This window comes from Pholcus phalangioides, unplaced genomic scaffold (assembly GCF_987345545.1).
Source record: "Pholcus phalangioides strain wild (caught in Gottingen) unplaced genomic scaffold, Ppha-v1.0 ptg000027l_1, whole genome shotgun sequence".
In the NCBI taxonomy this organism is placed as follows: Eukaryota; Metazoa; Arthropoda; class Arachnida; order Araneae; family Pholcidae; genus Pholcus; species Pholcus phalangioides.
This window is the reverse complement of record NW_028301617.1, coordinates 2,297,626-2,364,145: the sequence shown is the minus strand read 5'-3', so window position 1 is coordinate 2,364,145 and position 66,520 is coordinate 2,297,626. Positions and strand designations below refer to the sequence as shown.

At 39.6% G+C, this 66,520-nt stretch overlaps 2 protein-coding genes across 2 annotated transcripts; both read left to right on the top strand.

Moving 5' to 3' along the window:
* The first annotated feature begins 12,862 nt into the window (after positions 1-12,862).
* On the top strand, positions 12,863-19,723 carry LOC149068050 (cuticle protein 10.9-like). Its single transcript, XM_089251779.1, has 4 exons — positions 12,863-12,967; positions 17,663-17,791; positions 17,890-18,051; positions 19,160-19,723. Exons 1-4 carry the CDS (start codon positions 12,959-12,961, stop codon positions 19,427-19,429), a joined length of 570 nt encoding a protein of 189 aa, XP_089107905.1. The 5' UTR covers positions 12,863-12,958; the 3' UTR covers positions 19,430-19,723.
* A 2,807-nt stretch (positions 19,724-22,530) lies between these two features.
* LOC149068049 (uncharacterized) lies at positions 22,531-63,312 on the top strand. Its single transcript, XM_089251639.1, has 3 exons — positions 22,531-22,686; positions 61,053-61,142; positions 61,992-63,312. Exons 1-3 carry the CDS (start codon positions 22,657-22,659, stop codon positions 62,835-62,837), a joined length of 966 nt encoding a protein of 321 aa, XP_089107765.1. The 5' UTR covers positions 22,531-22,656; the 3' UTR covers positions 62,838-63,312.
* Positions 63,313-66,520: the final 3,208 nt, after the last annotated feature.

Genomic DNA, 66,520 nt, shown 5'->3' with positions numbered 1-66,520 from the left:
AACGTTTTGAAATTTCATCAACATTGCTCCGAGATTTGAAGTTTGAGTGTACCACCAGATCCGATTCCTTAATCATTGAGATGACTTATTTCGAAACTGAAATCTTTCTGAAAGCAATTGTGCATTGTATGTTGGCTGACTTTTAAATATTGCATTCTACGCTGAACAAGCCATCCATCCCCACTCGTCAATCATAGTATCCGCCTTTGATTGACAAGATACATCAACACAATGGACTGTAATATGAATAGTATTACTTTGAGACAGGTGCAAATGTATTGATTTATGATTTAGTACAGTGAATGCAAGGACTTTTATTTTTCGAGAAATATTGTTTTTCAGAAAAAGGTTTTTGACTGTAAGTATAATTTTTCGGTCCATCTTCTGATGAAACTAACCTCTATCTTTGTTCATTTCGAGTGAATGTTAGTTTAAAAACCAGTGTTTCTTAACTTCCCCCCCCCCCCCAATCCATGTTTGTCCCTCCTTTGGACCAATTTTTTCCCTCTAGCATCTCATCTGGTCTAGGAACTAGACTTCTTACTTATTAGATTAATATTTCCAGTGAAATGTTTTTTTTTATAAATAGGGTCCATATGGGCTAGAGTTCAGTTAGATGCAGTCTTGGGGGAGTTTTGTCCAGGGTGGTCTCAATTCATGACCTTTCCACACATGCAAAGTATTTTTCTAGAGAGGACTTGTATTCAGCTGGAAGTAACCACTTTTGAAAATTGTATCATGCTATCTTTGCCTCCTAATGGACCTGAGGAGCCCCCTTGTATTGAGATGGCCCTGCTTCTATGTGTAGCTTTGCTAGGTTTTCTGAAAGTTGGCTTCCCCCCCAACCACTATATCTTAAAATTTTCATTTTTTTTTTTTTTTTTTTTTTTGCAGCTCTGCCCTTACCTATTTGATTTTTATTCGTGTAATATCACGAGGCCACATGGCCCAAAATTGAGACATACTGGTCTAAACGATGCTAGTTTGCAGTCGTGTACCTAATCCTTAGCTGCCATCAAGATTATTGAGCGTTAGTTACCCTATTTTGTATTCAAAATCGAGAATCTTATAGGTTGCCATTTGATCAATGAACCATCTACGGATGTTTAATGGTTTTTAATTTTCCAAGATATAGCGTTAAATTTTTTTATATTCCCTTCCTAACCAGCTATTGCTCTAAATAATGTGGAACATGAAAAAAAATTTTTTTTTGGGTCATGTTTCTATCATTCAAAGAGTTGTCACAATAGCTGAAGTCTATTGTATCATAGTGAACCGTACCCTGCTGGCCATTAAAATTGCAACACCAATGAAAAAAGGCACCTGACAGACTAAGAATTCTCATTATGCACACATGATGGTAGTGCAGAGGAATGATTAACAGTGCAGTACAGATGCGAATATATATATCATTTGAACATTAACAGAATGAGAGTTTTCTATTGTTTGCTCACAATGTATCGCACAAAATAGCTTGTATGAAAAGACAATTTTCTAACGCATTTTAAAATTCACTGGCATCGATTGTGTCTGAAACTGATGCTCAAGTTTGCCATAATCCTACCAATGCAAATATGGAATTTTGTTATAGCGGGACTGGTGTGATAATAGGAAAGATCACAATGGCCCGGACACACCATCGGAGACTGGTCTGGATCTAAGGCAATGTGCCAGGAGTGACCAATTGTGTAGGCTCATAGTACTGCACGGATAGGGTAATTTTTCCCAGAATATCTTGCTCTTGGAAGAGACGATCGTCCACTCTTTGGATTTATGCCTGTCCAGAGAGATAACCTTTTGTATTCATGGCTTGGATGGATTCAGTCGCATCATGCATTCTAGTTCGAGAATTATGAGTGGCGGACCATTAATGTACAATGTCCTCCACAGCAGCACTGATTGTATGCATTCATTTCAACTATAGCACAAGTCTTTCGTCTGTGATGGTGTACTGAATGCCATTTTTTCAGATAAATTCTACTTGTGTATAAAACACTGATGATCGCTGCATGGTTGTCTGGTGCCACTGCTGGGAGTCTTCCCCCTGTTGCTGTGCTATACCAGCCCGGTTTAGGCTGCGATTAGAAAAGAGTCATGCATATGCAGTTGACTTTTTGACGAGCTAGTTTTACATCAGTGGAGTTTTAGTCTGTAGTTGCCTAGATGTACTTGGCTTTCTGTGTGGCCATTTATACAGGGTGCGCAGCCAACATTTGAAATTTCCTTTTTTGTCCAAGAATTTTCACCATCATGCCGACATGCTCACCAAAACTTCCATTAATAAAAAATGTCCGATCTCTGAGCTGCGAGTTTTTATAAACAAACACCAGTAGATTAACTCGGGTACAGAATTGCAGCCTCTGAAGTGCCGTATTTCACTGTAACATCCAGTCACTTCCAAGCTTTGCCAAGCCCTTTAGCAGTCTATGCTCATGGTGGTTGCCTACAGTATCGAATTATGTCTAAAGTCCTCATATTTTTACGCTTCATATTTTTACTTGATGTGGCTTCATGTCGCCCTTATGTTTAGCAATTTTGAATGGCCAGCAGTGTATTGATTGGACACTTCGCGCGTGGCTTTGAAACACGTGATCTCATTGCTTGTTCACCAAAAAACTCGAAATATATCATTTACGACATGTTTGTATTCACTCGACTGAGAAATGTTTTTTGATCATGTTCACGAATGTCCATGTTTGTGATGCATGTTGCGTGATCAATGGTGTAATATAAACGTGTGCATAATTTTGTATGTTTCTGTGCAAAGTTGTTTGTGTGAATCTTTAAAAAAAATGAAGTTGCGCATAATTCTGTTGGAGGCAATCAAAGGAAAGATGATTCTGTTGCCATGTGTTTCACTGTAACATGCCCATGACATTGATGTTGCGAATGTTTCATTGTTACGATGTCACTGTGTACTTAGCAGTCCGAATGTGGGTGATATAAAAATACAAAAATGTAATAAAATAAGGATGATGTATGTTGTGTTTCACGTTTGGGTTGGTATTGCATAGTGTCTCAAACTTTTCTATTTTGGACTGTGCCACCGCCCCCCCCCCCTCTCTCAAAATATCCAGTTCTTTTTCTGTGTATCAAATTGGTTTCTTAGTAAATTTAAAGGGTAAATTTTTTTCATAAAATTCATTTTCAAAGACCCCCCGGTTAGAGTCCTGTCAGTTACCCTCTTGCCGCTGTGGTGGTCGAGTGGCGGACTTGCATCACGAGGATCCGGGTTCGAACCCCACCGGCGCCACATTCGTGGGGGCCATTCAAGTATTACGTACTTGTTTACCTCGCGACGCGAGTGCTTGACCACTCGACCACCACAGCGGCAGTCATGCTGCTTTCTTTATTGGTGAGTGGACGGCGTGTCGCGCTGGGCGATTTACGTTGCACGTGACACAAAACCTGCTCCTATAGGAAAACCCGGCTTTTAATCACGGAAGGGAACAGAGAGCCCGGGCCTTGTCTGGTTAGACAGAGATGTTTTTCAAGGACACCTTGTACGTAGTTAGTACGTATTTTTCGTGAATAAAAAATCGAATCCAATCTTGTGCGTTGCAATTAGGAACAATCCTAAACAGGACCGAAATTTATTCTACACGCGCGACTTGTTTGCAGGTGGTGGGGTGGACATATTCACCCGAAGCAAAGAGAGATGAGGACGAGCCCAAAAGAAATAGAGGGTGTGGCAGAGAGTGTCATCTCGTGAAAGACGCGCTACATTCATGAAAATTTCGATTCTAACGTTGTATATGGGGAAAAAAATGAATTAAATTGATTAAATGAATGGAAATAGAGCAAAAATGATCGGGAAACGTTATTATCCGCCGTTCTTTTTTCTCTTTTTCTGACGTGGAATGTTCGAGCAGGACGTGCAGATTGTCAGTTGCGACTTCACAAATGTCACACGCAACGGTGACCGCAGTAATTGCTCTGTCTCGTTGATGCCATCGAATATCATCTTGTATAACCATATTAGAGTATTGTGTGATCCTAATCTTATAATATCAGGTGGTGTCTGTACCAAACGAGAACAGTTCGAGATTTTTATTTCCTACCTAGTCATCACAGTAATGGTGGAAAATTTCGGTGCCGCACCATTCCTTTTCGCTAGCCCCGTGCAAAAACAGCCGGGGTTGTGGTGGTTCTGCCATTTGTCTTCCACATTTTGAGATAGTTATGACTACAAAACCACACATGCATCTCGCGAACATTCCGAACTTTTAACGAATTATTGGAACGTTCCGTGTATGCGTTGTGTACGTGACGTGAAGTTTGTTTCTGAGGAACGCTTGTTATGTGTGATGCCATCTGTTTTCCGAATTCGAAAGCCACGACGTTGCTGGTTATTTTGGCCGTTTTGCATTATGAGATTTTAAATGTTTCTTGTTAGGCTGACTGACCACATTTCCTCGGGGAAAAATAAGGGATTTCGCGATCCCAAATACGGGAAAATACTGAAAATTGAAAATCATCGCCAAAGGTAAGCAAAATCAACAGCTATGACTGGAAACCCATTGAAAAATTGGCGGGAAATGAAGCGCTACTGCAAGTCGCAGTGATTTGAAATGTAATTCATGAAAAAAAAAATCGTCAAACATGACATATGTGTGAAATGAACATTTTTACATTATGGTCGTAATTATCATAATATAAAATTAGTATGTTCGGAAAATGTTTCTAATCCTTAATCTCAGTAAGTCCGGATGACCAAAATTACGAACAAATACTGGAATGTCCCGGAAAATACGAGTCATATGGTCAACCTATAACTGTTACTAAAAATATTAATATTCATCTCCCGCATCTGTCATTATTTAATGGTTTTTTTCCCATGCATTACGTTTCAGTTCACAGCGATTTGTAATAGCGCTTTCATTCCCTGACATCTGGCAAAGTAAACAAGATTTCAGTCGCACAAAATTGGCGATTTTCCTTATTTTTGGCTCCCATTTTCAGCTACAATTCGGCGAATTCCCACACAAATTCACTTATTTACGAGGAAATGTGGTCAGCACATGTTTACAGAGGGGGGGGGGGGTCATCTGTGTTTTTATACGTTCTTGAAGTTCCAGTTAGAGAATTGTTGCCCTGTCTCTCTCATTGTTTGTTGTCTGAGGCCACCGAAAAAGTTATAAGTTCCTAATTGCAATATTCGAATTCAGAAGTCTGAGAAAAGTTGGGAAAGGACAGCATAAAAATGAAGGAAAAGGGCGTGTTTTGTCCGTTATAGTTTTTGCTGTTCTCTTTCATAACTTTTTCCCGATTTTTCAAATATCTCAGCGAATATTTCACTTAGAAACGTATAATTTTTTTCTGTTGGAGATACAGGGCAACAATTTTCTCATTGAAAGTCAGAAGACATTAGTGGGACCGTATAATCTAGATTTCTTTATTTTGCGGCACATACTGTATTTTCCCTCTCAAAACTGGCACAGGGTAATTTTTGAATGCCTTTTGATCATTTTTTAAATTGTAACCATACCCGATCACAGTTTCAGCAAACAAAAAAATATGTAATTTTCTAAAGTTTTTATCATATAATATATCTGGCTTTAATAACAAATCATGTTTCCCGGATTTTTTAAAATTTGTATTAAGTTTTGATTTATTTTTTTTGGCGGAAACATGGCTAACTAGTGAATTTAAAATGATTCCAGGATTTTCAAATTATACTATTATACAAGAAGCTGCAGTTAGGGAAAGTAATACGGGCCGACCTAGTGGTGGTATGCTATTAGGTTTAAAACAAGATGTAATAAAAAATTTCAAGCTCCTATTTAGATCCAGATTCTCTTTAATAATTCAGTTAAACCTCGGCGCAATTAACTATCTACTTGCCGTAAATTATTTTCCCCCTTCAAACAACTATGACGGTGATTTTGTAAATTTTTTAAATATATTTGCTGAATTTTGCGAAAATTTTGAATACGTGATATTAATGGGCGATTTTAATGCTCGTATGGGAACTAAACTCCAATTTCCAATGTTGCAATTAGATGAGATAATAGATCGCCGTTCTTTAGACAAGCGAACTGATAGACGGGGTGAAACTTTGTATGATTTTGCAATAACAAACAATTTGATTCTCCTAAACGGTTGCTTACCCTCTGATCATAAGGGTGAATTCACATACCTAGGGCACAACGGTGCGAGCGTAATTGATTTGATGTTTGTTTCCGAGATTCTCTATACCCAATCGGTGATCGATTTTGAGGTGGGTGATGATCCTGCTTCTGATCACATGCCGGTTTGGTTGTCATTTTTCGATCCCCGTGAAATATCTTATCAGAGGCTTATTGGATGTTCTGTAGAAAGAGCTCGATGGATTGAGAGCTCACGGATAGAATTTTGCCAAAATCTTAATACGAATTTGATGGAGATGTCTGAATCAGATTTTATAAACGATCCCCAACTTTTCACCACTGCTTTAATCAATTCGGCTAAAAATTCAGGAATGATCAAAACAACTCGACTGCGTGGTTCTTATACGAGTGGTTTTAATCCTAAATGGTATGATGACGAATGTCGTCCGTCAAAAATTGAAATGCGTAAAACACTTCGTAAACTAAAAAAAGATTATTCTGTATTACTCTCGTTACAATATCGCGCTCTGCGTAATAAACACAAAAAAAATTGTGAACAAAAGAGACGGAATTATTTTGCAAATTTGAATGAGATGCTCATAAATAGCCGAGATTCAAAAACATTTTGGTCACTCTTGGCTAGTCAAAACAAAAATCCCCTTGTTCCGAATGGTATATCAAAACAAGATTGGTTTGATCACTTTTTTAATCTGTTTAGCCCTGAGCCTGCTTCTCACATTATTTATGCAATTCATAACGAAGGCATAGATCCCATCTTAGATATTATGATTTCACCTTCCGAACTAAATACAGCTCTAACAAATCTTAAAATTAACAAAGCACATGGAGTGGATCTCTTAGTAAATGAATTTCTGATCAATCTAACCCCCATTGGTATAAATTTACTGCTCAAAATTTTTAATAATTTTCTAGAAAAAACCTGTCTCAAAAGATTGGCTTGAAGTCATGGTGCTGCCGATCTATAAAAAAGGTGATCGCTCTCTACCGTCCAACTACCGCCCGATATCATTAGTATCTTGTCAGTTTAAATTGTTCACGTCTATTTTGAATAATAGATTGACAAAATGGCTACAGACAAATAAGCTCATTCCGGAAGAGCAAGCTGGTTTTAGAAAAAATTACAGCTCTGTCGATCAGATCTTTGTACTCAACTGTATAATACAAGAGAAGCTCTCTAGACCTCGCGGAAGATTTTATGTCTTGTACGTTGACTTCAAGAATGCATTTGACAGCATAGACCATGGGATCCTTTTTTACGTCTTAAGTAGATTTGGTTTGAGTTCTCGCTTCGTAAATTTGATCAAAGATATTTATCGCAAAGCTTCACTAACAATAAGTACTGATCTTGGTTCTACTGATAAAATTTATATTGAAAAAGGACTTCTGCAAGGAGAAATATTAAGCCCAACCTTATTTTCTTTATACATTGTTGAACTTATAAGCCGTTTCAATAACTCTGACATTTCTCCTATTCAACTTAGTTCAACAACCTCAATTCATTCTCTATTTTTTGCTGATGATTTAGTAATTTTGGGGGACTCGCCAATAAATTTACAAAGAAAAATAAATATACTTGATAGGTTTTGTGAGGAATTTCGGTTAAAAATAAATGTTGATAAAACCAAGGTCATGGTATTCAGACGCGCTGGTAAATTGAAAAATGCCGAGAAGTGGAGATTACGGAATACCCCACTTGAAATAGTAAATAATTATACATATTTGGGTGTACCGTTTTCGTCATCCGGTTCGTTCACACTTGCAAAAACTAGATTTGTGGCAAAGACAAAATTGGCTATCCAAAACGCTTGGCCAATTTTTTTAAAGGCAAAAATTTCATCCATAAATGTCGCTGTGAAACTCTTCCATTCAATAATATTGTCCGTGCTGACATACGCAGCACCAGTCTGGTCGGCAGACTATATTGATGATCTGGAACATATTTTTTCTTTTTTCGTAAAAAAATTATTGCAAATATCTCCAAATACACCCGGCTACATGATTCGCGTTGAATTTGGTCAACCTCGAGTGGCAATTACACTGAAAAAACTTCTTATTAAATTTTATGGACGAATCTTAACTATGAATAGCTCAAGATTTCCCAGGTTATGTTTCTCTAAACTTTTGAACAACTTGTTGGGCTCACACGGAAACTCCAAAATTAACTGGTTAAATTCCATTTTCAAAATTTTTGACAATACTGGCTTCAGCTACCTCAAAATGGTTGAAGATCCCACTGTTCTCAAACAACACCTCCCATTTATAATTCACACGCTGGTATCACAGAGTATTCAATTAGACATGCGATTCCTACAAACATGCTATGGTTCTGTTTTTTACCGCACTATTAAAAATGTTTTTGGAGCGGAGGATTACCTTTTGAGCACATCTGGGATTTTGTTCAAAAGAATATTAATTCAGTTGCGTTTTGGTAGCAATTCTATTAGGATAAACGACAATTTTTTAATTATAAATTCCAATAATAACTGTACATACTGCAATTTAAATCAGCTGGAAACGTGGAATCATGTGTTTCTTTACTGCCCTACTTTTGAGAACTACAGAAGAAAATATTTTGAACATATGTTACGCCCTTCCCTCGAACAAATACTAACATTGAGAAATGTCGATATACGTGATGTATATAATTTTCTTATTAATGTAGCCAAACATCGATCACTGTACAGTGAATAAGCCTTTTTCCGGTTAATATAAAATTACAAGTCTAGTACTTGGATATAGACTTTGTGTTTCTTGTATAACTAATTATTTTATTTTTATTTTATTTACTTTTTTTTCACCTTTTTTAACGATACTAGTTGTTTCATGTTGAGATACTTGGTGATTGTTTCAGGTTTGCTTATGTTAATGTTGTTATTGTAATGTAAATTGTGCATGTAAATTTTGTGTTGCTACCCACTTTGAAATTGGCTTATTGCCAAATCAATAAAGTAAGTCTAAGTCTAAATTGTAACCATACCTCTACGACGGACGGTTGAAGAGATACGGACGACCGCATTATATATAAGTATAACACTTAGGGGACACCCTGTATAGCCCTTATTTTGATGCCAAAAAAAATAATAGAGGAAACAAGTTTCGTTCTCAGTGAGAGGCACGACATCAAATTCATAAATACTTTTGGGGAATCAGGGGTTGACGCACGGTCATCAATAGATTTGTAAATATGTTTTCACATTAATATGCAGGGAAGATCCATTGTAAATGAGCCTTGAGTATATAAGATGAGAGCCCTCTTATTCCTCGGCGGTTCCTCATTATACGAACGAGTGAGAGTTTATTGTACTATTACATACATGGCGTGACAGCGAATAATCGATACCTCATTATATGATAATTAATGTCCCGTTTTAATCGTCTTCATTAATTGATATTAGATTCCAAACGAATGTAGGCTTACCTAGAAAAACAAAGCAGACCAGAGATTCTTTCCACTCCCCCCCCCCCCCAAAATGTACGGGGTCAACACAAGGAGGAAAGAATAACCTCCTTGGGGGTCAACAGCTCTTACGTGACGTCACGGGGAAAATTCGTATTCTTATTTGTGATGATCATAATTAGGGTGAACATACGTCCCGTATTTCCCGGGACAATTACGGTTTTTTCGGCTGTCCCGACTTTTTTGCAAAAATGTCCCGGTTTTTCACGCGTTTTCCACGCAGCCAACTTGACTTTTTATTCTTCAAATCAACGAATAAAATTATCTTTGCAACACAAAAATTACATTACCATAATTACGACAACAAACAAGAAAATATGCATCTCACACATTTGTCTTTTTTTTTTTTTTAATTCTCTGCAATTTGAAGTAGTGCTTCATTTCCCGCGATTGGCGACTCTTCTCCGATTTTAGCATGCGTTGGCGACTTTGCTTACTTTCGGCATCGTTTTTAGCGATAATTGGCGATGTCCCGCCGCATTTCGAAGCTCAATTTCCCGTATTTTTATCGAGTAAATATGGTCAGCCTCACCATAATGCACATGTTCATACCATCTCTCGAGAAGAAATATAAGTTTTTCAACTCTATATTTCTCCTCTATATATAAGGTTCATACGGGAATAATGATAATTCAATATCTCAATTTCTGCCCTCCTTTGTCCTTTTATGAATTTATGCCAGTATTTTTTTGTAATTTCTGCATATTTTTTTCTGGATTTCTGGCTATTTTTATTTAGCCTATTTATTTATTTTTTGTTGCATTACTGCCATGAATATTTGTTTCTGTCATGACTATTTGTTTCAGAATTTTTGCCCATTTCTCTGAATTTCGGCTTTTTTTTGTTTTCGTCTAATTTTTTTTTTTTTTTTGAATTTCTGGTATGAATATTTGTTTCTGAATTTCTGTCATTACTGTTTTGTTTCGGAATTTCTGCCCATATTTCTGAATTTTTGCTGTGATTATTTGTTTCCAAATTTCCGCTTATGGTAATAATAATTATTATTTTTTAGTTCTTGCCTATTTATATGAACTGTCATGATTATTTGTTTCTGAATTTTTTGATATCGATATTTGTTTCTGCCATATGCTTGTTTCTGTCATGAATTTTTGCAATGAATATTTGTTTCTGAATTTCTGTCATCACTATTTTGTTTGGTAATTTCTGCCCACTTTTCTGAATTTTTTGAGTTTATTTCTGAATTTGTGCCATGAATACAGTATTTGTTTCTGTCATGACTATTTGTTTTGGAATTTTTGCCATTTTTCTGAATTTCTTCTTTTTTCTGTTTCTATTTTTTTTTTTTTTTTTGAATTTTTGGTATGAGTGTTTCTGAATTTCTGCTATCCTTACTTGTTCTGAATTCCACCATGGATATTTATTTATGAATTTTTGCTTCGACTATTTGTTTCTGAATTTCAGTTATGATTATTTCTGAATTTCAGTTATGATTATTTCTGAATTTCAGTTATGATTATTTCTGAATTTCAGTTATGATTATTTTTGAATTTCAGTTATGATTATTTCTGAATTTCAGTTATGATTATTTCTGAATTTCAGTTATGATTATTTCTGAATTTCAGTTATGATTATTTCTGAATTTCAGTTATGATTATTTCTGAATTTCAGTTATGATTATTTCTGAATTTCATTCATGACTATTTTGTTTCGGAATTTCTGCCCATATTTCTGAATTTTTGCTATGACTATTTATTTCCGAATTTCCGCTTATACTAATAATAATTATTATTTTTGAGTTCTTGCCTATTTATTTGAACTGTCATGATTATTTGTTTCTGAATTCTTTGATATCGGTATTTGTTTCTGCCATGAATTTTTGCAAAGAATATTTCTTTCTGAATTTCTGTCATCACTATTTTGTTTTGTAATTTCTGCCCATTTTTCTGAATTTCTGCTTATTTTTTTGAGTTTATTTTTGAATTTCTGTCATGATTTTCTGAATTCATGCCATGAATATTCGTTTCTGAATTTTTTCCGTAAATGTTTGTTTTCGAATTTTTGTCAGTAATACCTCTCTCTTGCGGACAACATCGGGACAAAAAAAAATTGTCCTTAAAGAAGGGATGACTGTTAATCAGGGCTTTAAAATACATACTTTTATTATACAAAGGGAAAGTTATTATTTGTCCGTAAAAGAGGGGGCGACTGCATCTGAGGGGCGTCTGTTGAGAGGTTTTTTCTGAATTTGACCCATTGCATCTGGATTTCTATCCGTTTTTTTTCTGAATTGCTGTCTATTTTCTCTGAATTTCTGTTAATTTAGTCCGATTTTCTGAATGTTTGTTTCTGAATTTCTGTCATTCTTATTTTTTCTAGAATTTCTGCTTGTTTGTTTTTTCAATTTCAGGCTTTATCTATTCTGAATTTCCACTCTCTCTCTATTGCTCTTTTATTATAACTCCAGCTCAACATTTTCTCAATTTGCCCCTCTCAACCCTTAATTTTTGCTTCCGGCGTCTCTGGAAAACATCTAAGTATAGACACAAACATAAACCAAGATTCTGGAAAAGTTTCCCTTAAGATGGCCGAAAGTTTTACCCCAAGTGCGAAATTCGCCCGAATCAGTAATAGCCTCCAATTTTAGAATATTGTTTACGAATGCAGCACCAATTATAAAACTGCATGTATAAAGGGCCGTTTCGTGGGCAGGCACTTCACGGTAAACGAAACGATTACAGCAAAGTTAAGCAGACAAAGGCTAACTAAACTAATCGGTCTATGAATATGCAGGAACGTATTCGAAGCTAATTGCGGAACGACTTCGAATACAATCGATGCCTACGATTTGGTACCCTTCACGAGCAGTTCGTTAGTCCTCCTATGAATAACTCTAATTCCCACCTCATTAATTTTAATAAACTCGGAGCAACGACTGGAATATATAGTTTGGTTTCCCAATTTGGTAGTACCCGTTATCCTTTTGTCGAGAGGAATGTCGTGAAAGTCCTTAACCTTCACTGACCGCCAAGTCTTGTGTGAATCAGAAGAAAGATAACGATCATCTCGCACAGAAACAATGTGTCTGCCACACCATTATAAAGACCAGTTTCTTTTTTAAGATTTTAAGATGATGGCGGTAGGTTGCCAATTAGAGTAACGTTTCATCAACAACAACAGCGATGAAGGTTGTACCATTTTCTTTTTTCTGCTTTGAAGATTTACACGCGAGGAGAGAGGGAAAAGACCTTCGATGGATCGAATTATAAGCCGTGTCATCTTCGAAGTCCATTATCGGTCTGTTTTTTTAGTAGGTCAGTTGTAACACTATATAAAGTTTTCGACGACGTCATTAACCGCGAGTTATGTCCACCATCAGACGACAAGACGAAAGAGCCATCGAGTGTTAGCGTCCACGGTTTCTTTTTCGGATATGTACAGGGTAAGTTTCGATTGCCAATTGTTTCTATTTGTAATTGCTATCGCCGATATTTTGGTAATTTTAACGAAACTAACAACGGTTCCCTATAAAGGAGCGAAGGAACGAATCCTTCCCCCAACCCCCGGAACATTTTAATTGGATTAATTTTAATTCATTTATCTTAGATTTACATTACACTGACCACGATCCTAAAAGCTTTTTGCTCGGAGTGCCACTCAATCCATGCCCTTGTTGGCTTTTTATCTTTATCAAAAGCCTTTTGAAAATCAATCTGCATATCAAGCTGTTTCTGTTTGTACTCGCGACTGACATCAAATTACAGGTATGTCCCTTTTCTGTCCTTTTTCTAACGCTTCTAAAAAATTCCAGAACTTACCTGACCACTTTTTCACTAATTGGAAAGAAGAACCTTACCCAGGCCATTTTAAAGAAATTCAAACTGATGGGGGCCATTTTGGAAAAAGGGCATTCAACAGTGTTGTAGGAGTCATAAACATTGACACACACAGAAAAGGTCATAGCCCACGAGTAAAATTTTTTCTTTTTTCCTGGTGGGGAAAAAACCCACCACTTAAAGCATAGTTTTCCAAACTTTTTGTTTCATCGCCCCCTTCTTCAGAGAAAAATTTTCTCGTATCGACCCCCAACTCAGGCGTACCTATAAGATCCTATGTTATACCCTAGTTTCTATCACCCCCACCCCCCGGACCTTTCCATCTCCCACCAGGAAGTGATATTGCCCACTTTGGGAAACACTGACTTAAAGTGTTAAAAAAAAAAACATGTCTCAAAACTCTTGTCTCAATTTCGCGGCTGAAACTTTTAGAGTTGCGAGGACCGCCTTGAATCGTTTCGAAATTTAGTTTAAAATGTAATGAATCACGTAAAACGAGTTTTCCTGCCATGGGGAGCTTTAAGGGCCGGCCCGTAAAGCACCTCAGGAGCTGGGGGCATGAGCGTTTCACATTTTGAGTGGCTTTTAAATTTATTTAAATTTTTTGTGATCTTGTGTTACGATTCCATTTTGAGAGGTTCGGGAGTTAAGTCGTATTAATGTGTGTGTGAAGATCATTTTCTATTATTATTATTTATTTTTTTAAAAGTTATTAACATCTGAATTTGTCCAATTAAGGTACTTGTCGGGGTAAATGGAATCCAATATGATTTCTGCAATTCCATTACCTTCCGGGAACGGTCTCTGGAGCAATGTTTTTCCTTTTTGTACTTTGTTTCTTCAGTAAGAATGTGCTTGACGAAGAATGTGACTTTAACACATTTGGAGAAATTAGGTTTTTGATCACGTTGATATCAGTTAGTTCTTTCCATTTCAATTATTACTTCGAGTGCGAATTGGCCTAATATTTAATTTATTTTAATATAATTAAGATATCAAAGAAAAAGTATGAATTTTTTAAGAGGTTTACACTTCCCCACGTTTTTCCTGAGCTGGGACAAATGGATCCAACAAATTTACGGTAACCCTCCAGTACCTACTTGCACTGGCTTTGTCAACTACTTTACCTCACACCAACTCCGGTCATATCGCCAATTCACTACCGTTGAAGTTGGGTGGGAAACGAAGGTGCCATCTACCGGCGGTCACCCCAGGCTCCATAGGTAAAAGAAGTTGTTTTCTATGTTTTTCCCCCAGATCGAACCCGTTGACTCTGACGGCAACCTTCATAGTGGAAGAAGAGCATCTTACTACTTCACGACTCAGACGCGACGATTTTATAAATTGTGGCACGAAACTGAAGAAAGAGGAAAAACTCGGCAGAGATGAATTTTCTTCCTAAATCATCATCATCATCTCCAGGTATAACTAGTCTTCCGAAAATCTTGTATTAACAAGTGGAGAGGACATCTTTCTCTACATAAAATATGTCGCCATCTGGTGGCCCTGATGTCATTTAGGAGTTATTCGTTTATTGCTGCCGTCGTCCATTGCACGGAGCTATTCAGCATTTATACGCTCCAAAGAAGGAATATTCCCTCTGTTTTCATATCTTAGGGCAGTGCTGCGCAAACTTTTTGAAGCGCGACCCCCCCTTTTGACCAAAAAATTTATCGGTGACCCCTACAAGGGCTATCCATATGACCCGCGACCCGTAAATGGGCTGACCATATGTCCCAGAAACATCTCCGGGAACACCCCAATTTTTTGCCAGTAAACGTGCTGTTCCTAAAGCCCTTTCGGAACGCTTGTTTCGATCTTGATTAGCCTTCCAAAGATATTCAATTTTTTTTTAAATATCATAATAAATATTTACTTTGTTTTTTGATGTACTTAGTGTCGCTTATGCAAGATGGAAGTGCAAGAGGGTGTATGGTCCTTGATTCTCGTATACAGGGTGATTAAGAAAGAATCGTCCGATTTCTACTGAAATCAAGTGATTCTCTCTAAGTCACCCCGTAAAAGGTATTAACTTGATATCGTCCGCCGCATGTCAGAAACACGAATGTACAGTTTTTTTTTTTGATCAGCTGTTTGGATACTTTGTTTTACTATCTGAGTTGTGCCTGATACGCGACACACGTGTGTTTCAATAATGCCCTATTGAAACGCACGTTACAAAACATTTTAGGAAAATAGCTTGAATAGAGTAACATGGGTAGATTAAACATTCAAACATTTCCCACGTTATTTCTTTCTTTTTTTTGCAAGGACATTGCACATTCGTGATTCTGACATGACGGAGTCGATAATATTGATTATTGTTCAAGTAGAATCTCCCACGACCCCGCTAGTTCATTGACGCTTACCCCTCGCGACCCATTTTTCGCTCACCACTGTTTTAGGGGGTAGAGCATTCGTCCGTTAAATGAGAGACCGGGGCTCGAGTACCTGTGGAGGCAGAGATGAGTTTTCTTTCTAAATCATGATCATCTCCAGATATAACTAGTCTTCCGAAAACCTTTTATAAAACTTTTGTTAACGTTTGTGTGAAGGGTAGTAGAGAAATTGTGTCCAAAATTATAGTTAGTTTGACGACTCCTTCTCGATAATATTGGAAATTGTTATCAAAAGGCAATTGGTGAAGTGGATAGACGAGAATATGTTGTATTGTCGGATAATTGGCATGGGTTCAGGAAGGAGAAGTCATGTGTAACTAACCTCTTTTGCTTCTATGATCTCGTGACTAAAGCTTTGGGCACGGGCAAGAATGTCGATGTTGTTTAGCTTGATTTCCAGAAGGCATTCGATCGGGTCCAACATGGTAAACCCTTGTAGCGTTTATACGAGATTGGGATTGGAGGGCAACTTGTTGAATCGTGGTTGAGAATCATCGTCACGACGGGTTATGGTGAACGGGGAGAGGGGGGGGGGATTCTCTGATTGGACAGGTGTTACAAGTGGAGTCCCTCAAGGGCTTACATCTTACATCTTACATCTAATGAAGGAAAGAGCTGTTGCTGAGGGACAAAATCATGTGATTAAAATCATATAGGCCTGCTGGACGGACTTCATAGTCTCTTGGGGCTACATAGTGTATGTATTATATGTGTGTGTGTTTTGTGTCATGTAACATATGTTTGTATTTGTATATTGTAATTTGCTGTTTGTTCGTTTTAATTAAAAAGTGAAAGTGAAGGGTGTGTCCTTGGCCCCATATTTTTTTACTTTTTATCGATAAACTCAACCAGGTTATCGATGGGAATGTTGATGACGTGAAGCTAATGGGGATACTCGGGAATCAAAGCGATAGGGAGTTGCCCCAGGCCCACTAAAACAGGATTGGAACATGGGCAAATGAATGGAGCATGAAGTTTAGCGTTGACAAATGCGTGATCGCTCATTTTGGTTCGAACAACCCATGGTTCTCTTACGAGTTGAATGGCGTCACTATCCCGGATGTAACTAGGGTAACCGATTTTGGAATTGTCATTGACAGGCGGCTTAGGTTTTCTGAACATTGTTTACGTACGGTGGTAGAAAAAACGAATACAATGCTTGGTTTTATTTTCGAAAAGGTCTCTTCGCGTTCTCCTAAAGTGATCCTTTTTCGGGGACTCAGTTTGCCCTGGATTGGAGTATATGCCCGTCAGGTTTCGGAGACACGAGCCCCTCTACAGAGTGACATAGACTTGGTCGAGGGGGTGCAGAGAAGAGCCACGCGTGCTCTTGACGACACACGGTGCTTAAACTATGAACAGAGATTTGATTTTTTTTTTAAATGTTGACATTGGAGGAGCAGATATGATTGAGGTGTTAGAAATTTTCAACGGGATGGATAAAATGGACCACGAGTTATTCACCGTCAATCATCTGCTTCGCCAAGGGGACACCAGTATCGATTGGTAAGAGGTAATTCTAGGTTGCGGTGTCGCAGGGAGTTTTTCCCCTAATAGGGTTGTGAATAAATGGAGTAGCTTAACTACGGCGGTCGTAAATTTTAACACGATTGACACGTTTAAAGATAAGTACGATAGTCATAGTGGGATGAATCGAGAAACTATCCATACTCAGATGAGACAACCATAATTTTTTATGGGCAGTGTATGTTTACATCATAATTATTGGGTTTTTTATTGCTCTTATTGGGTTGCTGTATTTTGATATATATTCGACATCCATATTTTTTTATCAGCATTTTTCTACAGCCACTTCGTTGGGCTTTGTCTTCGCAAAGTCTGTTGTGACCTTCGTATTTGTATTTGTATAAGTCAATGTAATGATCGGTTTTTTTCGTTCAGGTGACTCAACTGTGCGTGCTGCTGTGTGGCTTGGCATGCTGTCACTCTTTCAAGAGGTACATCCTACGTCCCGTGAACGGCCAATATCAGCTGGACAATGAAATCGATCACGAACACGAGATCGAACACGTAAATACTCATAAGTATTTTCTTTTCCATAGAGTATAGTTCTTACAGTGCTTACTGATTTGTCTCATTGCGATTGTATATATATATTTTTGGGATAGAAACCAGTACCTTACCGATTCGGATATGAGATCAAGCACTCGGATGGCAACAGCCAGTACCACAACGAGCACAGCGACGAACACAACGTCAAGAAGGGCTCTTACGGGTACGTGGACGCGCACGGGGTGTACCGCCACGTGGAGTACGTAGCGGATCACGAAGTAAGTTACTGCCTTTGTTCATGCACTTAACTCTCTCAATGGCGATGACCGAGATACCTCGCCCAACTTGATGCCTTGCATTTCGGCAATTACGAGATATTTATATCGCCTCCTTAAAACCTCTTATTTTGGCAATGAAGAGCCCAGATGCTCCGTAAAGCAGGCTTCTTCTGGTAACATGTTGTCCATATCCTCAAACCTGTCAGATCCACTGCCAGTGAGCGGAGTCAGCTTTTGCTCAAATTTTGATAACAGAAAGGTACAAAGGTTTCGTCACATGTGAGTGACGAAAGAAATGACTTAGAGCCAGAGGCGTGTTTCCGGGGGGGGGGGTAGGCTGAGTGGGAGCTTATAGGCTAGGGCAGTGGTTCTCAACCTTTAAAAGTCCAAGGCCCGGTTGGTTTCGTTTTTGTGAGTGGAAGCCCGGTCATGCACACAACTAATGCGGAATAAATTGGTAAAAATGAAACGATGAACAGTTCACGACCCGGTTAGACTTATGTCAGGGCCCGGTACCAGGCCGCGGCCCAGCGGTTGAGAAACACTGGCCTAGGGTCGCAAATTTGCGGAATAAGTGGTGAAAGAAATTAGACTATAATGGGAAAAGAGCGGCAAAATTAGCGTTGCCTGTTAGGTTCTCCTTCGTAATCGATGTAGTATCGTATCATTGAACATGGTGGCAGCGGTGGGTTTCGAACCCACGGTGGCACCAATGGTGGCAAAATTATGAATCCAACTCTGGGTGGGAACAGTGATAACTCAAAACTATTTGAAAAGAAAGTTCTAAAAAAATAAATCCATGATTGAGAAGCTCGCAAAGGACAGCGAATTCGAAGATATCGGGGAACCTCGCCAAATTGGCCGGATTTCAAATTGCGGAAAATGCTTGGAATGGATTCTAATCGTAAGTCGAATGGGGAGGGCTGCATTCAGATTTATTGGAAATCCTTTCAAACGGGGGTTATAGCATCTCATCACGCAGTCATTACCCTCAACTGCACAAAGCGGGAATGTTTCAACTCGAATTATGTTTCACATTTTTCGAAGTGGCCTCTCTCATTTTGTTTGTGGAAGACATTGCATTTTAACGCAGTTTTCGATTTCTTAGGGTTTCCGAGTCAAAATCAAGACCAACGAACCCGGTGCATCTGGAGCTCATCCCGCCCACGTGGAAATGAAAGCGGAGCCACCACCGACCCACCTAGCGGATATCTACAAGTACAACAGCGACGGCAGCTACGATTCGTACAAACACGGTAGCGCCAAGCTGTACCAGGGCGGCCAGGATGAAGATTCCGGTCACCACGAGCATAAGCAGATGCACGAATATTCCGTCGATCAGTTCATACCCATCGTGTACAAGAAAAGAGTCAAATGAGATTCCAGATTATGTTCCATCCCCTGCTCCGAATTCTCTTTGCTCATTGAAGTCAGACAGCCTCTCCGATTTTCCCGAATCGGGAGAGAGAGATTTGGTGTCGAACTCACGAGAAAAACGTCTGGCCCCGATGTCCATGCCCGTTGTTGTATGGTAATGTCTGGCTGAACCACAAGTACTTAGATTGTTTTTTTTTTCTATCGATGCACTGTCAATGCTGGGTTGCCATTTTGGTGAATTTTCGAACTGTTTTTCATAGTTATGTCTTTGTGAAATAAACTTTGTGCCAAAGTATTCTGTTTTTGTTTCAATCAATCACATCTAGCAACGCCCGCCAGGCACGGATCCAGAGGAGGGAGGGCAATAGCCCCCCCCCCCCCCATGAGACGAATATAATATCGGAACTTCACATTAATACAAGTCAAGATGGTCATAAAATAACTTTGTCAATGTAAATGGCAAAGAAATTAAAATGTGCTCCCAGATCACTTAAGTGGTCTGAGAATTTGCCATGAGATGAGAATGTGCCCCCAGATCACTTAAGTTATCTTAGAATGTGCCGCGGATTATTTAAAAGATCGTTAAACTACCCATGGGTCTCTTAAAAGGTTTTTTAATGTGACGTGCGGGTAGTTTAAGTGATCCAGGAATGTGCTACGGGTCACTTGAAGAATCTTTAAATGTGTCGGGGTTACTTAAAAGACCTTTAAAAGTATCACGGGGTCATTTGAAAGATGTTTAAATGTGCATAAGTTATCTGAGAATGTGTCGTGGACAAGTTAAGCTAGTGGCGTCGGAGCCACTAGCTTAACTTGGTGCTGTGGGTGCTCGAGCACCCACAGAAATTTGTGGAGCTTGTCTGAGCACCACAGAATTGATTTGAAAATCAAAATTTCCTCCACGAAGCTCAAGATGAGCACCCACAGGTTCGAAACACTTCCAATGCCACTGACTTAAGTGATGTGATCTGCACCAGGGGTCACTTAAAGGGGGAGGGGGGGGGGAAGCAAGGGATGTTCAAATGAAAACTTCTTTTATCACTATGTATTTGTTGCTAAGAATGCTTTAACGGTATTTCATTATCAATATAATAACAATTTCAAGTCTCTTAGCATAAAAAACTTGTTTCGACGAGCTTGGTGCCTTATTTAGACACCAAAAGGCGCCAAACTGGAACGGTCTTTATTTTTTTTTTTGTCCCCTGCGTCTCAAATTTCACTGAAAAGCATCAATTTTTTTTTGCTCTGTAGGCATATATCAATGATTTGTAGCATCCATTTTACTGTGTGATTCTATTTTCATGATAATTTTGGAGGGAAAAAAAACTTTAAAATGATGAAAAATTTGCAAATTTATGCCATAAAAACAGGTTTATATATTTTTTTATCCATTAATGGTTTCTCACAATACAAAATGGAAGCTGCAATTTATTGATATATGCTTAATCGCCCTAAAATGATTGTTCCAGTTCAGTGCCTTTTGGGCGTCTAAATAAGGATATCAAGCTTCTTGAGACTCATATATTCTTTAAACTAAGATACCTGGAATTGTGATTATTAGAGCCCGGAAGTTTAGGCACTAAAAATGGTGGAAATAGGCAGGTAAAAAGCACTGAAAATGCCTAAAATAGACACTAGAAAAGAGCATTTACAGTTTTTGCGAGGAAGAAAAAATAACCAAAAACAAGGGCATTAAGGGTTCAAAAACTAGCTGAAAAATTTATTTCACTTAATAGGTCTATTGTTTCAATTATAGTTTATAATAGCTGCATTATTATCCAAGTTAAATTGATTTCAAGTCCAAAATAAAATGTTACTATAGGGCCACCATTACCAGACGCGGGGTCGGTAGAGATAATAATCTGTGGGCCTCTCTCGAGTGGCGAATGATTCTCGTTTATTTGTCGTATCATTTTAAATAATCATTATCATTTCCATAGTTGAAACATGGCTATCTTTGTCATTGCTATTTTTGTGAAAAGAAAAATAATATATTTTTTTTTATAATACCACGTATTTGGGAGTCTTTCGCGCGTGGGGGGCCCTGCGTGACCGCATCTGTCATACACCCCTGAGGGGGGAACTCCTGCCAATTTAATCGAATACTAAATATGTACGTTTAATAAATAGCTATGGTTGTTAGTGCAAAAAATAAAACACAGGGGCCCCAGAGCCCTATCGGCTCGCTCCTACTCCGCCTTCTATGAGCCATGACGCCGATTCAAGACCTCCTCTTGGAACAATCATCGGTCAGCTATACGCATAAAACGCAGTCCAATGCCTAAGCGAGACATATGAAGCCTGTGTGTGTGGGAAAACAAATTTTTAACTTTCCTCTGCTTTTCTAACACGTTTTGCGTTCGTCTGAAACAGAATCATTCACGTCTAACGCCATCCGTCAAAGCAAAGTTAATGGATGGCAACATCAATCTCTCAGATCACTTAATTGCGCCTAAATGGGGCTGGAAGGGGAGGGCGCTTTCGGATTATAATCAACACTGAGAGTTGGAAAATTTTAAAACGAGCGATTCTTTTGAAGTTTTCAATGCCCAAAATATCCAAGTTTTACAGATTATGGCCTCTGAAGTTCACTAATAAACTTAAAATTATGTTAAAATAGGCATTTATGGCACAAACATTTCAAAAAAAGGCATTTTTACGGAAAAAGTTTGAAAATAGGCATTTCGCCTGAACTTCCGGACTCTAGTTATTATATCGATAATAAAATGTCATTGACGCATTTTCAGCAAGAAATTTCCATATGAAGGCCCCTCGTCGCCTATAAGTGATCAGTTTATATGATCCATTTCGTTCAATTGTACAAAATTAGTTTGAGATCGCGGACCCACATCTGGCCCGCGGGGTCATGAGTTGAGCGGAATGCGTGTATTGATATTTATTCTATTGGCCACAAGAGAAAAAAGTTGAGATCTCGTGGAGAAAAGAAGAAGAGAAGAGAGAGAGAGGAATGGTCAGTCTCGGAGAAGATCTTTTACGTCACTTTCGATCTCGTTTGTTTTTTTGTGCGGATATAATTGCTCGTTGTTTTCTTTGCATCTCTTTTTCTCATGCACAATCAAGCTCTAACGGTTGTGAAACATTTCCATTCACAGTCTGGTTTTTATCGGAAGGACGTTGTTTTACTGAATCGCCATCGATATCCATTCAAGAAGAGATTCATCTTTCACTGATTACAAATTGTTTCCGATTCAAATTAATATACCGACCATGGGATACTCGATCATTCGTTCCTTAACGGTGAGTTTCATTCCGATTATGTATCGATAAAATTCGAGCGGGAAAAATATCGTCAATATTGAGTAATAGTGAAAAAATTGATTAAATACTGGTTTTTTTTTTTTTTTTTTTAATTTTAATTCCTAGACTTAAAAAATTTTAAATTCAATTCGTTCTAGGTTAGAAAAATTCGGTTCATCACGTAAGAAATCGAAATGGCTAAATTTGGAAATTTTCAAAACGATGGTGGATTTTCTTGAATTTTTGAACAGAATGTTTCTTTTCAATGTCTATTGAACCATATGTATTTTCAATCGGAAGACCATTTCGGTCGATCCGACCAATTAAATTTAGCAGTAGTTGCCAAATAAGAGAAAGTTGCCGAAATCCGTGTTCCCCCCCCCCCTCCCCCCTCTAATTTGCATATACAGAGCTGCTACTATCTTGCGAAAGTGCCAGGAAACTGGTTCACAGAACCATTCAGTTGACTACTTGCAGTGACGCGGTTGCTTTGCTTCTCTTCTTTTACGCTTTAATTGTTCAAAAACAGTTTTTGTTGTAACTTGTTGCAGTGCGAAATAAACTTTGAACAGTTATATTTACACCTTAAGCTAGGATTACACTATAAAAGTTTGATAAAAGTGCTTTTATAAAACTTGAAAAATGCCACCAATAAGATTATTGGTTACATTCTAGAAAATGCGACCGATGATCTTATTCGCAGCATTTCTCAAGTTTTATAAAATGACTTTTATCAAACTCTTATTGTGTAATCTCGGCCTTAAACCGGTATTACACTACAAAAGTTTGATAAAATCCCTTTTATAAAACTCAAAAAATCCTACCAATAAAGCTCATGCAATTGCAACCGATAATCTTATTGGTTGAATTTTTCAAGTTTTATAAAATAACTTTGAGAAAAATTTTATAGTGTAATACCGGCCTTAGGTTAGGATTACACTATAAAAGTTTGATCAAATCCCTCTTATAAAACTTAAAAAATCTAACCAATGAAGGTCATAGGTTACATTCGAGCAAATGCAACCTATAATCCTACTGGCAGAATTTTTCAAATTTTATGAAAGAACTTTTATAGTGTAATCCCGGCCTTATATATATATAGGGCGGTATTACACTATAAAAGTTTGGTAAAAGTCCTTTTATAAAACTTGAAAAATGCAGCCAACAAGGTCACAGGTTGCATTTTCTAGAATGTAACCCATAACCTTGTTGCTTAGATTTTTCAAGTTTTATAAAAGGGATTTTACCAAACTTTTATAGTGTAATACCGGCCTCATACGGAAAGTTTTCCTTTATCATTTATAGCGATTGATAATTTTAGATCATTACTTGAATATTGCGTTGCATAGTCGTCACAATCGTTTAGTCAGGAGCAGTCACAATTTTTGCTATACCTGAGTTCCTAAATCCGTCCTAACTCTGAGTATTAGAGGGAAACTCATCATGCATATTCTTGTGATGTATATTTTTTGTTCCTGACTCAGATTTTGATTGATCTATGATCGCTTGTCGACCTCTTTATACCGTGTCTAATACTTCTGTGTCTTACTCATGAAAAAAAGCCAATTATATGAATTCAGTAAAGTAATGAATATAAGCAATATAAATATAACTAATTATATATATATATACAGTAAAACCCTCCTCTAACGGCCACGTCCGAACAACTGCCATATTTTGTTGAAACCCAGCTCGTCCCATAAGACTTAACATTACAGGTAACCTCCAAACAACAGACACTAGGTGAGCCCCCGCCCTGAACTCTATGGGCGGAAATAAACAATTATGTATACTTTCTTTTCCTGGATACAAATGCTAGGCGGGTGTATTGAAAGCGGTGGAGAGGGGAAAAAGAGGGCCACTTAAGTGATATTTAAATGCACCTCGTGTGATTGAAGTGACCTGAGAATGGGCCGGTTTAGTACATTCTTACAAAATTAGGTTTGAGATCGCGGGCCACGTCGGATGACTCCCAGGGCCACAATTTACCCTCTGGTCCGGCGTCCGTGGCATCAGACCCGCCTGATCCATCACCTTCTAAAGATGGCGTTGCCTGATCCCCCTCTAGCTAGTAGCCTTGTCGAATAATCCATTATTACAGTATCAATATAATCATATACTATACTATAACCAATTATATAATTATCGTAATCTCAATCGGGTTTTATTTTCAGAAATAAAACAACCATTCCCTATAACGAACACTTCTTAATAGCGACTGCATTTTCATGGTCCCGTTAGTGGCCGTTGTTCGGAGTTTTTATTGTATATGACTAAAATAAATGGAAGGCCACCATGGGGGGTGATTCAACCATGTAAATTAATACTAGGTATTACCATTGTTTTGTGACCATTTTTACCTGTTTGGGAATTGTTAGCATGATACTTCGACATAGAAGGACATTAAATTAAAAAGTTGTGTTGAAGTTTGAGGATTTCCATTTCGAAGAATTCAACTTTACAAACATGCATACGGGAAAAAAACTATAAATCACAGAAACGAGATAAATGACAAGAAAAACTTCAAAATAAATAAGCAGTTATAAAATTACTTGTGTAATAAACAGTCGAAAATATTAGTAACTAGTCATAATACCCGGCGCTGTCCGGGTTTTCGTCAATTGTTGGGGGGATTGAAAAAGTGCCAAACCATTATATAGAAATAAACTATTATATATAATACTGGCATCATTAAAGAAGTGACAAACCATTGTAAAGACATGTGCAATTGTGCGTGTCTAAAACACATTGCTAGGGTGCCACGGTAACCAAAGTAAACATTCCGAAAGTGATTGTTGAGGCCCCAAAACCATTGTTGCCCGATAATTTTTCGTGCATTTCAGGCATTTGCCCGGCTCTGAAAAACTTTTAATGTAGCTTATCGTTCAAGTCGGGTCGCGTTTGGTACATATGCAAAATTTGGCGACGACAGATCTAAAACTGCAGATTTGTATAGAGAACACACACATAGAAAATAAATTTTATACTTATAGATATGACACAATACGCATGAGGACGGTGGACATGAAAGATTCTCACGCATTTGTAGTGGGACAGTGCGCGCCCCTATCAGGTATTTTTCCAGGTGTTCTCGGGTAGTACATATGTTACCTAGATATTTCTAGGAATACGCAAGCCTCGTGTGTATTTCATGGGGATGTGGGGAGTAGCAAGCAAGCCTGTACGTTTGCCAACGGGATGAGCAAGTTTCCAACGCACTCTTCAAGGAATTCATGACATTTTTTTCTCATAGTATGCAAGCATGTCTATGGAGGAACGTGTAAGGCCCCTTTTAATTTCTAGGGATATGAGGACTCCTTCGAATATCTAGCGATACGCAAAACTTCTTGGGAATATACAAGCCTTCTTAACATTTAACGCTACACAAACCTTCTTTGACTTCCTAGGAATTACGCAAGCTTCCTTCACATTTCTACAGATATATACTTAGAATTTCTCCTTATTTCCCCGAAAAAAAAATTTTATCCTTAGAATTTCTAGGGATATGTACGCATTCTTCGAATTCCTAGAGATACGCAAGCCTCCTTCACATTTCCAGACACATGTAGGCCTCCAGCAAATTTCTAGGAAAAAGAGGGTGCGCCGAATTCACCCTTTAACTGCTCTTCTACATTACACAGGAGCGCTGAAATGTATGCTTGCTCCGGCTGACAAAGTATATAGTTGCGGCCCAGTTCTTCCCCATGCATTTGTTTGAGTAACTAAACCTCCTACGCATTTCTAGGGGTACGAATGTATACGTCTTGTGCATTCCCAGAGCTACGCACGCCTTCTACTCACTTCAGGTGGAAAGGGGGTACTTGAAGAATGGAATGATGATGAGTTGACTCTCGTGGGATATCTAAAAAATATTTTCAGTGTTCGTTTCCTATCGGAAGTGATTGAAAATGTCATTTCATATATAGGAATCGATAAATGCTATGTACAATATTAAGTTTCATGAGCACAACAATCAGAAAAAAACGGGACTAGTCTTTAAAAAAAAACATGCCTCTGTATCTAATTGCATGCACGCATGACTGATAAATGATCAAAAAATATTAAGCTCAAAACCTTCAAAAACAAAGGCTACACACACGCAAGCTCTTTATGCCATTTATACATAATGCGCAGGAGCGTAACAAGCAGTATATCGTTTTATCGAAAATTGAAACAACTTATCTGATGCTACAACTTCCGTGTACTATAGTTGTCGTTATCTCTCGTTATCGCGGAATGCTTAACAGATGCTCAATAAGGGGTATTCGTTCTTTCAATATTCATTTAAAGGAAAAAAATAATAATAATGGCGGAAGGATCTGGTTTGACAATGTGAGCATATTAACGCTCTGAAAATCTTCCTGTATGAGCTTCTCGCAAAATTTACCTCAGCGTGAAATAAGAAACTCAAAACAATTTCTTAAAAATGTCGTCTGCTTTTCCCTCTAGAAGTGGTAGATATTTTTAAAATTTTTTTTTTCTTTTTTGTCGTCTGCTTAACTAGACATTTTTGGAATGTTTTCTTTTTTGGCATCTGCTTTTCTTTCTGGAACTAGACATTTTTGAAATGTTTTCTGTTTTGGCATCTGCTTAACTAGGCATTTTTGGAATGTTTTCTTTTTTGGCATCTGCTTAACTAGGCATTTTTGGAATGTTTTCTTTTTTGTCGTCTGCTTTTCTCTCTAGAACTAGACATTTTTGAAATGTTTTCTTTTTTGGCATCTGCTTAACTAGGCATTTTTGGAATGTTTTCTTTTTTGGCATCTGCTTAACTAGGCATTTTTGGAATGTTTTCTTTTTTGTCGTCTGCTTTTCTCTCTAGAACTAGACATTTTTGAAATGTTTTCTTTTTTGGCATCTGCTTTTCTTTCTGGAACTAGACATTTTTGAAATGTTTTCTGTTTTGGCATCTGCTTAACTATGCATTTTTGGAATGTTTTCTTTTTTGGCATCTGCTTAACTAGGCATTTTTGGAATGTTTTCTTTTTTGTCGTCTGCTTTTCTCTCTAGAACTAGACATTTTTGAAATGTTTTCTTTTTTGGCATCTGCTTAACTAGGCATTTTTGGAATGTTTTCTTTTTTGGCATCTGCTTAACTAGGCATTTTTGGAATGTTTTCTTTTTTGTCGTCTGCTTTTCTCTCTAGAACTAGACATTTTTGAAATGTTTTCTTTTTTGGCATCTGCTTAACTAGGCATTTTTGGAATGTTTTCTTTTTTGGCATCTGCTTAACTAGGCATTTTTGGAATGTTTTCTTTTTTGGCATCTGCTTAACTAGGCATTTTTGGAATGTTTTCTTTTTTGGCATCTGCTTAACTAGGCATTTTTGGGATGTTTTCTTTTTTGTCGTCTGCTTTTCTCTCTAGAACTAGACATTTTTGAAATGTTTTCTTTTTTGGCATCTGCTTAACTAGGCATTTTTGGAATGTTTTCTTTTTTGTCGTCTGCTTTTCTCTCCAGAACTAGACGTTTTTGGAATGTTTTCTTTTTTGTCGTCTGCTTTTCTCTCCAGAACTAGACGTTTTTGGAATGTTTTCTTTTTCGTCGTCTGCTTTTCTCTCCAGAACTAGACGTTTTTGGAATGTTTTCTTTTTTGTCGTCTGCTTTTCTCTCCAGAACTAGACGTTTTTGGAATGTTTTCTTTATTGTCGTCTGCTTTTCTCTCCAGAACTAGACGTTTTTGGAATGTTTTCTTTTTTGTCGTCTGCTTTTCTCTCCAGAACTAGACGTTTTTGAAAAGAACATAAGTTATATCTCCCAGTATTTTGTAGAAACAATGGAGAAGCATGGACTACGAAAACACTTTTTGTGAATTGTTAATCGAGAAGGATTCACTGATGTAGAGATAAACGCAATTATAGAATTAATTAATAGCAATTAATTCAGAAACTAACAGATGAGTGATTAATCGAGCTGAGACTGCTTCCGAAACCTAAGCTACCTTATAAAGATGATGAAGATTGAGAATTAGGCTGCAGTTACAGTGGAGCGAAGAGATTTGAGTTGAAAGAATTATGATTGGGAAGAAGAAAATGCGCAGGGGTGGAGGAAGAGATGTCCGCACATACGTAGTAAACGAGGCAGAGGATAGCGAAAATGACCAGAGGGGTTCTGAAATGTAAGGGTGTGATGATGATGATGAGTTCGCAGAAGAACCACTAGATCAGCAGATAGCGAAAACTTCATCTCGCGATAAAAGCAAATTGGATTGTTCAAGTCGCGCAGCTTGTTGAATGGCCTCTTTCTCTTCTTTGTCTCGCTGCTCGAGTATGTGAGGTGTAGAGCAAAACAGTACGATTTTTTTCGTCGCTTGTCTCTATAGGCGCGTATACACTAGCGTGCGGATCATGCAATGAAAGCATTTGCAATTGGTCGTTCAGTAATTTGTACGGTGTTGAGAGAACGATTCTTGAGCTGTTTTCACTGGACCCACCTGGAATCGGTTTTTTCAACGAACACAAAGGAAGTTTGTGTACCCACGAGCGGATTAGAACCGCTGCAGGGGGTCGTGCGTTGCAAGATCGTCACGCGCGTTATCATGCACTCTCGTACCTCGTGGTCACGTGACCATGTTTTCAGCCTTAGAAGCCAAGTTCATTATGAGCAACATAGCAAAGGCTTTTTAAGCTCAAACCGATTTAGCTTTATTCAACCCTTTCAGCGGCAATCCCGAGATATCTCGTCAAACTTGATCTGCTTTAATTCTGTCACCTCAAGATATTTCGTCGAACTTCATCTGTTTTATTTCTGTCACCCCAATCGTATATTTCGTCTTCTAAAGACGCGATGAACCGCTTCTACAATAAAACATGTTTTCCATTCCCGCCTCTAACCTCAGCACTTGTTCAACGTTAGATAAGAAGGAGCGAGAAAAATAGGGGACGAAATATACACTCAGTATAAATGATCCAAAAAAAAGTATTTATCTTCCTGGAAAGCCACAACACATGTTCTTCTAACATGGTCAGGGAAATAAAAGCGGTGGCCGCAGTAAATTTTCTTGTTTTTCAAATGTGGCAGTTATAATATGGATCAGGAAAGTTTTAAAAACCTTTTAAAGGGTTAAGGGGCCGTTCAAGTATTACGTAAGCAAATTTTTAGCCATTTTTGACTCCCCCCCCCCCCTTGTCAGCAAAATTTCGTCATCAGCTCTGCCCCTCTGTATCCTAACGCATATTGGTGGGATCAGAGACGTACACGGCGGAAGGGGGGGGGCACATAGGGGGCTCATACCCCCCTCCCACGATCAAAAATTTATTTTTTTAATGCAAATTTTTTTTTTTAAATTTGAAATTTTGGAAGAAAATACCTTTTATATGTTATTATAATTAATTTCTGTTAATTTCAATGTGATTCGAAGGCTATGAGCTCAAAATGTATCTTTGATAAATTCATTGCGACCCTCTAACCATATAATGATAAATCGCATAAAGGCCCTTGGGCCGCGGACCAAATATGGCCCTGGGGGGTTATCTGATGCGGCCTGCCCTCCTCAAACATAATTTTGTAAAAATGAACTAAGCGGCACATTTACAGATCGCTTAAGTGTCTAGTGGTACAATTCTAGAACATTTAAGCGGCCCGTGGTACATTTTCAGATCATTTAAATGACACGGGACACAGTTCCAGAACACTTAAGCGATCCGTGACACATTTAGAGACCCCTTGAGTGACATGTGACGTAGTTTTAGAGCACTTAAGTGGCCCCCCAGTGCGGTTCTACATCACTCAAGTTACCCGCGGCACATTCTCAGATTATTTGAGTGATCCGCGGCATATAATTACGGATCACTTGAGTGATGCGTGGCACAGTTCCAGAGCACTTAAGCAGCCCGTACACATTTCCAGAGCACTTAAGCGGCCCAGATCACTTGGATCCGCGAAACATTTACAGATCACTAAAATGGTTCTGTAGGAACTCATCAATGGGGGAAGGGGGAAGAGAATGATGTTATTCAAGTGTCCACAAACTATCGAAAGGTTTTTCTCGTTTTTGGGGCACCGAGTAAGATGGCATTAAAAATATTTCATATTTTCATAAAGGGTGGTTGATGACGTAAGCATTATCCAAACCCCGCCCCTCCCACTTGTCATCAAAAGTCAGCAAATCGGAAACCCCCCCCCCCCATCGATGAGGACGTAATACTTGAACGGCCCTTAACATATAAATTTCATTTTTTTTAAACAATGGTTTGGACACTGGGACGGCTCTTCTTTCCTTTTCGCAACTTTATTACAAAATTTCTGTGGTTTTTTTTATTCCAATCTCTTGTCTTAAGCAATTTCACCACAATACACTAAACATTCGTGCCACGTGATACTATCGGGCAAGGGGTGTGTGCGTTCAATTTAAAACTTATATACGTCTTGCTCGGGTATTCGAGCGAAAACGTGACGCAACTGAGATGTGACCATAATATGTAGATTTTATTTTATTTTTTGCGATCTCATTCTTTAAAGCATATTATACTCACGAATTTATTCATATCGTCGTTTTAAGAAGAAACTGATATAATATAGTGTAGTGTGTGTAGCCATAATGTTGCGTTCATGTCCTGCAATGCAATTTCTCCTAAAACTTGGTTTTATAACTGGTGTATCTGCTACGGTAAATGTGATCAATCGAGTTATTACATATAAATAGCCGGTTACTATGTATGCATGCTTACCAATCGTCTTGGTAGAATTGATGAATTTATTATTTTTGCCGGCGAATATGTGTAATACCAAAGCGTCGTTGGTAAATTTGATAAATAATTGAAATTCATCGCCTTTATCTGTGATTATGTATAAATATCCTAGTGTACTTTAAGGAAACAAAATTCCAAATGAGTCTAGTATGCGTGATGAATATAGTCGGACCCCGATATAATGATACAATAAATGTATGAATTATCATGTATACTGCACTAAAACCCTTCTTAACGGACATCCCTCTTTTATGGCAAAATTATAATTTCCCTTTCCATAAGACATTTTTTTATAAATTGTGCTAGCAGGACCAAGAAAGAAAAACCACAGGAAACACTGACGCTATAGGCGGGATGACGTTAAACGGGGTCAACGTTATACTGAAGTCTTACTGTATAATGTTATTCTCAAAATGTCTCGTATCACCCTAAAATACAGCGACTCCCTTTTTGAAAACCCTGTTCGTGTATTTAACTAATTCATACAGAAACAGAATAGCAGTTCAATTACAGTCGAATCCCGTTGTAACGAACTCCAAGAGACCGTGGAAATCACTTCGTTATAACGAAATTCCGTTACAAAGGAACTCCAGGTTTTTGCATTGTTTCTATGTAAACTTATATGGGTGGAATTAGAAAAGTGTTCGTTAAAACGAGATTTTCGCTGTAACGGTATTACCTGTTACACTGTAACAAACGTCACGTTTGTTACAGGACGTTTGTTTATTCCCAGGAATTGTTTGACTCTCGGGTGGTTTGTTTCTTTGCATTTACGGTGCATAAAGCTATTGTGCTGCATACAGTCTACAGCACAGTACGGGCAAATCTGATATACTATTTCTTTTACAAGATTCACGTAAAAATATCATCTGAAGTAGGGGGGGGGGGGATTTGGGGGTTTGGTCCTCCTCCCGAAATGAAATGCCCCCCCCCCCCCCGAACGAAATTTTTGGCTACAGGCCTGATCTGAAGTATTGCGCTCCACTAGAACGAAAAATTTCAGGTGGGGTAGAGCAAGTTTCGATGTAATGTCCCGCTTCGCCCAATCGAGTGTTCTGTCGTTTTTCTGTTCTTGCTTTACTTTTGTGCTCTTTCCTCACTGCACGTGTCCGTAGAGAACTAGTTCCCGGGAGTTCATCGCTTGCCGAACAGTTAAAGTATTTATTAGCCTCCCGATGAAAATATCCCAAGCGGTAGTTCTGGTCACACGTAGTATAAAAGCAGAACTCAACACGTTCTGGCGTACACCAATTCAATAGAAATTCCTTAGAGGAATGTTCACGAGGTGCATGTACGGTCAAATAGTGGTAGAAATATAAAAGCACTTGTGGATGAATTTTTTTCCCTAAAAGAAAACGAAATTAGGACAAACTTTTTTTTTTCCCCCTTTCGAAGTGTCTTAAAAGTCTGCATTGCAGGAATGTTCAATCACTATCGTTACGAAAATTATGTAAATAGTCATCATTTTATCATACGTTTTATCATTTATGTCATTTTTCACCTGTTAAATAATCGATCGCGCATTTTTTTGTGGACCCCTCGAAATTAACGCCAAATTGGCAGTATTGGCGAATGCTATAACTTGGCGACGCTATGATGTCAAAAGAGAAATGTAAAGATGTCACGCGAATCATCGAGATCATTCTAGAAGGTTGATTTATCCTATATAAAGTGGCGCCACCAAAAACAGAACTAACCAGTTGTTGAAATCGAGACCTCTATTTGTCTGTCGCGTTCCGTCAAGATGGCTGCTTGTAAATATGTGTAGAATAGCTGTTCTGTGAATAAATCTGTGACGTCCTGCATTTTGTTTCATCCTCTGCTCATTTCAAGGACTTGTGAGAGAAATTATCCGGAACACAGTATAGTTATTAAATTTATAAAACACTATTTAATATTTACACGTGAAAGTGACGGAAAATATTGCACAAAGTTGCTTCATGATTCGATATTTCTCCACACATCGATATTGAACTCCAAAATCTTAGGGTTAACAATCGTCCTCGCTTGACTTCTCAAAAAAGTAGGAGACTCGTGTACCTTTGAGCCATCTGCTGGCGATTGCAGAAACCTCGAGCGCAGTTCACAAGTGAAAAATCGAACGTTTAGAAGTTTGCTCAGAAGCATTAATGCCGAAACTTCACACCTCGTACACATTCCTCGACGGAATGTCTAACGAATCGGCACATGCCGGAATGTGCGTTCTGAGTGTAAGTGTGACCCTAACGTATTTATGTTGTCGAGTTGCGCTTATTTCGTGTTCATGCTGCCATCTGTCTTTCATTTTCTGAAGTAAAGATGGAAATGCTTGAATTTTTCATGTGATGTCAGTATCGTGTTGTAGGCCTGCCCGCTCTCTGCGGAGAGAGGCAGGACTAAACCGTACGCGGCCTATTACCGGGTCCTGGAATCAGTCAAACCGAGCCGTTAGTGATTCGATGTTTCATTTTTCCCCGTTTATTTCTAATTATTCGTATATATGAAAGGGTCTTCCAGTCACAAATGGAAATCAACCGGCTGCAAAGGCTGAACCACTGCTTTATATCACTCTTTTGGTCACTAACTGAACCTGGTTCCTCGCACTCTAGATCCCTATTTTGGACACTCATTGACCTGGTTCCTTACACTGTAGATCCCAATTTTGGTCATCCACATGCTTGCACATGCTCTAGGTCACTCTTTTGGTCAGTCCTATTCTCCTACATACTCTGGCAGTCTCTATGTCACTCTTTTCACCATCCACATGTCTCACACTTCTATAAGGTCACTCTTTTGATTATTCACATGCTCGCACACGCTCTAGGTGAGAGTATCTGAACGGCCGGGCCGCAACCCGGTACCGAGCTCTGGCGTCAGTCAAACCGGGCTGTGTGAGCGATTCATCGTTTTATTTTTATCCATTTATTTTCCTTTAGTCGTGTTTATGACCGGGCCTTTTCCTGGAAAAAGACGAATTGAAACGGGCCGCGGGCTTCCAAAGGTTGAGAATCACTGCACTGGGCGGTGTGAGGTGGGATGCGTCTGGTCTTCCAGGTTCAGCCAAATCTTGCCTGAATTGAAAGGAAAAAAAAAAAAAAAAAGAGTAAATATATATAACTGTTAGTTGAATAATCATGTGATGTGCCCTATATTTTGCCGAGATACGGTCTGGCTTCCTGTAATTTATCTCGCGAGGTGATACATTTTGGTCGAGCCATGTTCGCAAGTTCCAACTCAGAAGTCCATCACGAAGACACTAATACACATAGAGAAATGTCTATTAATATCCATTATATAGTAAGGTTAGCAACCGCAACAGAGATTATGAACCACCTGAATACACAAATAACGAAGGGGGGGAAAAAATGGCTATAATGATAGGTGTCTACCCAGTCCCAGACACATTTCAAATGAGATCCAAAGATGGAAGAATCACGATTTCTCCATTGATTCTCCATCGGGAAGCGTCACATTTCGCCAAGACACCCCGTCGTAACTGCCACTTATTCAGAAAGAATAGCCTTTTTTACACTCCTTCCAGAAAAGATGTAACATTTTTTTCTCTTTTTGAGTGACACGCGTAAGCTATTCATTGTAGCTGCTGCTGCTGCTGCTGCCATGAAACATGTTGCAAGTTGGGGAAATAACTTTTAAATAATCATTGAAGAGAAGAAGAAGAGACCTATCAATTCTATTGTTTTATTCAAGTTTTATTTCCATTTTTTTCCCCCCCGATCGTTTTCGGTCGCGTGGATTGAACCTCTGCCTTTGATTTTTTTTGTATTGTCGGCCCTTTCGTGATGGACGTATGGGGCCATCAAGGCCAACGATTACATACTCGATAAAAGACCCGTATGCTGTTGTTGTTCGTGACGCAATGAAATGGACTGTGTGTGGAGGGGGGGGGGGTGAAAGGAAAGTTGTATTGGGTGATGGCATATGTGAACTAGATTACATATTCACTTTTATTATTTTTTTTCATTTAAAAGAACAATAGAAACGATCCATAAAAGAATTTTAGTTGTTGCCAGTTTGATATCATAAACGAGTAAAATCATTGTTTTGGTTTTAGAGGGGGGGGGGGGTTGGTGCACGCAATTTTCCAAAACAATTTTCCAATTTTTCAATATTTAAATACTATGGAAATTTCCTGCGTCTAACTGTGTTCAAGTTTTTGTTCTACAAATATTTTTTTTAAATACTTCAATATAAACTGCTGGCAGGCATTAAACATGCTAATGTTTTTCACTAAAATGGGTTCTTCATCAAAACTAAGTTTTAGATAAGGAACATTTTTTCGAACAAAATTCCACTCTTTTCAAATGTCTTGAAACTTTGTGGTGTGTCTTTCAACACTATGGTGTTTCATACTTTAACACGAGCTTTTTAGGATTTTAATTGCTGGTTATTTTTTTTTATCGAATTTTAACTCCAGCAACACGCAACTTTTTCAAAAATCACCAAAATTCCACACATATTTTGAGCCATAAACTGTTTTTAAATAATTTTAATGAAAAATCCTGATGGTAAAGTATGTAACACCATAGTGTGTGTTACATACTTAACCATGCCCGTGGGGGTAGAGATGACTTTTCTTCCTTGTAAAATCTTCATATATGTTGGCTTTCTTCATACGTATCAACATAAATACAAATACAACGCCACAACAGGCAAAATGCCCAACGAGGTGGCTGAGAAAAAGATGTCCATAAAAATATGGATGTCATATATTTAAAAAAAACAGCAACGCAATTAAAAATGCAATTAACACAAATTATAAACAATATATACACATGATAAAATATTATACAATGCCCATAAAGAATACTTATGGTTGTCTTATTCTAAGAATGGATAGTTTCTCGATTTACCCCAACATGTTTATCGTATTTCTTTTTAAACGTGTCAATTGTGTTACAGTTTACTACCTCCGGGGGTAAGCTATTCCATTTATTAACAACCCTATTAGAGAAAAATTCCCTGCGACACCATAGCCTTGCATTGTCCCTCACCAATCGATACTGGTGTCCCCTTGTAAAAGCAGTCGATTGGCGGTGTACTAAAAGTTTATGGTCCATCCTATCCATCCCATTGAAAATTTTGAATACTTCGATCATATCTCCTCGACACCTGCGTTCATCCAATGTGAACATATTCAAAAAATGAAGTTGGAACATACCATTCGATTCACTCATCCAACATTACCATTCGGAATCAACATCCTGGACCATAACTAATCAAGTTCAGCTAATCAAGTAATTAATTGACGGATTATCATTTTTACCAATTCGAGATGATTTATAAAACATTATGTATCAAAGATTAGTAAAATTTTGTATTTAGTATTTTCAAATCTGAATATTTTTAAATAATCAAATCTGAGAATTACTGAAAGAAAAAAAATCTCAGAATCAATGAGGGAAAACAACTCCAGAATGGATGGAAATTTAAAATTGATGAAAGAACTAATGAAATCAGTAGAAGCAACTTCTTTTCTACAAAAACAAAAATGCATTTTTTGATATGTATATATTTCTTCCCTTCTTTCTCGTACTACCGTAAGTTCGAGACCCGATTCCAATCGCACCATCCACGCACCCCGTAAGGGCTGCTCTGATTATAAGAAAAGCAGTAGCTATGATATGCAGTTTATACAAAAGTGTATCTCCCGTACAGAATCACCACTTCCATCATCAAGCTGTCAACGTCACCACCATCCAGAACCGTTTCCGTCGGTCAAAATCATTCGATTCTTCCGAAAACTCGGGACATCGACGGACAATAGGCAGTCTGTCAACGGCCGAACACGTCAAGGAAATCGCCAATTAAATCCACCAAAAGGACAACAAAATCAGGAAGAGCCACCGCTTATAAGAATCACGTTTTCTTCAGGCATTTTGATTCTCATAAGCGTTCGATTCTTATATCCGGATTTTTTTTTTCTGTTATGATGTTTTCGAACTTAAAAAAAACAAAAAAAAAACATATTAATTTCTTATTACATGTTAAATTTTAATTCTTAAAATTTTAAAGCAGTTTTTGAATATCCATAGCATATCATTGTCCTTAGACAATGTACGTTGAATGTAGGCTGACGAAAATGTGTTACACAGTAAATGTACTACTACTGCACGCATAAAATCCGAGCGTATAACTGATCAATATTTCCCGAAGTGAGCAGTGATGAGGGTGGTGTAGGACCTACCAATTTTTTCCCCCCTTTTCTACCATAAACCTCTCGCAACTAGGTACTTTGCTAGTTGGCGCAAGCAAGCATTTTACCGCCCCCATATGCTGTACAATAATCAGTGGAAGAGTGAATTCGGGTCAACCCCCCCCCCCCCAGCCCAGCGCCCGGGACACCAGAACTGTCTCCTCCCCAGTTACGGCCCAGTCTGTCATTCACGGAAGCTCACTTTACTTCAAAACCGTAATCCTCGCTGTCTGGGGGGGGGGGGGGGAGAAGGGCAGCGTCATCTTAACGTATGCCCCCCCCCCAGTCCAGCACCCGGGGCACCAGACCCGTCTGCTTCCCTCCCCCCTATTTACGGCCCTGTCTGTCATTCATGTAGGCTCACTTTACTTCAAAGCCTGTTTGAAGGGGGAGGGAGAAGAGCGGTGACGTCTTAACGCATGCCCCCCCCCCGGACCTCAAGAGAAGAAGGCGCCCCCCCCCCCACAAAAATGAGATCTGATTAAAAAATTTTCGAAAGTAATCATGTAAATTTGTAGGCAAGCGTTTTTACCCAGGTAAGGCCCCATAAAACTCGCTTGGCCCGTGGTAGGGGGCATGATGCTCTTAAGACGGCCCTGGGGGGAGACAGTTAATATAGGGTGATTATTACAAAGGTAAGAGTGACGATATAAGTGGTCCTCAAAAATATTCTTGTGAACAACAGAAATCTTTTACAAATTCCCACTATATACTGAGATAAACAGCGGCAGTTTGTTTTTGGAGAAAACAAAATTGTTTTGATTGTTATAAGCGGAAATCTGATTCTTAATTACCGATGATTTTTCTACGTTAAAATAAAATTTGATTTCCGATTTGCCTATAAGCGGTTGATTCTTATAAGCGGTGGCTACCGTACCATCGAATATTTCAACGTAAAAATTTTTCAACTCGGATGCGGGAAAAGCAATTTCGTTTTCAATTCCGAACAAACACTTCCGCGATATCGTGGAAAATAAATTGCAAAAAAAAATCAAATAAATCTAATATTGTTTTATATCCTCGTGTATAATTTTACAATCTCGCAAAATAAAACCAAAATCACCAAACACAATCGCCAAAACAAAAAAAAATTACATTACATGAAAGATTCACGCGTGGCTCGCGTGTGTGTGTGGTGGAGTTCGGATTATAAAAACCAAGCCCACTTCGGGATTATTATTATGTATAGTCTTTTTTCCATGACGATGATGATGATCTAGGCTTTATCGGATTCCATATACAACGCTACAGTTATAACAGTCATTATTGAAGTTCCAGGACCGGTTTATAGAATCTCTCAAAATCAAGAACAATGGCCATGTGTGTGTGTGTGTGTGTGTGGGCGAGTTGTAGAAAAATGAATGACACGAGATTTTGTTGTTGTTGTTGTTGCCATCATTTTTCTACTATTTCTTGCGCGAATTATCTTAATCAGCCATGCGTGTGGCGTCGGGATTATTATCGAAATGTAGTTTTATCTGCGAATCTTCCTCTGTGCGGATGTAAGGAAGATATATAACACAATTTTATTTTGTGTTATTATTTCTTTTGTAATAATGGCAACGGAATGAAATGAGTGGGGGGAGGGGAGATGTTACGTGTTGTATGGAATAATTCGATTTCGACGTCGTGACCGAGTGATTTGTTTTTTTTTTGTATGGAAACACGTGTAATGTTTTATTTAGTACTTCTCGGTTTCAGTTTTATGTTCACGTGATTTTTTTTTTCTGTCGCACGTGATGTTTTGGGGGGGGGGGGGACTGTGACTTCTTGATATGGTAGTGTAGAAAGCGATATTAAATCGATCACACAGTATGGGGGACGCATCGAGACGCGGAACGAGGACGATGCGTCGTCGGGAGACGCAAAATTGAGTGAGTTCGTTGGATCGGACTTCGTGGTCCGATCTTCAGAATGTGAATGGGGGGGGGGGCGGAGGCGGGCATCTTCAGCTTGGAATGTTGAAGCCGAAGCAGATAATCTTCAGTTACGAAAATAGTGGGGGGCAGCTTCGAATGGAGGCAGACATCCTCATCCGCGAACGGAACGAAGGCAGGCATCTTCAGCTGCTAATGGGGCGGAGGCAGGCACCTTCAGCTGCTAATGGGGCGGAGGCAGGCACCTTCAGCTGCGAATTAAGCCGAGACAGGCATCTTCAAATTCGAATGGAGCGTTGGCAGTTATTTTCGGCTGTGAATGAGCGTAGGCAGTTATCTTTTCAGCTGTGAATGGGATGGAGGTAGTTATCTTCGACTGTGAATGGAGCGAAAGCAGACATCTTTAGTTGCGAATGGTGCTGAGGCCGACATCTTCAGCTGTGAATGGGGTGGAGACAGACATCTTCAGTTGCGAATTCAGCCGAGAAATACATCTCAAATTCGAATGGAGCGGAGATAGCTTTGGATGGGCTGAAGCAGACATCTTCAGCTGTGAATGGGGCGGAGGCATTTATCCTCAGCTGTGAATGGGCGAGGCAGGAATCTTCAACTACGAATGGAGCTGAGGCAGACATCTTTAACTGCGAATTAAGCCGAGGCAAATATCTTCGTTGCGAATATCAGCGGAGGCAGGCATCTGCAGCTGCGAACAAAGCCGAGGCAGACATCTTCAAATTCGAATGGAACGAATGCAGTTATCTTCATCTGTGAATGGGGAGGAGGCAGGCATCTTCAGCTGCGAACTAAGCCGAGGAAGCCATCTTCATGTTCGAATAAAGCGGATGCAATTATCTTCAGCTGAGAATGAGGCGGAGGTATGCATCTTCAGCTGAGAATGGGGCGGAGGTATGCATCTTCAGCTGAGAATGGGGTGGAGGTATGCATCTTCAGCTGAGAATGGGGCGGAGGTATGTATCTTCAGCTGAGAATGGGGTGGAGGTATGCATCTTCAGCCACGAATGCAGCCGAAGAATATATATTCAGTTGGGAATATAAAAGGAGGCAGCTTCGAATGGAGAGAGAAGGTAGACATCTTCAGCCGCGAAATGAGCGAAGGCAGGCGGATCCAGGGTGATGTGTCGAAGAAGTGACGTATTATGTAGGTCCAATGGATTATCCTGTATTTTACGGGATAGACAGATTTCCCCATGCTATTCGACTCTTGGGAGGGGCCATCCCCCCCCCTTCCCCCTCTGGATCCGCGCTTGGCCACATCAAAATTTTTGTAGTATATGGATCATTTAACGCCACTATTAGGCAAGGTTCCTGAATCAGTGTTCTTCAGGCTTTGTCGTATTTTTTCAACCTATGGATCGGGGGAAGGAGTTGAACACATATGGCGGACCAGTGGAATGGAGGAAATAGTTTGCGGACCTGCGGAATGGAGGAAGTAATTTGCGGACCTATGGAATGGAGGAAATAATTTGTGGAATGGCGGAAATAATTTGCGGACCTATGGAATGGAGGAAATAATTTGTAGAATGGGGAAAATAGTTTGCGGACCTATGGAATGGAGGAAATAATTTGTGGAATGGGGGAAATAATTTGCGGACCTGTGGAATGGAGGAAATAATTTGTGGAATGGGGGAAATAGTCTGCGGACCTGCGGAATGGAGGAAATAATTTGCGTACCTATGGAATGGAGGAAATAATTTGTGGAATGGGGAAAATAATTTGCTGACGGATAAATGCATGACTGGGTGTTAGGCATAGCAACCGGTAAAACTGGCAACGTTTTTTTAGCATTTATCAAATTCACCCACGACGCTTTTGTATTATGCATAATCGCCGGTAAAAGAGATAATTTTTTAGCAATTTATCAACGACACTTGGGTAATAGGAATTAATCACCGGTAAAAATGATAATTTATTTAGCGTTTATCAAATTTACCAACGACGCTTGGGTATTATGCATAGCCATCGGAAAAAAAGTGATAAATTTACTAAACTTAGCGAGACTATTGGGGAATTATGCATAATAACTGATTTATCACATTTACCGTAACATACGTATTCATCCTGGTGACCTCACGTAGAAGCCCTCTGCTTCTAATCATAACCCCCAGCGCAGAATGTTCAGCGCTGTTCTGCGACGAGCCCTCAGCTGACTGGAAATGTTCTGCATTCCCCATACATGTAATAATGCATTTTTGCACTTTTTCTTAAAATTCTTCCAAATTGTTCTGCGACGTGCGTCGCAGATTTTGGCACATTCTGCTTTGGGGATCATAACTAGATCAATAAATTTTGAGAAAAAATAGATAAATTTAATTTGAAATTTTAACCAAATTTTTCTTAAAAATGATACAATGAAATTAAGTTTTCATAAATTTAATTATTTCAACCAACACAAGGTCCAAATCGAAATTTCCGTGCCAACACAAAATCGTGAAACTCATTAAAAAAATCGAGTCTTCCCTCCCTCCCTCCCCCCCGTTTTAATGAATCCGATTCAAAATCGATAAAGCCATTATTACTATTTCGACATCGATTAATACACAAGCAACTAATTGGTGTCATTTTCTCATTTTTAACGTCCCATTTATTCCACCCCATTATTGTAATTATAATAATAATAATCATTCATCAATTTCCCCCCCCCCCCGCATAATTCATTTCGGCAAATTGACTAATAACTAAATAAATATCATAGATAATATATGTAAAAAAGAAACATTTATAAAAGATTATGCGCATGATGAAATATTCCGCCAAAACATTTGGCGAAGATACTAGAGTTTTTTTTGCACTTTGCTGTCGTTAGAGCGATCTAACCATTATTCCACTGACCCCGTTGGAACTACGGGGTCAACGAGGTAGACAAAAGGAGTTCTGACAAGGGGGATGGACCACAACTATTTAGTTTTTTTCTTTTTCTCATTCTTGTTATAATATCGTTATGGTTTACGGTAAACAATGGAATCGTTTTAATAGTCGTTCGAGCGCAACGATTTTTTGTTGTTTTTCTCTTTTAAAAGACAAAGATGGTGGGGAGTTGTTCTGAAAGTATCAAGAAAAAGTTTGGAATCAACAAATGCTAAGAATTTACATGTTTTTGTAGTAAGGGGATCGGTATTGTCTGCGTATCGTTATCTGGAGCGTGAGAGATGTTGTCCGCTCAAAGCCGTTAGAGGGAGCAGCCTAAGGAAGGGGGGGGGGGTGCACGACCTTTGGCCCGTCAATTAGTTCTATCCAGCCCGTGTTCTGGTAGAAAATACCAAGGCCGGGGGTCCCCCCCTTAACTTCTTTCTGCCGCCACCCAAAATCAACACCAGGATCAGCATCGCGACCCGTGGGACTTTTTTTTTTTTTTTAATCGAAATTAGTGAGAAAAGTAAAGCAATAAGGGTTGGGGGGCATTCAAGTATTACATCAGCATATTTTTAGCCATTTCTGACCCCCTCCCTTCCGTCTTGTCAACAAAATTTCGTCAACTCTGTTCCCCCCCCCCTCCTCCTCCTTACGCATATTCGGATCAAAGACGTATACGGGAGGGGGGGGGGAGGCACGAGTTCCCCTACGGCGCCCCACGCAATCGAAAATTATTTTTTGATGCCAAAAAATAAATTAAAATATCGGAAAAAAATACGTTTATATGTTGTTATAACCAGGTTCGGTTAATTTTAATGCTATTTGAAAAGGCTGACATCTCAAGATTTCTCTCTAAGAAATTCATTGTTACCCCGCCCCCCAAGCCTTTTGTGTAATGGAATTGTACAAGATATACGGAAGACTGGATGTTGTGAAGATATTTATTATTTCAGATGTTTATTTTTTAAGTCATTCATGTCATAATGGAATTGTATTTCCACATGACGCAAGCGGCTCGCGGCACACTTTCATGTAATTTGAGTGACTCTCGCAGCACATTTCCAGATAACTCAAGTGACCCGCGATGCATTTCTAAATCTATAAAGTAGCCCCCACGCCCTCCAGAAGGTTGATTACTCTCGCTATAAATCAGTGGTTCTTAATCGGGGTTGCGGAGAATCATTTTTAAGGGGTGCGAGATGGAGGGGGGGGGGGAAATTGCAACATGCCGATTGATCGTTCAGGGAAATTGAAATGTTTTCAGGGGTATTCAGGGTATTTCAATTCAAAAATACGAATCACACCTACATTTTGACACCTCATTTTTCAGCTTTAACTCTCGAAAATGTGTTCATGTGTTCGAAAAAAAAATTCAAATGCGCGAAATTTGAACGTTCCCAGCTTAGAAAGATTTAGAGAGAGCACACTCAGCACTCACATACACATTACATGCAATTTTCAGATGGTTTTGCTGAGTTTATTTTTCTGTTTGCGATACTAGATCCATTTCTTTTCGATCTTGATTCTACGAATGATGGTTAATTTGGTGCAAGGTGATTTCATTAAAATGTGACGAAGCGCACGTTTCCAAATGGAATTTCAGAATTCTGATTTAGGACAATTTTAGCGCGCTCAGTCGGAGCCATTTCCAAAAACTAGGGAAGAAAGCTTTGCAAATACTTTCACCATTTGCTACCCAACATCTACCTCTTTGACCTTTGAAGACCAAACACACACCCCCGCTTCCCATCTCAGTGAGATATCGAAACGTAAATACTAGCTATATAATACCCGGCGCTGCCCGGGTTTTCTTCAATGAGGCTTTTTTGGATCACGTGATATCTCCCTCTATTTTTCTTGACGGACATACAAACCGTGTCCAAGTTAACCAATATGGTGACTTCCTGCGCGATTCATGAAATCTAGATTTACAAAACAAATCTGAACAAATCTAGATTTACAGAAACGTAGAAATGAATATATATTTTTGCTTTTTTAAGGGGTACTAGGTATTTCGATAAGCCTCCACCCCCTGAACTTCAAGTTATCTATTTCTGCCTGTTTCAGCTTTCAAAAAATGCTTAATTAAAGCTGTGGATTTTTTTCGATCCACTTTTTACGGGCTCATAACTAATTTTAAAATATCCCAACCCACATGGAGACATTAATTTTCATGCTTGAGAAGATATAAATAAAAAGTTGAAATCAAAATGTTATTGCTCGAATATCCAACTCAAAAGTAGGTCCGGCTTCATATTACTTCCTATTTAATCTGCTGGGCTTCGTATATCTCTAAGCGAACTGAATATTTCAAAAATCGAGGATTCAATACAATTTTTAAAATTATTGATTGGGCGGAAAATCCCACTAATTTCCGCATTTCTACAGTAAAATCGGTAATTTTAACACTGGGAATCATTCTTTGCCTGACCCTCAAACTGATGCTGATGATGATTATGACGTCTATTCGAAAAGCCTGATTACTGGGAAAGATTGAAGAAATGTCAAACCATTATAAAGGCATAAACTATTATACATATACTAACAGGATTAGAGAAGTGACAAACCATTGTAAAGGCATACACACATCTGATGCGCATTGCTAGGGAACCACGGTAACCAAAGTAAACGTTCGGAAAGTGATTGTTGAGGCCCAAAAACCATTGTTGCCCGACAGTTTTTGCCCATTTGGGTATCGAACTCGCGACAAGACAGACAGACAGGCAGACACACAGAAAGTCAATTTTATATATATCTTCAACAGGGGCAGCTTAAGCGAGGGTGCAAGGGGTGTGGCGCACCCGGGTGGCAGGTTGTAAGGGCGCGGCAGCGTGGACTTTAGTTAAGACCCCAAAATTTAACACTAATAATTCACATGACATCACGCTTTTGAGGTATACCTCGACGACGGAAACGTTGAGAAACAGGGTAACTCTGACGGTAATACCAGAAACTAGAATGTGAGCTATCGGGGCGGCTCGAGGCAAAATCTGTACCCTACTGACTTATTTTTTGGGCCTCCTGCCTGTTGTTCCCCATAGCCTTTACATCCTTCGTCAGGGCCCCTAGACTGGAATCTTTCGTGGGGCCCAAGCCAGATTTCTTATGGAACCCTTTCTACAGTTAATTTATAGAGTGAAAAAAAAAAAAGAGAAAAATTATAAGGATTTAGTCCCGGGCTCCAAGCTGGAACCCTGTCAGCCCTACCCTCGAGGGTCACGCTCCTCCCTCACAATTTATCCAAACAATTCCTAACAAAAAAATTTTCGCCCTTTCATCGCGGATTTTGCGCCCCTCTTGAGTGGCGCCCCGTGCGGCCGCATGCATGTCCACGTGCCGCCCCGGTACTCTATCACAAGGGGCAAGTGTGCATTTTAGTTCCCTCACCCATGGATGGTCCCCACAAGGACCCGAGGCAATTCTTATATTCTTTTTCACGCTATAAATTAACTACAGAAGGACCCGAGCAGTTTAACTGAGGGGCCTCGAAAGATCCCGTCCTAGGGGCGCTACTGTAGGATGAGGGGGGACATGCACTCACCTAGAATTTGTTCCACAATAGTCAAATGAAAGTGAAGAAAAAATTCGGCTTCTCACTCGTACGGTCCGTTTACAGGATAAGTGATGAGTGATGGTTCACAAAAATAGGTGCTGTTTCAAGGATTAAGTTATCTGGCATTATTAAGAATGGTAAAATAGTAATTCTGGAACAAAAAAAAAAAAAAACAACAAAAAACGGAAACTCCCTACTTTACAAGTGGGACGTATGCAGGGGGTGCTGTAAAACCGGTTTTCTAGCTACTCTTTTCGAAAAATCAAGTGACGTCACCCGATTCCTCACGCGACCGTCTCCCGTTGGAACACTGAATAAAATTACTGTTTTTTGATAATTTTTTTTTCATAGTTCTAATTCACAAAACTCTATCATTTTTTCAGAGTAGATGCCACAAATACCGCTGATTATCAAAATATATTTTTTTAAGGGAAATGGAAAGGGAATTATCAGAATGGGGGAAACTATTTTCCCCATAAATGATGGCCTTTTGATGTTCAACGTTCAGTGGGAATGTATTAATTGGAATAAATTTTCATCTTTTTTTTTTATAACTCGGCCTTACATTCAGAGCCGCAACTAGGGGAGAGCAGGCGGATTTGGTCTGGGAAGGGGGCAAATTTCACCCTTTCACCTCTCCTTCAATCAACATTACAAGCAGGGCCGCAACTAGATGCCCTGGTCACCCAGGGCAAGTGCGCATTTTAGCGCCCCCTTGTAATATTGAAGGACAGGTTTGGGAAGAAAATTTGCTCCCCCTCTGGTCCTGGGCCATGGCCCCCACATCCTGGAGTAGGGCCCCTAGGCTGGAATCTTTTGCAGGCCCCCCGACCAGACTTTCACGGGCCCTTTTATGATGGATTTATAGCGTGAAAAACAAAAAATAATGAAAATCGTCCCGGGGCCCCAGGGCTGGAGCCTTGCCAGCCCACCCCTTGTGGGGGCATGCCCTGGGCACGACACCCACCTGCCCACCAGAATATGTACTTGCTTGGCTGACCAAGCATCGGTTGCGGCTCTGATTTCCGCATGGGGAAGTGAAGCATTTGCCGTGGGACAGGACCGCAAATAGATGCTTAGTCAGTCGGAGCAAGCAAGTATTTTGGCGTCCCCTTGTAATGTCGAAAGAAAGGTCAGAGGATAAAATTTAGCCCAGGATCCGGAGCACCAGACCCACCCGTTCCCCTCCCGTTTACGGCCCTGCCTACTAGCTCCAACATTTAAACAACATGCGTTCACTGATTAACAAAACGTCTTTGATCCAGGTCACGGATAACCCCCCATGTCTGATTTGGGCCCCGACATAGATGTTCAAACTCTTAGGTTTGCGGGCCATATGACAATGAAAACAGGGATAAAATTAATTTCAAAATGTTTAATTGATGCTCGAATAATTTCTGCATAGTTACTACTGCATCACAATCATTAGTGCATTATATATAATATAATTCGATTTTGCATACGTGTTACCCAGGCGTGTACTTTTTAGCTGCGGGCCACAAACTCTCTCTGATACAATTATCGTGTTGTAAGCACTAGGTACTTTCTTAACAACACTTTTTCGCGAGCCGTATGGAATCTCTTGTCATCCCACCACTATGGGTGGGGGACTGGTAGTCCCATATATACGGGACTCTAGCCCTTATGCGGGTGGGGCAGTGGTTGTTGCATTGTATATTTATTAATTATGGGGAGGGTGCTCAGCCCCTTTGTAAAATTTATTAGGGAGGGGGGTCGAACTGCCTCAACCCCAGGTTCCAGTGCCTATGGCCCGGGGGCAGGACCGGATTTAGTCATTCAGCGGCCCGGTGCAAGAACAGTTTTGCTGTCCTGGTGATAGAGGTTGGGCCCAGAGGTTAACTAATCTTTGCTCTATAAATCCACCGAAATTTCTTTTAGGGGCGTGGGAGGGTCTTCGAATTTGGATCCGTAAAAAATATTTCCGAGGAGGAGGCCCCAGTAAGTAGGGCCGTTCTAGCGCATGGGCAGTGCAGGTGGTTACAAAGCTTCACGTTCACGAGAAATATGTAAAACAGTATAATGCCTAACAGGGCTGCAACTGGGGGAGGGGGTGCAGGCGGGTCTGGTGCCCCGGGCGCTGTGCTAGAGGGAGCGCAAATTTCACTCTTTAATCTCTCCTTCAACATTACGAGGGGGCGCCAAAATGCATGCTTGCCCTGGCTGACCAAGCATCTAGTTGCGACCCTGATGTCTAATACTGTGAAATAAGATTTTGAATCGGGATAACTGGCGCTTTAAGTCTGATAGGGTGAGTCCCTTGCACCGAGGGCTCATCACAGTGGCATGGCCAATTTATGGGAAAGGCAGACCGGGCTGTAGGGGCTTTAGTTATCGGTCTTATGTTTATAAATATATAAAAATATAAAATTTCTTGAATTTCAACCAAGAAAGCCAGATAAAAATCTTAGTCTGGGGGTCCTTTCAAAAATTAAGGCCCCCATCCAAGGATATGGGGGGGGGGGCTGCAGATTCACTACCATATGTGTGTGTATTTTAATAAATCGACGTATTTTTCATCAATGGATTCAATAAAATTTCAAGTTTTGCAGCTGCCTAATTTCGGCCATGGGGAACCGGAAGTTGTGCACGCTAGGTTTAACCAATATTATAAAGCAGGGTTCTTCAAAAAATGCACCAGAAGCGATATATGTGCATACATATATTGAGTATAAGTTCTTTGCAACCCCCCCCAGAAAATATTGAAATGACGGGCCTCCCACCCCCATCAGAAAAAAAATGAAACCCAGCCCTTGAGAAAATATTGCGTACGCCTATGTGTAGTAATAAGGCAATTTTTAATAAAAGTATCAGCAGAATATCAGAATATTTGCGGTACAAATAGCAATGACATCTCAAGATGATGTGGCTCACCATTCGGGAATCACAGCCCTCACTGTCTTCAATATAATCCCTAACATATCTCGCGGCACTGCCGTACTCAGCGAGAAGAGCAGAGTCGTCCTAAGAGCAATCTTGGGGTCCCCGGAAAAATTGATTTTTTAAGACCTCCCTACCTAGCTAGAAATGGTTACACAGTGCCGCAACTAGATGATTGGTCAGTCGGGACAAGCACGCATTTTAGTGCCTCCTTTTAATATTGAAGGAGAGGTTAAAGGCATGGGAGGAGATGCGTGGGGAGCAATGCCACCCCCCCCCCAGCGTCAAAGGTGGAGTTGACTGATCTAATGTATATATGAATTGGCATCATCATCATCGTGCCCCCCCCAGAAATAATGAACTTGCCCCCCAGACTTCCAAGTCAATCTCCCCCTATGGTTAAAGGTTGAAATTTGCGCCCCTTCTGGTTCAGCGTCCAGGGCACCAGACATGACTGCTTCCCCCCTCCTTGCGGCCCCGTGATTGCTTACCAATTTGCATGCTGAATCTCGAACGATATCTCATTATCATGTGGGCCACCTCTGCGTGAGACCCCCAGGCCGTATCCGGGTGGGCCCATGCGTTAAGACTACACTAGGAAAGAGCGCGATTACCTTTTTAAATGCAGTTAAAAAACGAACGAAAACCCCTTCCTCTTGTCATTGACCCTTACCCACGGTTCCGTGGCATCCTGTTTGGGAATCAATTTCACTACATTATAACTGTTTAAACAAGTTCAGGTGTGGGCGAGTTCAAAATAATGATAATAATAATAAATAATAATAAATAACTAGTAATAAATAATAATTAATAATGATTAATAATGATTAATAATTAATAATGATTAATAATTAATAATGATTAATAATTAATAATGATTAATAATTAATAATTAATCATAATTATTATTATTAATTAATAATTAATCATTATTATTATTAATTAATAATTAATCATTATTATTATTAATTAATAATTAATCATTATTATTATTATTAATTAATAATTAATCATTATTATTATTATTAATTAATAATTAATAATAAATAATAATAACTGTTATTACCAAGAAATTTTTTTCAATTCAACCAAAATTATTAAACACTTTCAAATGTATCTAATATTTTTCTTTCCCTGTATGTTTTTTTCTCCGTAAAGACGCGTTCCTGATAATTTCCCTCTCATGGTTTCTAGAATTTCCCTCTCGTGGAAGAGAGAAGCTGCTTCCATTGACTTAACATTGCATACATGAGTTGGGAAAAAAATTCATTAAAAATCAAACAAATTTTTTAAAAATAAAAAAAAAATATCTTGACAATAAGCGGTTTCTGTGGTATCCGCTCAAAAAAAATGATGAAGTTCTGAGCGTAAAGACTATGCGAAAAAATTCATTAAAAACCGACAATTTTACATTATGCTCCCGTTTGAGTGGGTCATGTGAGGAATCGGGTGACGTCAAAACCAGTTTCATTCCGAAGCGCGCGCTTGCTAATACTTAACCTTATATATTCTAGAAACCTTGGGACGTATGGTCACGCACATTTTGCACGGCAAACAATGATGTGCGGCTTTCTTCTGGAAAAAAAAAAATCAGGTTTATCTCAAGGTCCCTTTCACTGAAGCTCTGTCAGCCTCCCGCTCGGATCATCGCAAGGGGCGGCAGGCATATGAGGGTTCACACCCGGGCAGCAGGTAAGCTCGAGCCGCCCCTGATCTTCAAGATAATAAACAAAGATAATACATATAGATTGTACATATTGATTCACACGTAATCAATGTTCGTCAATGGGTGAATCATAATATATAAGGGGAAAAAACAACTACAAAATCTGCATCATAATCGTCCATCTACCTCTGCAAAATGCGGTTTGCGTCACTTTCGCTGATTTAAAGGAACAAAGAACCTGAATTCCATTATTATTATGAACAAACACTAATAGCTAGCTTAGTCACTAAAAATCGACATGATTGGTGTGATTTTAATTTTGTAGCGTCGATACCAGCGTGTGAATTTTTTTTCTTCAAAAAATAGATTAGTTTGACAATTTGCTTCTTTCAACATTGGAATTTTTTAAACTGTTACTTATAGTGGATAATTAACATAATTAATTGCATTATTAGATAATTAACATAATTAATTACAAAGAAATAAATTTTTAACAAATAGACTCATTGTTCAAAGGCGTGCGGGAAGGTAAATTTAACTGAGTCTTTATTTCGATGTAAAACCGAAATAAAGACTCCGTTGAAACGGCTCGTGACGGAATGGGCCATGAGCGATTGATGGCAGCGTTGAAAAATAAAAGAAGGTGTGGGGGTGGGCGTTTAAACTGCCCTCTGGGTGGCAAATGACACGAGCTTAAAACCAACCACTTCTAATAACATTTGAAAAACTGGGGGGTGGATGGAGAAAAGGTTATCAACCACTGCTCTAAACCCAAAAGGGTATCATTGAACGGCTACATTTTCACTAAAATAGTAAAAAGGAATTTTTATTCCTTCGTTGACAAGAAATGTTTGGTTGTTTTTGGAGTTGAAGAGCCATCGGAGGAGCCACCAACGAAGCCATCGTGCCTCATCAAGCCTGCCGTTGTTTGCATAGTTTACACCTGATACGACTGAAATGATACCTTTTTAGGTTCTCAGAGTAGCGGTCATGCATTGAAGCAAATAGGGAACCGCCTTCGCCCTCGCACAATTCAATGTCTAAAGCTTCTTTTCTAAATTGTTTTAAGCCTCGAAATCACTTTCTTGGAGAAAGGAGCTGTCGTGCCCTTTTCTACTCTCTGATGCACAGAGAGTCACATATATTCAACTTTTGTAAACAAAGGCGTATTTTTACGGTTTTGCCGTCTGTGGGCTACATTCATTTTGTTGCCCTCTCTTCTCTCGTCCTAGCTTAGTTTTCTGGATCCACTCAGTCCTCGAATTTGCCGCCCTGTGCTGTAACCACTTTGTCCCCCACCCGCGGCCTGTAAATATGCCTGTGTTCTTAAGTCCTTCTTTTGGTCATTCTCATGCTTGCGTACTCTTTTGGTCAGTCACATGCTTGCTTACTCTTTTGGCCAGTCACATGCTTGCTTACTCTTTTGGCCAGTCACATGCTTGCTTACTCTTTTGGCCACTAACATGCTCTCTAGGTCTCCTTTTGGCCATCCACATGCTTACACTGGTTTGGTCACTCCCATGCTTGCACACTGTTTCAGTCACCCACATGCTTGCACACTGTTTCAGTCACCCACATGCTTGCACACTGTTTCAGTCACCCACATGCTTGCACACTGTTTCAGTCACCCACATGCTTGCACACTGTTTCAGTCACCCACATGCTTGCACACGGTTTTGGTCATTCAAATGCTCGTACACACTCTCTAGGTTACTCTTTCGATCATTAACATGCTCGCTCACTCTCCAAGTCGCGCTTTTGCTCACTCACCTGCTTGCACATTCTTTTGTTTTTTCATATGCTTGCAAAATCTCCTGAGGTCACTCACTGACCTAATCTCTCGCTCTCTGGGCAGAGGCAGATTCGTGATTATAAAAAATTTTCCGCCCTTCTCCCATTATGTACTAATTTTCTTGGCCACTCGTTCCTAAAATATTTTCCGCCCCTCCGGACTTGCACACCCTGTGCTATAGCCCGCTAAGCTTCCCTGTAAATACGCCACTGTTTGTGAAGCTGTGGAAATAATGATCTGCATAGGTCGCCGCAAATTTGAACAAAGGTATGCATAAAACGGATGTAATAGTCTGGAAAAATCACGGCAAAATGAAATACTTAACGGTCTGCAAAAACGACAACAAACAGAAACAAGGATCCGCAAAAACCACGGCAAAAGGAAACACCTAATGGTCTGCAAAAATCACAGCGAACAAGCAGTTGACGAGAAGAGTTCAAGCAAACGCGCAACAGGAACGAAAACTTCTCCACCAATAATCATCATTTAATTAAGAGTTACAGTGTTGCCACACGGTACTTTCCCCCCCCCCCCAACCTCGTAGTTAAATGTCCGAGTTTCACAAATATTTTCCCGTGTTTGCCCCCAAGTAAGTACACAAGACAAAGTAGAGACTCTGGCAGAAATATTGCATGCCTAATCGGTTTTTGGGGAAGTATCTAGACAATTTGATCGCTTTTTATGTTCTCTCTTCGCTTAACCTTTTCGTGCCAGTAGTAAAACCGAAATAAAGAGCCCGTTGAAAAAGGCTCGTGACGGAATGGGCCACATGCTGAGCGATTGATGGCAGCGTTGAAAAATAAAAGAAGGTGGGGGGGGGGCGTTTAAACTGCCCTCTGGGTGGCAAATGACACGAGCGCGTAAAACCAACCACTTCTAATAACATTTGTTTTGAAACTGGCTCTTATTTTATCTTTTTTTTGAGTATGTGAATATGCTGTACGCACGAAACGGCTTGCGTAGGTGGTCGAGTTAGCAAACGTTGATATGCCGAGAGAGCGTATGTGTGTGTGTGTGTATATATATATCTGTACCAAATCACCTTATTTGGAGTCGGCATAATAATCACAAAATAAAACCGAGTTTAGTCGTGATTGTTTTACGTTTTTCTGTGGATGGCTTGTACCATAAAGAAGTAAAAAATTGCCGTGCGTTTTTCTGTCTTTTTCTTTTTTGTGAGCTTCGTGTTGTTCTTTGTTGGTGATGTGGTTTGAGACATTAGGGTCACCATCGACGTACGTCGTTACAAAAAAATTCTTGCATAATATGTCCTTGATTTTTTGACAAATGCAGTGTCCAGATCGAAAGTCGACAGTACTGAACACCAGAGAAACATTTAATGGTTTTGCCGCCTGCAGGCTACGCGAATTTTTCCTGTCCCTTTCCTGCGGTGACCATACGCCCCGTATTTCCCGGGACAGTCCCGGGTTTTTTTTCTATCCGTCTCGACTTTTTGGCAAAATTGTCCCGGTTTTTCCCGTGTTTCACATGACGCCTACTTGGATTTTTTATTCTTTATTGAAGTCACAAAGGTTGAAATTATTTTCCAACTCATCAGTTATATTATGAGAATTACAACTTTAAAGAGTATTAATCTTCCACATTTGTCTTGACGAACGTTTTATTTCGTGGAATCCATTTTAATCCACTGCAATTTGCTGTAATGCTTCTACAGAATCACTTCAGTGACCTCCAAATGTTCCGCCGGGCCGCTTAAGTGCTCTGGAATGGTGCCGCGTGTCACTCAAATGATCCGTGAATGCCGCGGATCACTTGAGTAATCTGGGAATTTGCCGCTGGTAACTTGAGTGATGAACTAAATTGCGGGCCGCTCCAGTGCTTTAAAACTGTGCCTGCCACTTAAGGGGGATCTGTACAGGTACCACGGACCGCTTAAGTGTTCTCTGGAACTGTCCCACGGATCCGCGGGCCATCGATTGAGCATATACAGTCGAATCCCGTTATAAACTCCAGGAGACCAGAGAAATCACTTCGTTGTAGCGAAATTTCGTTATAAAGAAATTCCAGGCATTAGCATTGTTCTTATGTAAGCTTATATAGGGGATTAGAAAAGTGTTCGTTAAAACGAGATTTTCGCTATAACGGTATTCGTTAAAACGGGATTCAACTGTATATATGCATATTACTTAAAGGGTAGGTCGCTGAGTTCTTAGCCTTCAAATTGCATTGAAATTAATGAAAACGTATTATAATAACATATAAAGGTATTTTCTTCCGATATTTTAATTTTTTTTAATGTTTTTGCATCAAAATAATAAATTTTTGTCTTGGGAGGGCAAGGGGGAAAGGATCGCGGCCCCCCTTTCCTGTGTACGTCTCTGATCACAATGTGCGTTGGGAGGTAGGGCACGGAGCTGACGAAATTTTGCTAAAAAGGGGGGAGGAGTAGGGGGAAAGTTAGAACTTTGCGGACTTTTGCTGATGGGGGAGGAGTTAAAATGCCTAAAAATCTGCTGACGTAATACTTGAATGGCCCCAAAGCGACACCAGATCCATTTAGAGAGAAACGCTGTCACTCTCCGCTGTTCATACGAAGTACGAAAGCCTGGATAACTAAGCGGAGATCGAGATGTAGATTCGGAAAGAAAATTCACATTCCTCTGTGGAATGTGAGTGGATGTGTCTTCCCCACAGAGGAATGTGAATTTTCTTTCCGGAACTGCATCTCGATCTCCGCTTGGTTACCCAGGCTTTCGTACTTCGTACCAGATCCATTGTTTCCGATCTTAAATGGTAATTCAGTAAAAGATGATTTCATTGAAAGAGAAATGCAAGACCGCTCACGTATTTAAATGGAATTCCAAAATTCTGACGCTGAACATTTTCGGGTGCGCTCAGTCGGAACTATGTATCTCCAAAACTAGCGAAGACAGCTCAGCTCGACAAACATTTTCCATTAGCTACCACCTACCTTTGCGAAATCGATGGGGGTGGGGGGGTCTCATTACCATTACCTTTGCTGATGAAAACAAAACCAGAAATCACTTAAATGTAATTGTTGATACGCGGGGGGGGGGGGGGGGTAGGCCCCTTTCAAAGAAAGAACTTCCAATTCAAAATATTACAACAACAAAAACAATAACAATGTCTCTAAAATCCGAAATGTACAGTAATTTCAATTTTGTTACATCGATACCTATGTGTATTTCTTATCCAATAAATTGATTATGCATTTATCTTTGAAGTTCAGATTTTAATAGAAATTAATTAACTAATTAATTACGGTTGGTTTTTTTTTTTTTTTTTTTGAATAGGCAACACATTATTAAGGGGGTGTTGGAAAGTAAGTCAAATTGCACTGGGGTTACTGGATACAAAAAAGGTTAACAACAACAACTGGTCCAAATACTGACAAATGACAAATGGGAAAAATTGGAATGTGATAACCAAAGCAATGAAATGCGTGTTGCAATGCATTTTGTGATTAATTGACGTGAATTCACAGATCTCAAATGTCCAGTCAGCTTCGTTCCCATATCAGCCAAGAATGCTTTTGAATATTGATATGTTCCTGCTTTTCAGTAATAATAATCAACCCCAAAAAAGGAGCGATCCTTAATCTCAACGTCCGAGTTCAGAAGATGTCGAAACCACATCTCGGAATGAATTCTAGATCTTTGATAAGCTTGGCAAAAGGAATCCAGTTCAGTTCAACCGACATTGATTCATCAATTTCATAATGCGGGTGGTCGTCTGATACGAAAATCAGCCATAAATGGAACAAGTCATACGAAGTGATTTGCGTTCTCTCATCATCATTCTGTTTGGTATCGGTATCGTTTGTCTTAGACTGACCCAATATAACCGGTAGTAAGTTAGTACATACATACTTCCGGACATCTTGTCAAAGAAGACACCGAGAAAAGTGGAATGATCCATGACCACATGTATATCATTAAACGCCATAAACGAATTAATAACATAACCCCCCCCCCCCCAACACCGTGAAAAATAAAACGCCATTAAAGAAGCAGACGACTTTATATCAAAGGTGGTCTTCATCAAATGAAACTAAACATTTGCGAGAAGCTTTGGTTTTTATGGGTGACCGACTACTTTCCATATTTATTTTCTTTTTCGTTCTTTTATAGTTAGTTCTACGTGTTGTTGTTGTCGTACTAGTTATTTCATCAATAAATAACCTTCGATCTTCGGCCATTAAAACCAGCTGCCGTTTATTCCGGTCTTTTCTTCAAGATCGCCAACAGACGAGAGAGAGCCGCCATTTTTCTGTTCGGATCGTGAGGTCGGGTCACAATGGAGTTCACGTGACCTTCCTTCCTTCCTTCGAGTGAAGATGTTCGGAGTAATATGGCTCGAGTGTCCGACTGTTTGCCTGTTTGCTCACTTCGCGGTATACGATCGTATCCAATGATTGCGGCGATGTTTTTTTTTTTTTTTTGTTCACACTTGATCTGTTTTGATTCGAGGATACTTTCTGTTTCTTTAGGGGTCACTTTCGAGGTGATCTTTCTTATTTCTTGGTCAGAATAAGAGCTTTCGAGGCGTGAAAAAAGGTTAAAAATGTGTGAAATGTTGTGTAGGTGCGTGGAAGAAAAGAAATCTCCTCAAGTGTGTTTGCTGTGGGTGGGTGTTTGCACACGATCTATCCTAGAAAATTTCTCTACTGTTTTATTGGGAAGTTTTTGCCACTTTCGTGTTTAGAAAGTGGAAAATACTCAGTTGAGACGGCTTTGAGACGCCTTATGAAGTTTTGAAGGAGATTGATTTCAAAAAATGTATGAGTTACTTACCCCGACCCGGCGAATGTGACTCGACATACGGGGGTTCCCCGAAGGGAGCATTTATTTTCTCAATCAAAAAAAAAAAAAATTACATGTTAAAAATATATACATTCTATATCACCGGAGCACCATTGGTCCGAGATTAACAATTCACCTTACAAAACTCGGGCAACACCATTAACAACCTGCGAGCAGGAATTTGGTGCTCCCGATTACCACTTTTCAATCTATTTGTTTCTCTCGGGAACGTTTCACTCTGTTCCTAAGTACCTTTGCACTGCCAAGTCCATTATACCAGAAAGAAGGGTTCTTGTTTTTTGGTTTTTAACCAGTGCCGTAATTGGAATGTTAGTGCTTGTGAAGTTTATCTTCTTTCTCTGGCTTTCCCAATATTCGCATTGATATATAAGATGTTGGGTGGTGCCACTATCTTTGTTGCAGAAAATGCACATCGGGGACTTTCCATGAAACCTAGCTTGAGCAATTCCTGTGGCACCATGTTGCGTGAGTAATTGATTTATATAAAAGTCTCCTTGAATTCTTGTGGTGCTAATCTTAGGGAAGATAGCATATGTGACCCTTCCTTTGTTGCTATCATCCCAATATTCTTGCCACTCTTTGAGGATGTCTTTCTTGATAACTTGTGGAATATATGATTTTGTATATTTGTTGTTGATGTCTACTTCATCCTTTTGCGTGACTTGTTTTGCTTTTGTATCAGTATAGTCATTTTTAATGTTTTCGTGGTGTGCTTTAACCCAATGCAGTTTTGTATCAAATTTTTTAAAGATCTTCTGCATTATGAGCACTCTGTTGTTTTTGTAATTTGGATTACCGATTGCACATAAAGTTGATTTTGAATCTGTTATTTGTGGCCCTCAAATATTTTATTTCCAAGGATATATTTTGCCACATTATATATTGCTAATAATTCTGCCAAAAAGACGGTACTATTGTCTGACAATCTGTACATTTTTTCCAATGTTCTTTTGTTTTCATGATAGTACGTGTACGCACAGCCCACTCTGCTTAACATTTTGGAGCCATCTGTATAAAAAGAATGTGTGTTATTGTCCTTAGCATTTTCGTCCCATTCAATCTTGATTCTATTCCATGGTGGAATATTAGAGCAGTCTGGCTCTTGTATTTGAGAGTGCATTATAATTTGTTCTTCAAATTGTGTAGACTCTTTCAATTTACTGATATTATACCATCTTATTCGATTTTTCAGAGTAATGTTGATTGGAGGTATACCTGCTAGTGTGAACAACGCCTCGTACGAAACCGTCGAATAGCATTTCGTTATATCTAACAAAAATTGCCTTTGTATTTGAAGAAGTTTGTTATTATGTGTTGATTTGTCTTCAAACCATACTTCGTAACCATATATTATTTTCTTTTCTATGGCCTCCAAATAAATCTTCTTTAAAACTTCCGGCTTCGTACCCCACGTTGCCCTCGAGTTTCTTTTCAATTCGTGATGTGATGTAGATGTTTTTTCTTTGATATAGTGCAGATGATCACTCCATGTGAAATTCCGGTTCAGTATTACTCCCATGTATTTAAAGCTAGTTTTGTATACAATGGGAAAATTAGCCAATCTGATTGATGGGACGCTTTTAATTTTCCCCCTTTTCTTTACAAATCGAAAACACGCTCTTTTCTTTGTTGAATTTTAGTCCAAAGATGTCAGCCCATTCTTGAGTTTTCATGAGTATATGTCTTGTCTTTTTTGTAAAGTGTTTGGGTACTGCCGCAGAGACCATTATCAAAATATCATCGGCAAAGGCCTGTATGTTGACATCTTTTCCCGGGTTGATTTTTAAAAGTTCGTTGATAGCCAAATTCCACAATGTCGGCCCTAGGACCGACCCCTGAGGCACTCCAGTGTTGTATTTATGTATTTTCCCATTATCATTAACGATAGATCTGTCCGTCAAATAACTGTAGAGAATTCTTTTGATATATGCCGGAATGTCAATCCTTGATATAATGTGTTTAAGAGGAGTTATCTTCAATGCATTGAATGCATTAATTATATCAAGTGATATTAGACAAACGATTCGATCTCGCCTGAAGTTGCTTTTGACTATATCTTTGACATTTTGGAGGGCGTCAATAGCTCCTTTTCCTTTTCGGAACCCATATTGATTCTGCTGAAATATTCCGTTCTTTTGTATATAAAATTCAAACCGGTTACCTATACATTTCTCAAATATCTTGCCGATATCTGTTAAAAGGCAAATAGGCCTAAAATTAAAAACTTTTTCCTGGCCTGTGTTTATCTTTGGGATATAAACAGCTTTTCCTTCTTTCCATAGTTGTGGGAATATTCCTTTCTGCACGATATTGTTAAATAATGAAATAATGAGATCAGGTTTTTTCCTGTATAATAATTTCCATATTGATTTCGTAATGCCGTCTGGACCTGGTGCTGTGTCTTTACCTATATCGTTGAAGATTATATCGATTTCTTGCACTCCGATGGGTTTATACTGTTCAAAGTCTTGTACAGAATCTGTCTGAGGATTTTCATTCTCATCTTCCGTTTGGTTTATGAAGTAATGAGAATTCAGCTCGTCAATAAGATCCTCTATGCTGTCAACGGTTCTTCCCGTAGGTAGCACCGCCTTCTTATATATCCTAGGTAACGGTTTCTTGTTCATCAGTATTCCATATCCTTGAGAATACAGGTTATTTTTGGTTATATTTCCGATGTATTTTTTAAACGAATTATTTTTAGTTTCTTTGATCAGTTTCTTGTATTTGTTGTATTCTGTTTTATAGAGAAGCAGAAGTCGACTTCTTTCTTCCACGTTTTTAATCTTTTGACATCTTCTACGCAGTGCTCGTACTTTACTTCTTTGTATTTGCAATATTTACTGCTCCGCCATGGAGTTTGTTTATTCTTGTTTATTCTTTTTGTTGTAGATGATTGACATGTTTTAATAATTGCTGTATGCATGTTTTGTACGTATTGTTCAAGATCAGCATCATCTCCCACTCCTATATGTTGCTCCCACATATGTTCGATTTTTTTCATGAAGACTTGATTATTAATATTCTTTTGACTGGAGTACTTCGTTATAACTCTTTTTGGAGTCTGTTGTTGGTATTCAAAAAGTATTAGTCTGTGGTCACTGAGCGTACACCTATCGCTGACTTCAAAAAATGTATGAATAAATTGACTGAGGGAAAATACATACAGGACATTGCCGATTTCCTCCAACAAAAGTTGCTAAACGCGGGAAAAAATTATTGATCCTCGCCAAAAAAAAGTGGCCAAACGAGGGGGAGGGGATTTAATTGTGACTAAAATTGTCAATGGGTAGGAAACAAAAGGTTGCTGGAAATATACGATGGATTAAAATACATTTCCACCGAAGTATATATACAGTCGAATCCCGCTATAACGAACGCCAAGAGACCAGAGGAATCACTTCGTTAAACGAAATTTCGTTATAAAGGAATTCCAGGTTACCTATCATTGTTCCTATGTAAACTCATTTGAGGAATTAGAAAAGTGTTCGTTCATACGAGATTTTCGCTATAACGGTATTCGTTAAAACGGGATTCGACTGTATGTGGGCCATGAATACATGAATACAGTACTGTACACTTTAGTCATAATTATCGTAATGTAATTAATTAAAAAACAATAAGAATTATCTTCATCCACGATTTGGGACAGGCAATAAAAAAGAAAATATACATGTCACGTAGTCACATTATGTATAAAGAAACGCGAAGCATTCATCGAGGATTGAACCCGGGCCTTCAGAATGCCAACCTAGCCGTAGAGCAGCAAACACAGAATAAGACCCTAGCAAGAACTAGAGATGTTTTCATCTTTTGAGCGGTTTGTTTTTTTTACCATTTTGGAAATTTTCCCAGGTCCTTTCTCTTTTGTAACCCACAGCCACGTACCTCAAAAAAAAACCGTGGCCAAATCTCTTCTCGTGGTGGATATGCTGTAGTTTCGTTTTGAATGATTTTGGCAATACTTTTTTTTTTTTGCATTTCATGTATTAATTAATGTATTTTATTTTACTTCTCAAAGATGGTGCTGATCATCATCATGAGCGTTACGGAAGCTGACCAGAAATCAGACCGAATACTGAAAGATCCATCGTCGACAACCCGTAATGCCGTGAGTATTTTGTTTGAAAATTTTGTTTCTTATTTTCTTACTTCTTGCGTCTAAATCAATTCGATCGATTCGCTTAAATTTCAATCGTGATGTTAGGGGCCATTCAAGTTTTACGTAAGCAAATTTTTAGCCATTTCTGACCCTCCCCTCCCCCCCCCCCTTGTCAGCAAAATTTCGTCATCAGCTCTGCCCCTCTGAATCCAACTCATATTTTCATAAAGGGTGGTTGATGACGTAAGCATTTTCCAAACCCCCCTCCCCTTCGCCCCTTGTCATCAAAAGTAAGCAAATCGGAAACCCCCTCCATCGAAGATGATGTAATACTTGAACGACCCCTTACGAGATATTTTTCCAAATATTGAAGGAAACAGGCAACTTGAACCTGGCGCATGACAACCTTCGCATCTGCGTAAGTCTGCAACTCGATTCGTGAGGGGTCATTCAAGTATTACATCAGCATCGAGGGGGGAGGGAGAGGGGGTTTCGAATTTACTGACTTTTGATGACGGGGGGGGGGGTTTGAAGGTTGCTTACGTCATCAACCACCCCCTTTTTGAAGATATGATTCTAAGCTGCTGACGAAATTTTGCTGACGGGGGGAGGGGGAAGGTGGGTCAGTGTTTTGCTGACTTTTGCTGACAGGGGGGAGGGGGAGGGATAAAAAATGGCTGAAAATCTGCTTACGTAATACTTGAATGGCCCCTGAGCGACCGCAGAGATGGACAGACTAGATAGATTAGTTGAATGTACTCACAGTGTCGCTCTAATGTTGTGTCAAAGAATATATTAAGATACCTTCAGTATTTGTGATTATAAGGAGGTATATTGGTTCATTTTTTCTTCTCCCAGGGATATTTCTACAGCAGACGAACGCCACACGGTTTCGGCTACAGATTCTCCGACGAAAAAGGAAGCTTACAGGAACGAGAAGAAGAGACGAAACCCGGCGGTTCCAAATCGGGATCCTACAGTTACGTCGACCCTAGTGGCATCTACAGGAAGGTCGAATACATAGCAGACGACCGGGGATTTAGAGCAACCGTAAGGACTAACGAACCAGGGGTGCTCGAAGAGGATCCGGCCAATGTCCGCATTCTAAAGCAGCCCGAAACCAAGCGGGCCAGTCATCACTCCGGTTCTGGTAACGGTTACGAAATGCAGAACAGCTTCAGCGACTTTTCTGTGGTGAACGTCATCCAAGACGAAGATCCCTATGGCTTCTTCTCGAATAATCGCCACGTCGCCGCTGGTATACGGGATCCAGAGGAGTATGGCGCGCAGCACCCACACACAGTTGGTAAACGACCATTCGGCACCGTCGCCGAAGTCTATGGCGAACGGAACGCGAACGGCGTGCAATCGTACAGCGCCAACACGTACTCAAGCAGCGGTTCCACGTCGTATTTCGCATCCGAGGAGATGGACGATCCGACCGGGTCTAGGACGTCGTACTACAGTTCGTCGGGAAAGCACTTCGGTCGGTCGTCTTCGTCGTCTTACCGTGATCGATCGAGATTCTTTGAGAGCGGTTCGGTGGCGTCCACGTCCGGTAGGACGTTTAGACCAGAAGCGGGAACGAAGGCCAGAAGAAAGAGGCAGCGGAACTACGGCAACAGGCTCAACTCCATCGTCAAGATCCACGTGCCTTTCGGTGTCCAGGACAGCCATCTGATACCCGTTTACAGGGACAAATAAGATATTCTCGTGGGGCTCTAACTGTGATGACGGGGCGATAGGTGGTTCCTTGCCAGTACGGCTGATGGACTGTACCTGCAGAGGGGGAATCTTCAAGTGTGACCAAAAACAAACTTCTGTATGCTGTCCAGAGTAGACGGAGCGTTAACCGACTGAATAACTATATAATATGATCCGTTGTGGACATTTCCTGATGTAATTTAAATGTAACGAACGAAACCATTCCTTATTTATGTACAGGATGATCCGAAATAAAGTCGGCAAACACCGAGGAAAGTCTTTTATTTCAGTGGATTTCGGTGACGAGGTTATCGTAGGAGAAATCGAAGGGGGTGAATTTCTTGAACTGGTGAAGCTATAGCGGCACCAAAAAGAAGCCGGTGCACTGAACGTGTGCAATGGTAAAGTGTAGGTGTACTTCACTGTTAAACAGACGAAGCGCCCCACGTGATGAACGTGATAAAGTGGAACCAACTTTGACCTTCGTTGATTCTCAGTCCGAAATTCACTGAAATACAACGACATTCAAAGTCGAAGTCTTTAACACTGCGACTGCGGGGGTCTTTCTTTCTGGGTTGTTAAACTATGGTTCAGAATTTTACTTATATCACTAGGCTACAGTAGAACTTCTCGATAACGGACACCCTCGGGACCGAAAATTTTGTCCGCGAACGAGGACCGTCTGTTATTGGGTTGTAAAATGCATTGAAGCCCAGTGCCGTAGGCAGGTGCACCCGCACAGGGTCCACTTGGAAGAGGGGAATCCCCCCCCCCCCCGCCCAGAATGGGGCTAAATGAAAATTCTTGCACAGGAAGGGCTAGTTACGGCACTGTGTGTGTGTTGAAGCCAGTTAGCATAATTCATAAAACGTGTACATTATGGAAGGTTCCAATGTATAAGTCTAATTCTACTCTATTTTCTTACCACAGTAGGTGAAGGCTCCAACTAGGCCCAGACTCCGAGTCAAATAGGAGGCCTCCCATTATTGAAGACTTAATCATATTAATTCTGATTTTTATATTTTCAATAATTCCGAAATCATTTTTCAATTTATTTATTATTAGTTATGAATTTTCAACAATTCTGTGCCCCCTGTTCCCCCCCCCCCCCGCCCCCTGGAAAATGAACCCTCCCTTCACACACGCACACACGTCAAGGTCATGGGTCAACTCAGTATAGGCATAGAATAGGAGCCAAATTCATTTTTTCTAATCGCCAACGAGTGATACATGTCTCTATAGTATAAGCAGCTGTATTGGATCGGATCAGCTACAACGGTTTCTATGCAACGGAAATCAGTGACCATTTTATGTGACGGAAGTCGGTCTCGATTTTGGGTTAAGTTTTAATTTAACTCTTAAATATATCGGGAATCGTTTGACCCACCGGGACCAAGTTATGTGTATGTACCGAGAAGCGTGAGCGCCCACAGCCGGGCCCCTAGGCTCGGATACTTGGTGGGCTCCCAAACCAGCTTCTTCACGGGGGGCCTCCTCTGCGGTTAATTTATAATGTGAAAAATCAAAAAGTGGTAAGAATCGTTCCTGCCCCTGTCAGCCCTGCCCTTCTGGGACCCATGCCGAGAGGGATGTATAACTATAATATACATGCACATATATCACCAGTACTCCCGACACACAGGGTCGGAGTACCCTGGGAGGTTCATTGCACGTATACCTTCACATGGGGAAGTCAAAAGGTTTCATTTCCAGGGGCCTTTGACGGATCTCATTGCTTTCTTGCTGTTTTAACATTGAAAAATTTGTAATAGCTGAAGGCCAAGATATATCCAGACTGGGGGCCTTATAAAAATCTGCGAATCGGGTCCCGACTACTTGATTGGGCGGCCCTGGACTTTATTCGTTGTTAAAATGAATAGAAATAAAAACTTTTCGTGGTCCTCACAGAGGGGGGGGGGGGATGTCCGACAAGCCTCCAGGTCGGGGGCCCCCATGGAAAAGTTGGAAGGTTTCATTTCAGGGGCCCCTGAAGGAATCTCAATGATTTTTGTCGTTTAACATTGTGAAATTTGCAACAGCGGAAGCCCGAGATAAAGACAGTCTGGGCCCCACTAAAAGTATGCGAACTGGGTCCCAGGTAATTGGTTGGTAAAATGAATACAAATGAAAATTTTTCGAGGTCCAACAGGGCTCCAGAGGGTCTGGGGACCCTCATGGAGAAGTTTCCTAGGGGTACTTGATGAATCACATTTGTTTTTTGTTGCTTTATGATTGTAAAATTCGTCAGTAAGCTGGTGCTCTCACATGCTACTTGCTTTCATTTGCACTCTGATGAAGTGGGAGGAAATAAACAAGATATGTTTTGAAGAGGGGGAGGGGGGTTGGCCGCAATAGGTGTCTTCCCCCCTCCCCCAGTAATTATATAAACATATAGTTTTTTTGCCAAATTTTGGACAAAAAAATGATTACCGCATTGTGATGACTACGGTTCGTTGTGTTGCCATAACTAACGAGGGCATAATAATTATCACGAAAAAATACGCCAACTTGGTGATGACCCCGAATCATGTCTTTTGTTATCGAACTTCGGCCAGGGATCACCGGCCACTTCTCGAACTGGCCGAGTTATTGTTTAACGAAATTGGCCGATTCACGAGAAGCGGCCGGCTCCTTCGCGAATTGGTCAGTTTCGGGCTTTGGCCGTAACACACACACACACACTAAAATACAGTTATAAATAAATAACCGTATATACACAATAAATGAGCAATACAAGGAAAAAAAATGCAGTTTCTTTTTCTATGATAATTAACTGATTATTACGTCGTTATGCAGATGGTAATTATCATCATTATAAGCTAATAGAAAAGTTGGTTGCAGAGATCGCCGTGTCATATTCTACCGAACACGAGAGCTTCTTGAACAATGTCCAAACCAGTTTTCATTAGCCATATCACGTGAGTTCTCCCAAGAGAAAAAAGGGTATATTATATATCTTTAAAGAAATCAATCATCATAAATTCCATTTGAAAGGAAGAAGGCGTTACATTAGAGAGAAGGAGGAAAGCTAGATGGCGTCTCGAAGATGAATGATATCGTCATTGAGATACTCGCTTATTAATAAACGCATGCATTAAGCATCAATGTCTCATGTTACATGGTGTTTATTCATTTTATTACGTTATAAATCTTTTTCGACATGAATTTGGCAATAAAAAAGAAACTATTCTTTATATTGGGCGCTATTATTATGTTTTTTTTCATTGTTCTTTGCATTCGATGGCGAGATTTCAAACTCTAAAGGCCCCTACACACGATCAGTTATACCTGTGCGGGCATAACTGAGTGTATTGTAGGGACCGTAACCATTTCAAGACCCTGGTGCCACAAATGTGTGTGTATGATTGCTTTCCCACCCCCCCCACTGTCGCATTATTTCCTTTTAGCCTCAGGGATTTCCTTAAGCTCCGACAAAACATTGAAGACAGATGGAAGCACACCAGTATAACATGGAAAAAGCAAAACTGTAACGACACGAATACCGCGTGTTAGGATTAAAACAGACATCCTCCTTTTTTATGTCATTTCAAGCGTCCTCCTCTCTCTCTCTCTCTCTCTACGTTTTTTACAAAAAAAAAAACTTCCTTTCGTCCTCCTTTTCAGGTTCCCAGAATTATTTTCCATGTTTCCAGAGAATTTTTTTTCAACTTTGAAACATACAG

Excerpts from the sequence above, each read along its gene's own strand:
- LOC149068050 (XM_089251779.1), top strand. Across the intron at positions 17,792-17,889 it reads ACGAACACGAGATCGAACAC|AAACCAGTACCTTACCGATT; the intron begins GTAAATACTCAT and ends TTTTTGGGATAG. Across the intron at positions 18,052-19,159 it reads AGTACGTAGCGGATCACGAA|GGTTTCCGAGTCAAAATCAA; the intron begins GTAAGTTACTGC and ends TCGATTTCTTAG.
- LOC149068049 (XM_089251639.1), top strand. The coding sequence starts at position 22,657 with ATGGGATACTCGATCATTCGTTCCTTAACG. Across the intron at positions 22,687-61,052 it reads CGATCATTCGTTCCTTAACG|ATGGTGCTGATCATCATCAT; the intron begins GTGAGTTTCATT and ends TACTTCTCAAAG. Across the intron at positions 61,143-61,991 it reads CGTCGACAACCCGTAATGCC|GGATATTTCTACAGCAGACG; the intron begins GTGAGTATTTTG and ends TTCTTCTCCCAG.